Source organism: Lissotriton helveticus, chromosome 4_1 (genome assembly GCF_964261635.1).
Source record: "Lissotriton helveticus chromosome 4_1, aLisHel1.1, whole genome shotgun sequence".
NCBI classification, from domain to species: Eukaryota; Metazoa; Chordata; class Amphibia; order Caudata; family Salamandridae; genus Lissotriton; species Lissotriton helveticus.
This window is the reverse complement of record NC_136063.1, coordinates 562,234,502-562,306,590: the sequence shown is the minus strand read 5'-3', so window position 1 is coordinate 562,306,590 and position 72,089 is coordinate 562,234,502.

Sequence of the window (72,089 nt, the reverse complement as noted above, 5' to 3'; positions counted from 1 at the left end):
TTTCAATGCTGTCCGTAGTGTTGATGCAAAGCTGAATTCAAGTTGTGAACCCTGCTGTCCGCAGTGTAGATCGAAGGCCGTAGTTGACAGACATCGAGGAATGCTTTTCGTCCCTTATTTTAACAAAATCTGAAGACATAGTACAATTGTCTCTGCCTTAAATAAATCGAGACTGAATTCAATATTGTCTGTAGTGCTTCTGCGCTTCTGTTATCAAGTGGTGAACTCTGTTGATCGCAGTATACATTCGGACCGACCGCACGTCTGAAAAGGGCGGCGGTATAGCTAATATTTATAAAAACTAATATTCCTGCCGCAGATCTTCCACTAACTTGTCTAACTGCGAATGCCTCACATTTGCGCTGGACTTCTCCCCCACATGTACCTTTTCAGGGACTCTTGTTTACCGGCCCCCTGGTACCCCTAGCAACTTCATTAACAACTTGGCACCTGCAATAGTCAGCGGAGTCTGCAACCTGCCGAACTATACCTTGTTAGGCGATCTTAATGTCCATTTAGATGACCCTCAGGACTTAGCAGCTACTGAACTATCCCACAGTCTTGAGGCGTTAGGACTCACCCAGCGAGCGTTTGGATCTACTCACCTCAAGGGACACCTCTTGGACCCAATTTTTAGCAACTGTACTCACTTCACAGTCAGTCCTCCTAGTCCCCTCCCATGGTCTGACCACTCCCTGATCCCTTTTTCCTGGTCATCATCAGGGTCACGCCCCATACTATCCCTTGTACCTAGGAGAGATCGCAACTGGGCAAAACTTAGCACTAATCAGTGAGTATCCACTCTGGATCCTCCATCCCCGAAAGCAACCCTGACCCGGTTGCCAGTAATGACAACTTTAATAAGTGGATCACTAACTCCCTAGATCACATAATTCCAATTAAAGACATTAAACATAAACAGAGGCCAAAAAGTGCACCATGGTACTCTCAGGATCTACGTGATCTGAAGAAAAAAATGTAAAAAATTGGAAAGAAAATGGCGCATTGACTATTCTCAAACTAGTAAAGATGAATACTGAATGGCCATAAGACACTACAAAAACAGCATTAAAAACGGGCAAGCCATTTTTTTTAAAAACAAAATAAATGAGGCAGCATCCAAACCGAGGGAGATATACCAAATAGCCAAAAGCCTGCTCAAACTTCAGGACAATCTGCCAGACCCTAGGAATGCACAGACCCGCTGAAACGTGCAGGCTGAATATTTTTATAACAAAATTGCCATGATCTACTCCTCTTTTCCGCAAGCCCCTTATCTCCAAACAGATAATAAGGAAACAAGTCTATCTCCTACTATCACCTTGGACAGCTTCCCTCCACTGGAACCAACCACCCTGGAAACATTAATGCTCCAGGTCAAATCTGGATCTCCTAGTGATCCAGCTCCAGCACACTCACTCAGAACAATTACCCCCGCCATTTTGCCTACTATCCTAAACTTGATTAACAACTCTTTATCCTTAGGCATCGTTCCACCTAAATGGAAGCAGGCGACAGTTAGGGCCCCTCTTAAAAAAGCTAACCTCGATCAAGAAAATCCAGCGAACTATCGTCCGATTTCCCTATTGCCATGGATAAGCAAAATTGTGGAAAAATGCGTAAACCACTCCCTCACAAATTTACTGGAAACAAACAATTTACTGGATGCATCACAGACTGGATTCCGTCCCATGCATGGAACAGAATCTGCGCTTCTCGCTGTGATGGAAAGAGCCAGGATGATTACGGATCAGGGTGGCACTGCGGCCATTATTTTATTGGACCTCAATGCCGCTTTTGACACTGTAAACCACGACATTTTATTGCACAGAATCCTAGAATTAGGAATCACCTCCAAAGCAGCAGCCTGGCTCCAGTCATTTCTCTTAGATTGCTCGTTCCGAGTCTATGAGGGAAATGTCACCTCATCCAGCAAACCACTCAGCTGTGGGGTCCCTCAGGGCTCATATATATGCGCCCCCTTGCTGAGATAGTTCGCCCTTTTGGCATACAAATTGTGTCCTACGCTGATGATACTCAGCTGGTGGTAACCCTGAATCATCCCTCCTCTCAACCAAGTTACTTAAGGGAATGTATGGAGGCAATATGTGTTTGGATGACCCAGTCTTATCTCAAATTAAAAGGAGATAAGACAGAGCTAATGGTACTGGGTAACCCCCTACAGAAATCCATTGACTCCATGTGGCCACCAGCTCTAGGCCCTGCAACTCCAGCTAAAAATACCATCAAGAGCCTAGGAATCTGGCTGGATAGTACACTGACTTTCGGCTACCAGGCAACCAAACTATCTGCCACCTGCATGGGCATCCTGAGACTTATTCGGAAGATCCTTCTGCTCTTACCGTTCAAAGCCAGACAGATCATGGTTCAGGGCCTAATCTTTTCCCGGCTTGATTTCGGGAACGCCCTCTACCTAGGAGCCCCTCAACTAACCCTAAAAAATCTCCAGTTGATTCAAAATTGTGCGGCCCGAACTCTGCTGCGCATCCCCCGCCGCCAATCCGTGAAATCTGAACTCAAACATCTCCACTGGTTCCAGTGAGAGAAAGAATCAACTTCAAAAGCATGTGTATTGCCCACCGTGCCTACTGGAGGAAAGGAGCAAGTCTGAACCACACTCTGATCACCCCCTATCTTCCTAACAGACAGCTTAGATCAGCCCATACTTTCCAAGCCACCATTCCCAGGAGCAGAAGAGAGAGGAGCGGAGGCAGGATGTTTTCAGTAAATGCGGCAAAACTCTGGAACTCCCTCCCAATCTCCCTCCGATCAGAACCCAACCTTCTGCTCTTACGGAAAAAATTAAAAACCCTTCTTTTTAGCTGATAACCCAGACCCCGCCACAGACACCTGTGAAACAGTAATTTTGTTAGCGCTAGGATGCCTGCGGGTAGCTATCGCGCTATACAAATACCAATCCAATCCAATCCATTTGAAGGCAGTAACCAGTACAGACATTGAGGCATGTTTTTTGTCGCATCATTTAACAAAATTGTCGCTGTCTTACATAAGTCAAGGCTAATTTCAATGCTGTCTGTAGTGTTGATGGCAAGCTGAATTCAAGTTGTGAACCCTGCTGTCCGCAGTGTAGATCAAAAGCTATAGTCAGCACAGTTATAGATGAATGCTTTTAGTCACTACCTTTTACAAAATCGGAAGACATAGAGTACAATTGTCTCTACCTTAAATAAAGCAAGGCTGGATTCAATACTGTCCGTAGTGCAGATGCAAAGCTGAATTCAAGTTGTGAACCCTCCTTACTGCAGTAGAGATCGAAGGCAGTAGTCGATACAGACATAAGTCTACGGTGCTGTGGCATTGAGTTCGGAATGGGCCTGTATCGAGGAGGCACGTGGTCATGGCGGCAGCCACATGGCAGTGTGCGGACCTTCGCTGTGGCGGAGTCTCTTCTCTTTGCAGAAGTGAACTACGCCCAAGGCGTAGGCTAATTATTTATAGTCGTACGCTGACATTGCGTACGTTGGAGCAGCCCACTGTGCTTCTGCTTCAAGGGAGGGGGGAGACAACACAGCTAAATGACCTAAATATTCCCCAGTGTCTGAGATAATATGGTTGCGTCCATTGTGCAGTACACTACACATATCAATAGCATATCTACAAGCACTAGTACTTCTTGACCTATCGGCCGCGTTCGACACGGTCGACCACACCATCTTGGTCGACCGTGTCGAGCAGGCGGGCCTTAGAGGCTCGGCCTTGAGATGGCTGAAGTCATTTATCTCGGATCGCACCCAGGCAGTGAGACTAGGAACTTTTACAGCCCCTAAAATTAAAAATGAGTGTGGAGTCCCTCAGGGATCGTCCCTGTCCCCGCTTTTATTTAATTTGTATTTACGCCCTCTGTTGTTTTCATTAAGAAAGTTTAGAGCCTTAATCTTCAACTATGCAGATGATCTGCAATTGATCTTCTGTCTGGATTCCCCTGATGCTGCCACCGAATTTCGGGAGGCCATGGTCCACATCCAGAGATGGATGAGCCTAAATCACCTGAAACTCAACCCAGGCAAAACTGAACTGATTTTGCCTGGGAAGAGTGAACTGCACTGGGGGCCACATTTTTGGCCTCCAGAAATGGGAAATCCTCCAACCAAGTCCCAAACAGTAAAAAGCCTAGGGGTTACTTTTAACGAAGATCTTTCGCTTAAAAGTCAGGTAGGGACTGTGGTATCTGCATGTTTCTTCCAACTCCGTAAGATTAAGAAGATTGCCCACTTACTAACTCACCCTGCGCTGATCCAAGTTATCATTGCTCTCGTGCTGTCCCGTCTGGACTATTCCAGCAGTTTGTATCTGGGCCTTCCAGCTGGGCAGCTCAAGAGACTCCAATTGGTTCAGAACCAAGCGGCCAGGCTGATCTGTAAGTGTCCCAAATGGCAATCCATCAGGCCGGGTCTGGCCAGTCTCCACTGGCTGCCAGTGGCGCAGAGAGCATCTTTTAAAGCCGGATGCATTATCTTTAGGGCCCTACAAGGTAAGGGCGCTGGATTTATTAGCAGCCTGCTTGTGAGTTACACCCCCTCTCGTGCTCTACGCTCAGGTCAAAAGAACTTGCTGGTGGTGCCTCGCATTTGGAAACAACGCCAGGGAGACGGTTCTTTTCACTTCCTGGCCTCCTCCCTATGGAACTCTCTGCCTCTGACACTAAGACTTCATGAAGATTTGTTAGCTTTCAGAAAGGCTTTCAAAACTTGGCTTTTTAGGCAAGCCTACTCATAGTTAATCTGGGCTCTCTCTGCTATATGTTATGTCTTTGCAAACCCTCCAACAGCGCCATGAAGCCTACGGGCGTACGTGCGCTTAATAAATCTAATTTAAAATAACATAACATAACATAACATCTACGCACAGAAGCGTTTTTGGTTTCTATAGTGTGTTGTGTATAGCATATCATCGGTAGTATTAGCAGTGTGTACATTATTGTTGATGTGTGAGATCTTCCCTTACACATAGTTGATTGCCACATCTCTGAACATTGAGCTAGTGTGCTGTTGAGGGGATATATTATTTTGGGAAGGTTCATTGCCCTGTTTTGCGCTGCGTCTGAAGTAGTAGAGAGGGAGCAGTCAGGAGGGGTGGTTCTTTTGGTGGTGGCGCTAAGTGTTGTTATTTTGTTGGGTGTTGGAAGTGTATAATTAGTACCTCTATTACATATTTGTCTTTAGATATGGATGTGAGTTGGATGTAATTTACACAGTACATAGTCGTTGTCCTTACACTAGTTAAATATTGATATTCATTTGTTAGTGGTAAATGGAACTATCGCCTTTCTTTTTTGGAAACCATTGTAGATTTGATTTGTTTTTGAAAGTTTGGGAAGCGGTGTTTTTTTTAGTTTTTTCTACGAGAACGCCTAGTTTGTATATTATTAACGTTAGGTGTGGTTCTAGTTTGTAGCGATTTTCTTGGAGGAAGGAATACATTGAAGAGTGGTAATATTTGCAGTTTTTACTACGTTGAGATTGGGATGATAATTAAAAAAGAAAAAAACAGATATGCTTATTGAACATTAAAAATAGGAATTATAATTTAGAAAACCTTAAAGAAAAACATAGGTTTCAGGCACATTATAGTTAGGAATTAGAATTTAAAAAAACCTTAGAAATTCACTGAAAAAACGATAGGTTTTAGGGGCGTTATAGTTAGCTGGACATTTCTCTCATTCGAAACCATTGAAATTCCCTGTTATAGTTAATTCCGCTAACTATAACTCGCGTGCCCGCAATGCACTGCTGATGACGTCACATATTACATCACTCATGACATGGTCAGTGACATCACTCATGACATCACTGATGACATCTCAAATGACATCACTGAGGACATCATCCTTGTGATAAATTTGCAGACCTCCTCTTAACCCATTATAACCTTTGATACACACATTCAAAAATAGAAACTAACATTTTCAAAAAATATACATACCAATACCAGATACAACAACCTATTCAGTAATTCCCACATCTAAATACATATCCACTCATTCATCAACAGTCCTATATAGTCACTCATACATGTATTCACTCATTACATGTACTCATACACCTATACATTCTGTTACACACCACCACTCTTCCATGGAGTTACTTACACACATAGTCACTCATGCTAATAAAGAAATAAACCTCCATATACTTGCATGTACAGTTATACACACACCACTACACTCACTTCTACAGAAACGTACACATACTTACTCTCTTAAACAATCACTTATATAAACACATACTTATTTATATAGGAACTCTTCCAGTCTCTCACTCTCACATATGCTCACTTATATACAACAATACTCTCATATACTAGTTTAAAACATATGTAGTTATTCATAAAGACACTATTGAGCCAGTCATTCATTCACTAACACACTCATACACACACTCATCCACCCATACAGTCCTGCACACATGCTGTCTTCAGAACATACAAGCAGTGAGTCACTCATTCATTGAACTATGCACTACGTAAGACACCCCCTGAACTATACAGACACTCAGACATTCATACAGATACTCAAAAAAGCAACTAATAACCCATATAGACACTCATGTAGCTACTCACCAACCCATGCAGTAACTTATATACAAAGTGAGAGACTGATACTGAATATTATATTTAAACATTACTCACTAACCCATATAGTCACTAAGATACTCTTAATCAATGCGTTATACAATCAATTTAAAAAAAGAATTATCCATTTAGACACTTGCATACCCATTTATTCTTCCATCGACCTTTACATATACATATATAAAACATATTTAATTTTCAAAAAAACACACATTCACTGGATGATGTCATCAGTGATGTCATCAGTGATGTCATTTGAGATGTCATCAGTGATGTCATCAGTGATGTCACTGACCATTTCATGAGTGATGTAATATGTGACGTCATCAGCAGTGCATTGCGGGCGCGCAAGTTATAGTTAGTTGAACTCACTATAGCGGGGGAATTTCAATGGTTTTGTATGAGAGAAATGTCCAGCTAACTATAACGCCCCTGAAACCTATGGTTTTTTCAGTAAAATTCTAAGGCTTTTTAAATGCTAATTCATAACTATAACGTGCCTGAAACCTATGGTTTTTTCAGTGTATATATATATATATATATATATATATTACCTACTGGCGGTCGCCAGTAGGTATATATAGTTAGGATTTTTTCTCTATGGGTTTTTTGAAAATTCTATGTCTAATAACTTTGGCGTTTGTGGACGGAATTGGCTGAAATTTTCAGGAAAATGGCACATTTTGTTTCTGAGCAGCCCTTGAAAATTTGGGGGGGGTTCGTCAAGGGGGGGCCGAGAAAAAAGGGGGGTCCCAAAACGTGTTTTTAACATTGAGTTTTCCATAGGGCGGTTGGCCTCACTTTTAGCCCGAACGGCTGAATGGATTTGCACGAAACTTGGCAAAATTGTAGGGACTGGTAGCCCGATGTGCCTTTTGTAGGTCTCAATATATGTGCTCCAGTGGATTTTGAGAAATTAACGTTTAAAAAAAGATATATATCTGTAACAGCGGACCAGGCAGCGCTCCGGTTCGCGTACTTTACGCGCAACGGAGCTTTGTGAAGCGAAGCTGATTGGTTCTCCGGCGTCTGTCAACATTCCAAAAAGTCCGTAGCGGCCGCCATCTTGTCTCTCGGTAGGATCGAGAGACAAGAGGAGGTCAAAACAAAGGGGGAAATAACTATAAGGGGGCATAGTAGATCCTCGCTGATCCCCTAGGTTTGATGTGGAGGTTTTAAAAGGGCCCCGCGGGGCAAAAAAAAATAATAATAATAATAATCGAACGGCTGAATGGATTTGCACGAAACTTGGCAAAATATTAGGGACTGGTAGCCCGATGTGCCTTTGCTAGGTCTCAATATATGTGCTCCAGTGGATTTTGAGAAATTAACGTTCAAAAAAAGATATATATCTGTAACAGCGCTCCGCTTCGCGTAACGGAGGTTTGCGAAGCTGATTGGTCATTCTGTCACTGGGCTATAGTTGGGCTACATCTGGCTGATATTTGGGCTACATTTGTTTTTTGTGTGTCTGGCGGCCATCTTTGGGCTACATTGGGCTACATTGGGCTTCATTGGGCTACATTGGGCTACATTTGGGCTCCAACATATATATAGGCCAATGTAGCCCAATATATATTTTTCAAAGTTAATTTTCGTAAAAACCACTGGAGCATATATCTTGAGACATAGCAAAGGCACATCGGGCTACCAGTCCCTACAATTTTGCCAAGTTTCGTGGAAATCCATTCAGCCGTTCGAGCTAAAAGTGAGTCCAACCGCCCTATGGAAATGAAGGAAATGAATGGGTAATTTGTAATTAGCAAATAGCTAATCGCAAACTAGGAATGGTAAAGAATCGCTATTTATTCCTTAAAGTTCGCTATTTAGGAAATGCAAAAAACTTTGATGATACATATGGCGGTTCATCTCTAACAAGATAAGAAGCATAGGGATACATTTATGATGACTGGCGCATCACCAGGGATGTGTTAGTCATTCTGTGCCGCTGTTCCGTCACCTATGGTGTGCTGCATTTACAATGCGGCGCATCATGGGGCAAAAACAGCACAGATGCGTGATGTATCTGTGCCGTAAAGGTGGCGCATTGCTGGAGTTGTATCGCAAGTGTGATGAAGCTCCAGCAAGGGTCGGGGGTGCCCCTGTCGCAGGGTTTCTGTTCTCACACAGAACTGTGGACAGAGGATTGGAACCTCGGCGAATTAGGGTGTCCCAAAACTCACGTTAGTAATCAAAAACTCCTTAGCAAGCTAGGTACAGTGTCACATTGGATATAACAAACTCTCAATGTTTAGACAATCCAGAATATGAACTTATAGTACCTCAGGATACGTGGAACTCATGAACAGTCGGTCGTTATATATTTCTTAGAAACCAGAACATGGAGTTAAGAAGAACACATGTGTATTTGAAATGTTTATTTACTAATGCCGTCTTCTCAGGCGTAGTATCTTAGATAATAGAAGTACACATATTATCAGTAGCAAAATTACCAGCATAGTTACTAGTACATAAAAAGCGAATGGTGACAGTATGTTAACATGCTGTAAATGAATAAGAGTTAGCAACACTTATAAGCAGCCGCGGGCCGTGGAGGGAGTTACGGTGGGGCAGGGAGGCGGGGAGGGGGAGGGGCAAGGTAGAGAGGGCTCCACCCTGCTTCTCCCCCTCCCCGCCTCCCTGCCTCACCGTAACTCCCTCCACGGCCCGCGGCTGCTTATATCTCACCCTCCCTAATACACATATTATATTATTTGCTAAGAAGGTCTCTTTGTGTTGGTTTAGGGCGTGCCCATACTTTAGTGTCTTAGATTTGAAGGAATCACATCAGCATACACCAGCTCTCTCTTCATGTGAACCGCATCAACTGTTGTGTATGTGTGTTCGGCAAAGCAATATAAAACCCGCCTCATGCCCAGAATTGGCAGAAGTTGCACTTATGTTATGAGTATGAAGTCGTGGAGATCAGACCTCATAACAATTCTGTATCGTGTTGTTCTTGAAACTTTAGCACTCGCTGTACAGATATAGTTTAACAAGCAAAGCAGATAGTAGAGCAATAACATATTATTCTCATGTAAACCACGATGAACTACTAGGTGGAAAGCTAAAGCAACAACTAAGTGTCGTGTGCAGAAGTTGCAAAAAAGGAAAAATGGCGTTTAAACCGGTAATGAGCCCATGCTAACTTAACACGGTGTAAAGATATCCAGGACCTAGATGACACCTCCCCATGATCCGGAAACGAACTGAATAAGATAATAGAAGTGCCATCTCATGAGAGCAGATTGCAAGTTTATATGTGGACGGTCCGCAAGGTAAAGCATTAAAAACTAGGAAAATTTAATGCGAAAGAAAAATAAAACAGCCAAGTACTTTATCGAGTCTTAAGCCAATAGGCAAGGTAAATAATAAAAACTTGACAAATAAGTCAATGAATTGTCAATGAAATGCTAGTACTCAGCATATCAAACATGAAAAAGGTCTATGACATAACTGTGTATGCAAAATAAGCTGCAACAGCCTCCAATAGGAAGTCACCGTCTTCATCCGAAAACAGTTCAGCCATCCAATTTAAAAGCGGAAAAGAACATACGTGCTCTCCCAGCACCGGATCCTCTATCACCATCAGAGGACAGCTCGGTGGGTTTTCAAGAAAGCTCTGTTCCAAAAAAAGACTGTGCTGCCGCCAGTAAATTCCAGGGACCAAGTAGTCCATGCATCAATGCCACAGCCATAATCCTTTCGCCAGGACAAACCAACTCGTGAGTAATGATAGGAGTCATCAGCTGATTAAAGTCGACGTCAGGAGAAACCGGTCCGCAGAGACACAAATCAATGGCCCAATCGAAATCACAGGTCAGGCAGTGAAATACAGGCTGGACACAGGTGAAGTAGGAGAATCGAAAAGATAATCCATATGCCGTGCTTAATATCGCCAACGGCATTGTGCCATAATATTCTAGCATGCGATTGCGGAACAGTGTCAGCAGCTGCAGGGTGGGAGGTTGCATAGGAGGGACATCCATATTTAAAAATGTAAAAAAGCACAAGAGCGTCCGCTGGTAATGCAAGTAAAAATGCCAATCCACGAACCGGAGTGGAGAAAATAGAATGAAAGGAAGTAGGGATGACTCCAAAGATTTTCTCAAATGAAGTCACGAGACCACTGGTAACAACTTTAAAAAAGTGCGCCAGGGTCTTTGTGGAGGATGCGTTAAAGATAGTCGGAACCATCTTGCTGAAATTGAAAGGCAAATCTGAATTAAAAGTATTCCTTTTATCGTAACAGTAAGTGAACGGGTTATTTGCTGCAGAAATGTTCTATTTCCTCCCACACATGAACATAGGGAGTTTTCAATCTGGCCACAAATACCAACCTTGGGACAGATTTCAACGGCATGGCAAGAATAAGAGCTCTTTTGTCTCAGAGAGAGGTGGCCTTGAGTTCGGCCCGTAAAACTTTCGTGCTTCACATAGCGAACACCCGTACAGAGGTGCAGACCCTTTTCAATTAACTCAGAACAATCTTCATTATTGAGCATCAAATAACTACCATTTTCCAACAACTTGAACGTGGGGATGATAGCAGGAACTGGCGTGCCTTGCAACACGCAAGCCATATTTGGTCGGTGTTTGTTGCATGAACCGTGTAACTGTATGTGCCTACACATTAGTGAATGATCTGGCGTCTCAGTGCATTCCTCTCCATTCAGATAAACTTCTTGATCATCTTTGAAACATCTGTATGTGTATGGAAGCGACCAGACCTCATGAAGAAAAGCACTACCTAAAGGTTCATAACGACCTATTGGTATATATTTCATACAATTTGAAAACTTATATAAAGCAAAAGGCAGCGTTATTAAACCGTGGATAAGGCACGTTGCCAAAAAACCCGCAATCCTCTGCTGATGATGTCACTGAGCATGTCATGAATGATGTAATATGTGACATCATCAGCAGTGGATTACGGGTAATAGTATCTCTAGTTTACTCCCCTATAGCTGTCTTTCTTTTAACATAAGTGTCTGTTTCCTTCCCTTATACTTACTGTTTTTGGTTCGCTTCTAGTTCGCGTACCGGCGAGCGAACTGGGAAGCGAACTAAGAGAAATAGAGGTTGGCACAGTTCCAAATATTGTACCAATTTTTTAATAACGGGGAGGTAGTTCAGACTCTGTGCAGATCAATCTGTACTTGTATCAATGATTGTATAAGAAGGTAAGTATGTGTTAGTATATGTTTGAAAATGTAAGGTGCTCTATGTTTAACTGTATAGACAAGAAAATGGAAGTGTCATTGATTCTTTACAGGACTGACTAGGTGTGTGAGTAACTCCATGGATGAGTGGCAGACTGTGAGTGTCTGTATAGGTGTATGAGTGCATATGATAGTGTTGTAAAGATGAGTGATTGTATGTATGAATGATTGTATGGGTGAATGAATGAAGGTGTGTGTAGACGTAGCAATCAGTGAGTGCGTATGTAACTAGTATTGGTGTGTCAATGGTTTCAAAAATTATACTCTCTTTTTAACACTGGGTGAAACAGAGGTTATATTAAAACGTGAGGAGATGCATTGTATTGTCACATGAATGATATCATCAGTGATGTGGTCATTGATGTCAAATGAGATGTCATCAGTGATCTCATCAGTGATGTCATTTGAGATGTCATCAGTGATGTCATCAGTGATGTCACTGACCATGTCATGAATGATGTAATATGTGACATGATCAGCAGTGGATTGCGGGTGCGCGATATATAGTTAGTGCAACTAACTATATATGGAATTTCAATGGTTTTGTGTGAGTAAAATAAGGTTTTTTAAATGCTAATTCCTAACTATATATGGTGTATAACCTATGGTTTTTTCAGTGAATTTTCAAGGTTTTGTAAATGCTAATTCCTAACTATATATGGTCTATAACCTATGGTTTTTTCAGTGAGGGAAGCGCCTCTACCGCGAAAAATCGCGGGGGACTTTAATATCCCCCTCATCAATCCTAGTGGGTCAGGAGGGGTTTACCTTGCCCCCTTTCCTTCATTTCCCCCTTCTTTTTTCACCACATCTTGTCTCTCGATCGTACCGAGAGACAAGATGGCGGCCGCTCCGGACTGTTTAGAATGTTGACAGACACCGGAGAGCCAATCAGCTTCGTTTCGCGAAGTTCCGTTACGCGTCAGGTACGCGAACCGGGGCGCTAACCGGAGCGCTGTCACAGATATATATATTTTTTTAAACGTTAATTTCTCAAAATCCACTGGAGCACATATATTGAGACATAGCAAAGGCACGTCGGGCAAACCATATCTACAATTTTGCCAAGTTTCATGTAAATCTATTCAGCCGTTCGAGCTAAAAGTGAGTCCAACCGCCCTATGGAAAAATGTATGGGAAAAACGTGTTTTGGGACCCCCTTTTTTCTCGGCCCCCCCTTGACGAAACCCCCCCCCCAAATTTTCAGGGGCTGCTCAGAAACAAAATGTGCAATTTTCCTGAAAATTTCAGCCAATGCCGTCTACAAACGCCAAAGTTATTAGACATAGAATTTTCAGAAATCCCATAGAGAAAAAATCCTAACTATATATACCCACTGGCTATCGCCAGTAGGTAATATACATATATAAACATATATAATCTGCATATCTATATAAATATAAATGCATGCATACATATACATATATGGATTAAACAGCACTGGCTTCATTTTGGTGTCTCCGTGTTGCTTCCTGAGAGCGTGGTTAATGGACTTTGTTTATTTGCATATACATATATGCATACATATGCATGGTTTTTACATGAAAGTTTTAAAAACACTAATAAAAGCAAAGCTAAAAAGCCACCTCATTACAAACAGAATGGCTTTAACTTAAACGAGGGCGAGATCTATTGCATTTTCAATGCTTGTTTACTTTGGTTCTATCAAGAAGGCATTCAGATGTGTCACACATTTGCCATAAATTCTGAATGTTAGCACTCTAGTTGCTCATTAGATCACTGTAGTAAAGCTAGTGCTCACCAGGGAAGTCTGCTGCTAATCATGGTTTGCAGCCATTTTCCCGCATTTTTTATCCCGCAGACTTTCAGTCCGCATACCATTATCCCGCAAGGTCATTGACCTCGCATACCATTATCCCGCATTTTTTCAAAACGCATGTGCATTTATCGCGCATGCCTTTACAAAGAATTACGTTTTAAAGGCATGTATGGTAAATGCATTTGCGTTGTGAAAACCACGATGACGAGAGAGGTAAGTGGGTTTGTGTTAATTTTTTCGTGGGTTAGTGATTGTGTAGTGTAGTGTAGTGTTGTGTAGTGTAGTGTTGTGTTAGTGTAGTGTAGAGTTGTGGTGGTTGTTTAGTGTAGGGTCATGCTGGGGGTAGTGTTTTAGGGTTTAGGGTTGTGTTGTAGTGTTTGCGTAGTGTAGGGTCATGCTGGGGGTAGTGTTTTAGGGTTTAGGGTAGTGTTGTAGTGTTTGCGTAGTGTAGGGTCATGCTGGGGGTAGTGTTTTAGGGTTTAGGGTTGTGTTGTAGTGTTTGCGCTAGTGTAGGGTCATGCTGGGGGTAGTGTTTTAGGGTTTAGGGTAGTGTTGTAGTGTTTGCGTAGTGTAGGGTCATGCTGGGGGTAGTGTTTTAGGGTTTAGGGTAGTGTTGTAGTGTTTGCGTAGTGTAGGGTCATGCTGGGGTGTAGTGTTTTAGGGTTTTGGGTAGTGTTGTAGTGTTTGCGTAGTGTAGGGTCATGCTGGGGGTAGTGTTTTAGGGTTTAGGGTAGTGTTGTAGTGTTTGCGTAGTGTAGGGTCATGCTGGGGTGTAGTGTTTTAGGGTTTTGGGTAGTGTTGTAGTGTTTGCGTAGTGTAGGGTCATGCTGGGGGTAGTGTTTTAGGGTTTAGGGTAGTGTTGTAGTGTTTGCGTAGTGTAGGGTCATGCTGGGGGTAGTGTTTAGGGTTGTGTTGTAGTGTTTGCGTAGTGTAGGGTCATGCTGGGGACAGTGTTTTAGGGTTTAGGGTTGTGTTGTAGTGTTTGTGTAGTGTAGGGTCATGCTGGGGGTAGTGTTTTAGGGTTTAGGGTAGTGTTGTAGTGTTTGCGTAGTGTAGGGTCATGCTGGGGTGTAGTGTTTTAGGGTTTTGGGTAGTGTTGTAGTGTTTGCGTAGTGTAGGGTCATGCTGGGGGTAGTGTTTTAGGGTTTAGGGTAGTGTTGTAGTGTTTGTGTAGTGTAGGGTCATGCTGGGGGTAGTGTTGTAGGGTTTAGGGTAGTGTTGTACTGTTTGTGTAGTGTAGGGTCATGCTGGGGGTAGTGTTTTAGGGTTTAGGGTAGTTTAGTTGTTTAGTGTATGCTAAAGGCATATTCGTTCTAAAAGTTTTCGTTATTTTAATTTGCGGCCTAATAATACATGCGGGATTTTTTTTGCGGACTGATGGTATGCGGGATTTCGTCATATATTCGCTAATCATACTTTCTATGGCAAAATGAACCCCCTCATTTTGTTCCTTTTTAAATTAAATGTTTTAAGAGTTACCACTTTATTCCAATCAAGATGGCTTCAGGTGTGCCATACCTTTGTAATAAGTAGGACTGTTAGCACTCTAGTTGTTCTTTAGAACACTCTGGGACATTCTGTCATTGGGCTATAGTTGGGCTACATCTGGCTGATATTTGGGCTACATTTGTTTTTTTTTGTCTCTGGTGGCCATCTTTGGGCTACATTGGGCTACATTGGGCTACATTGGGCTACATTTGGGCTCCAACATATATATAGCCCAATGTAGCCCAATATATATTTTTCAAAGTTAATTTTTGTAAAAACCACTGGAGCCTATATCTTGAGACATAGCAAAGGCACATCGGGCTACCAGTCCCTACAATTTTGCCAAGTTTGGTGTAAATCCATTCAGCCGTTCAGGCTAAAAGTGAGGCCAACCGCCCTATGGAAAATTGCATGGGAAAAACACGTTTTGGGACCCCCCTTTTTTCTCGGCCCCCCCTTGACGAAACTCACCCAAATTTTCAGGGGCTGCTCAGAAACAAAATGTTCACTTTTCCTGAAAATTTCAGCCACTTCTGTCCTCAAACGCCAAAGGTATTCGACATAGAATTTTCAAAAATCCCATAGGAAAAAAATCCTAACTATATATACCTACTGGCTATCGCCAGTAGGTAATATATATATATATATATATATATGTAACTCCTCGATGGCAACGTACACTCATATTACAGTTACCTGTTATTACATCTATCCATATACCTTGATCATGTACAATTTTAGTCTCTTTTTGATACTTTATGGAGGTCTTTTTTCATACCTTTTGAAGTTACATTTTAAGCTGCTCACCGGATCTAAAGTTCCTTGCAAAATATGCCTTCTTATTAGATTAATCTCAGAGCATGCAATACACTGTTACAGGATTCAAGCACAAGTAAAGTGTCAGGAAGTAACAACTTCTTAATAAGTACTTTGAGGCAATCTCAAATGTAATTCTAAACTATGCTGAAACACTTGCTACACTGAATATAGATGAATTCATCCATTTCTTTAATAATAAAATTAGATGTCAACACTAATTGGGCAAATTTGTATTCTGATGTAGTTTTGAATTCCGGGAACATTATCAAATACGCATGACGTATAGTCTGAATATAAATGAATTTACCACATAATTCTGACATAAGTCAGAAAAGCAATAAAGTGACATTGGCATTTTGTTTCCTGCCACGCTGTGTGCATTTCTTTAGGTTATGATACCTGTTTTATTGGTGTGCATTGTTTTGTTTATCAACAAACGCATTTCTGACAGGTTTGAGCAGTGATAATCAAAATTAGTGAATTGACTATAATGCCATACAGTTCTAAGTTAAAGTAGGCTTTTTACTCTCCCTCCCTTTCTGTTTTCAGTGTGGCATTTAATGACACATAGATAATACACTCCCTATGGGGAATGTCTGCCTAATTGTCCCTCATTAAAGCTCATTAAAGCTCTGTGAGTTGGGAAATCCATGTAATAGCATGCTAATTGCAAGATTATATTTTCCATCTGTGAGTTTCTGAGCTGGCTCGCGATCTCATAATTAAGGCACCTGCATTGAACTAACTGCTACGGGTCAAGCTCATGTTTATGCATCAATATCGGTGAGGTGTCTTAGTAAGTGTGATACAGGGGGCAAAGTGTGCTGATGACGCAGGTTCAGACTGAGCGAAAATAGGCCGAGGCACCAAAAGAAAAGTGCTCTGGATTCACTGACTGGGTAGTAAAAAAAAGTGCCCCACATTTGTAAATCAAGTAACTCTTGACTTTTTAAGACAAGCTGTCTGGGTGATCTCTGAGGTTTGAGGACTGCAGGAATGTGTGTTTGTTGTGGGTGGTGTGAGTTGGAATATTAAAGTGATGTGTGAGTCACGGTGTTCCTTCCCTAGTAAAAGAATAAAAACATTGACACATCCCTGCTCTTCTCCACAAAGGGTCATTGGTCCATCCACACTGCATCCAATGAGAAAACAGCTCCCAACCTGCACAGTGCTGCTTACTACTGCCACCACGTCTTTATTTAAAGATGTTTACAACACCAGCCCACACACAGCCACAAACCAGCCCACCACACCATAAAACTGGCCTAAATACAGCCAGGTCTGGCTTTAGCGCTAGTGGCACGAAGTTTTTCACGGCACCCGTCGATGACTTCCTTCTCCATGAGTTCCCTCACTACCACCCTTTAAGTGACCCTCAAGTCTCATAATCACTCTCTGACACATGCTTTTCTTTTGTTTTATAGTGCTACTCATACCAGTGTAGGGTGTCAGAACACTTTACATCACACACACGTTACACAGAGACAATGAATCACAGGTGTGTAAATCAGTGTATAGGAAACGTTACATAAGACAGAGGGCTGCAAGTTATAGGAGTTCATCCATACTGTTAGGAAGTATAGATTAAGAGTGCTTGATCTGAAGTAGCACAAACTCAGAATTTAAAACTACCACTATGGTTGGAGCTGTCTTTAAAAATAAGATTTGATTTCTGTCCAAATGAACCTTTTTTAGCAACATTAGGATTAAAGACTGTGGGCAAAAATCATAACGCTCTAACCAATACCTTTCAGTTTCCATGCAGCTCTATGATGACAGTTAATAGGTCACTGTGCTATATTAGGATTTTAACTTATAAATTGTAAGTAGCAAAAGGATCTCTCTGACAAAAGCAGTAACACACTGAACTATTTACATTTTATGCACTTCTGCGATCCGCATGGTACACGTGCTTGGAAGCAGGCATATTAACCCTCCGCACTACCTTATGATGAGACAAAACCTCCAATAGAAAAAACTCAATCCCTCCCCACCAGGTCCAATAATCACCCCAGTTATCTTGACATTTTTAGCATTTCCTCAAAATTTCTGGAGGAAAGGAATGCTGCAGCAGGTCTTTTAAATCCATTATAAATTTTACAACACAGGGCCCACAGAAGTCAGCGCTCAGAGCGCACCGCCCTAGATCCGCCACAAAACCAGCCAATATACTGATCTGTTAGAGTGGCCCATCTGGCCCTGCTAGATCGTCCTGTAAGCCAGTCCATGCCTGAGCAAATTCAACACAAACAGTCAATACTGCATAACAGACTCAAAGCCTGATTGTCTTCATATTTTTGATTTAATGCCATTAACTAAATATCAGTGCAACAGGATATTTTAAAAATGAAGCAGACATACAGCCATTATCCTAAGATAATGTATTGTTTTTTTCCATGTTCACCTTCTGTGTGCATTTTTCAGAAGGTTCTACACCTGCTATTGAAATATTTCCAAATGTGTGCAAGGTGGTAAGCTGATATTGGCATTGAGCCTCAGATTCCTCCAGCCATTTCAGAGTTCCTTTGTCAAATAAAGTAACCTGATGACTCTATGTCATCAGTGACTCCAAGGTTTTCCTATAACCAATCTCTGAGTAAGGTGGGTGGTATCAAATGGTTCATTTGAAACTAACAAAGACTTCTACTCCAGAATGCACAATATCTTTATTTATTTATTTTTTAAATACATTTTTATTGCACAATGCTATCAATATATACATACTTTTATGAATTTATCCTCAAGATAACTGTGAATTTTTAAATTTTCCACCCATCCCCAGGGGCTGGTAAGAGCCATGGATTCAATATGCCTTACACAGCCAGAACCAAAATTCAATTGAATACTTCATATAGATTTCTTCATTGCAACCCAAATAAAGTGCAGTGTTCCGTCACACCTTAAACTACCAATTTTCCTCTACCCATTCTGACAGTGACGCCCAGATTTTTTAACCTTTCATTCGTGCTCATATCCCTCTTCTTGCATAAACAGCTTTTTTCTAAATTGTAGGTAGCCGGAAAACGGGAGTGCCACTGTTGGAATACCCGGGGATTGGGATCCAACCAAGCAGAAGCAATACATAATCGAAATACCGCCATCCCAATAAACACCAACTCTCGACCATCAATGCCCAGTTCTTTTTCTACCACCCCTAGCATGAATAGGCTTAATGAAAGGGAACATTCTATTCCCAAAGCTTCCTTAAAAAATGTAATGATATCTTGTTTGACCCTTGAGAGCATACTACAGGAAGCAAAAATATGAACAAGATCTGCCTGAAATATTGTGCACCGAGGGCAATATGTCCCTTTCCCACTCCCCCATTTGGCTATCTTATGTGGGGCATAATATAATGAGAAGCAGGTCTTATAATATGGTGCCTGTAGCCAAGCTGGGATTAGAATATCTGTGCCATTTTAAATGACTGCTGGAATGTATACTCTGATATGCCTACTCTCCCCTTCCATTTCGATGACCATAATTCCATATCATCCTTCATCAGGGAGTTGAAAAGATTATAGATGTCCTTATTCTTTACCAATTTCTCGACTATGGCATATCAGGAAAAACCAATTGGTCCGCCACCCTTGTTAAATAAAAAGTCCCTTTTTTGAAGATATTTAAAGAAAATAAATCTTTTAATTTCTACAGACAGTCATTTGAAAATTCTGATGGGATTGCCTGAAAAAAATATAGCATTTTAGGAAAGAATAGCATATCAACTATATTGCATCTACCAATGATGGATAGATGTAAATTATTTAACCTAAATAAATCCTGTTTGGTTTTGACTAAGAGAGGTTCTACATTGTCTTTAACAATATCCTGCATTTGCAGAGTTATTAACCCCTAAATAAGTCGCATTCTTAGCCAATCTGACGTCATTTATCAATATATTCCCATTGACCACTACTTGTGTTTTACCCCAATTAAGTGTATACCCGGAGATTTTCCCAAACCTTTCCGCTTCCTCTTCTATTTCCTGTAGAGCAATTGTAGGGTCAGGGGTCACAAGGGCAATGTCGTCAGCATATGCCAACATTTTTGTTTCAGACAGGTGTCATGATAGGTCTGATGGCCCTATTATTTTCTAATTGATGTATGAAGGAGTCAATATCAACTGCAAACAACAAGGGTGAGCTTGGGCAGCCTTGATGGGTCCCCCTAGTTATTACAAATGGGTCTGAAAGCGCACCATTATCAAAAACCCTGGCTGTTGGGTGCTAATAGAGCATTTTAATTGCCTGTAATAGCCAGCCTTTCATTACTACCCTTGACAGGGACTCCCATAAAAAGCGCGACAAGACCCTGTCAAAGGCTTTTTCAGCATCCAATAGGATGATTAAAACCATGGGGTCCTTGGATATTGTTGTGGCATCTAGGAGTGTGATAACCCTCCTTATATGGTCAATCATCCTGCACCCTGGAATTAATCCATGCTGGCGAATTCAAATCACCTTGTGAATGATTGGCGCCAGACGAGCTGGTAAAACTTTCGAATATATCTTACTATCGCTGTTAATCAGTGTTATTGGACAATATAAACTGGGTTCACTTGCTGGTTTATTATTTTTAAGGTAGATTACTATTTTAGCAGAAGACTAGGAATTCGGAGGTCTTCCCCCCCTTGAACACATGGACAAACAGTTGGGTCATACATTTTTTGAGTTGTTTCAGGAATTTTTTGTACAATTCAATGGGAAAACTATCCAATCCTGTCACCTTACCGTTAGGTAGGCTATTGATACATAAAAATATCTCAATCCACTGTGGGAGATCATCCCACAGTTGTTGGTCTTTGACAGAGAATTGTTTTCCGGGAATTGAGTCCAGATATTCATTAACTTCTCTAAGATCCCCTTGTACATCATTTTGATGTAAGTTCTGATAGTACATATAAAATGTGTTTTGAATGCTATCTGGGTCTGTTACAGTACCCAATGTTGGATCCTGGATCTCTTTTATTAAGTTTTGGATCGTTTTTTGTCTTGCTCTTATCGCCAAGTGATGCCCTATCTGCTCACTGCACTTGTATGCGTTCCCTCTCCATATCATAAGTTTATCTGCAGCATCTGCAGCTATTGTCTCCATAATGGATGATTTGGCAACTTCCACCTTTGCCTATGAATCCTCCACGTGCCCCCGTTGTATTGTCTTCACTAAGTCCTCCCCTGCTTGGGCCAGCCAATTTTGAAAATCATGTATTTGCTGTTGCTTTTTTTATTATGATTCAAAGAATATCTAAGAGTTTCCCCTCGTATGCTGGCTTTCAGTGTATCCCACACAACATCTATTCCTGCACTACCTATATTTTCCTTCAGAAACAACTGGATCCAGTTCCTGATATGACCACAGTATCCTTCGTCAATCAGCAATGCAAGCTCAAAGCTCCATGTTTCTCCCTATGTTTCGAGATGTCTCCCTTAATCTCAATCTCTAAAGGATTGTGATCTGACAGTATGCGTGGAGTTTTCTCTATCACACACTCATGAAGCATGGAGTAGGACACGAGGATGAAATCAAGTCAGGCATGAAGTTTATGTTGAATAGAGAAATACGTGAACCCTGGATCTGTTGGATTTTGCCAATTCCAAACGTCGTTCGGCCCGTGATCCTTACATAAGGTCCTCAGTGCCCGAAACGCTTTGGGTTTCCAACCACTATATGACCAATTAGCTTTTGGGCACAGTGCCTTGTTGGTGGATATGTTTATAGTAAAGTCCCCACAGAGAACAATTGGGAGTGGCAAAACAGCAAGTTTGCTATATACCTGCTCAAATACTCCTTGGTCGTCCAGAATGCTACCATAAATTGAGCAGATGGTAATTGATTCCACAGGACCTTTATGGTATTCGTTATTACCCATCTGCCCAGCTGATCGGCTAATGTTCAGGTAAATTGTAACATAGTGTTAGATGACAAAATCGTCACCCATTGTGTCTGGGTATTTTGTGTTGTCACCCCAACCAGCCTATAAACTAGTGTTTTCAACAGGTACAGTTTAGCACCTTGTATGTAGGTCTCCTGTATTCATATTACATCTGCCTTCAATAATTATAACCCTGCTGCAGTATTGCATCTTTCCTTAGGGTCATTTAGGCCACTGATGTTGATAGTGGCTGCACACATTTTGCCCATCAGAGGTATCTACAAGACCATCCATACTCTACACCTCACCCTCCTGCCAGCCCCCTCCCTAAACCCACCCCTTACCCCCACCCCCCACCTCCCTCCACCTGTAACTGAGATGTCTCTGCTCGAAACGAGCCAGGATGATGTCATCTGAGTAATCGCAACCTCGTCACTCCTACGTTGTTTCTCAAGCCACCCAGAAAACATTTTTTAAAAAGTGCCACCTCTCCAGCCACCCACAAGCAATTCATCACATAGTTACTTCATTCCTAAGCAAATTTTACTTAGTAAGCTAAAGTATTGAGATTTCACAAATTGAAGTTGAAATTGAAAAGCTACCATAAACAAAGACCAAAGTGCTTTAGTATTAGACTATGTAGTCTATTATCTATTAGATCTCATTCTCAGGTCTCCCAGAAATCTCCTTTAAATATGATTGAGCCTGAATTTCTGAGGTAAAGCTGCGGGTAGACCCCCTGAAAGCGATTTTTAATCGAGCTGGGATCTGTAGATAGACTTCCGCCCCTAATTGCTGAAAGGGGGCGGGGAGCTGCCTCAGTCTCCACCTTCACTCCACTGTGGCATCAGCAAAATCCGGCCTTGTAAACAACTCACTCCCTCATATTCCTTCTTAGCCATTGTCCGTGCTAAATCATGGAGAGTCTGACGTAACAAAAAGTTCCCAAAATATAACTGCATGACCCATGGTTGTTCAGGAGTATTCACAGGGCATTTTGGGGACATCAAAGGAAACCTATAAGCTCGCTGGATTTCCTTGTCCCAGTCCCACATACTCAGTTTGGGAAAGGCACCACTTAGTAGAGAGACCATGTAGTTCCTGGGGTCATTTCCTTCGATCCCTTCTGGGATTCCTATAAAGGGTAACGAAATTCGTTTTATTTATTTATATGTTTACTTACCTGTTAAAATCCGTAATCCATACATTACTACCCCCCACCCTGCCCCTCCCCCTCCCTACGTCACCGCCCTGCAGGAACTCCTACTGCCGACCGCGGCTGCAAATATACACTTCTGTAATCAGATCAAGAGTGTAAATCTGCCAAGAGTTCACTAAAATTGGCTATTTTAGATGGTTATCAAACTAAAATTAGTAAAGCCATATGCACCTATATGACATTATTAAACAAGGCAAAAAGGAATTGGGATGAAAAACTCTGGCAAGCTCTGTTAGCTGCAAGCACAACAAATGACATTAGGTCTTTTTGGCACTTAGTAGCTCAAACTTAAACTAATAGAGGGAAAACGTATCACTACAACATCTCATCCGACAAATGGGTGGCTCTTTTTACTACTCTCTACGCCATAGAAGATCACAATGACCCAAGGACTAATAGCCGCACATATGTCCTTAAAAAGTCAGACATCCCAATTTCCATAGAAACTGCTACCTCTGTGGCCTTTAGCCTTGAAAATACAAATAGAGCTATTGATTCTTTAAAGTCTGCTAAGGCATCAAAACGTATTATCGAACGGCAGGGGGCCAATTGCTAGATTCTTGGCGAGGTGCTGAAATCATAACAATATTCAAAAAGGGCGATGCAAGCGATTCCTCAAATTACAGGCCAATCACCCTAGTTGATAATGCTCAAAATATCTCTTCAAAACAAATTTGAGAGAAACTCCAAGATTGGGTGGACTCAAATAAAATCATGTCCTCTTTCAGGCAGGTTTTAGGTCAAAGGTTACTACAATTGATCAGATTGTTTGGCTCACAATTTTATAATGGAATTTTGTTTTATTACAAAATCAAAAGCTCTACCTGGCATTTGTTGATTTAAGAGCAGAGTTCGATCTCATCCCACGTTCAAACTGATGGAGAGTTTTGACAAATATTGGGGTCCCAAGTAACCTTATTAGACATATAAGTAAATCACATGAAGAAAATTACGCTCAAGTTTGATTGGGCCACAATGGACAACTGACTGATCGCATCCCCATTGAGCGTGGCTGGAGACAAAGTTGCATTCTTGCACCAATGCTGTTTTTCTTATATGAATTATGTTGTGGATATTTTGGAATACTTTAGAAATGATATCGCTGCCCTGAACAACAGAAAGGTACCAATTCTTTTATTTGCTTACGACTCCCTTCTCCATTTCCAAGACACCAATGGGGCTCCAAATTTTAATTGATAAATATTTATGTTTCTGTAAATCTAGGGGTCTGGAGCTAAATGTGAATAACACCAAATACATGGTTCTTGGTAAGGGCACAAGGAAAAATTCTAATATCCATGTCGATTGTGAGCTTTTAGAAAGAGTACATGACTTCGAGTATTTAGGGGTTAGACTCATGGAGAATTGCAAGTGGACTAGTCAATTGAACAAGAGTTCTCTAGTAATTGACCATAGATTTAATGCTATCATTAGATTTTATAAGCAAACAACATCATGTGCAGTTTCACCAGCCTTGGAAATCTATTGTGCCAAGGCCCAAGGTGCGGCGCTCTATGGCGCTGAGATCTGGGGCTGTGCTGACCTTCATTTGTTAACTATAGCTGAAAACAATTTCATTAGGAAGCTGCTTTCTGTTCCATCCAGCTCACCCATTATCCCATTATAATTTGATGTGGGACTGAAAAGAATTGCTGACTTGGCTGCTTTGAAACATGTTTGGACCACACTCAAGTTAGGAGATTACAAGGATTCGCTCATAGATTTAATAAAATCTCCAGGAGCCAGGACTCTCCCTTGGGTCAAATTTGTTTGCATTTGGTTGGGGAAACTGGGTCTACAAAACCATTGGGACGAACTAAGTGAAATTCGTAAAGCCGACCTCAGCATCCTGAAGGCAAGCAATTGGGCTTACATTAATGATGGCCATATAACAAATAGCTTAAACGGCCATTTGACCAATTTGTTTTTAGATTTGAAACCTCTTTCAGGTTTTCAATTTATTTTAAATTTAACACCTTCGCCTCTAGTGAAAGGTTTGCACATGCACTTTCGCCATTGGACCCTCCCTCTATAATTGTTTACTCAAAAATGGAGCTTGGATGGAGATACTACTTCTTGCTCAGCATGTGGCCTGAGTGACAAGAATGTAATACATATAATGTTTTTCTGCAAGGAGTACCATACTTCATGTTGCAAATGGATTTGTCCTGCGATATGAATCATTATGTATATTTGTTACTTTCATTTTTTACTTACTTTGTTTTATTATGTGTGTTCACTTTGATGGTTATTGCTAACCAAATAAAGTACTATTATATATTTTATTATGTGTGTTCACCTTGGTAGTTATTGATAACCAAAGACAAGTACTAATATATATTATATATACACCTACATTGTTATTTAGGAAATAAATCTGTGGTGGGAGAAGTTTCTCGCTCTTGATACCCACTTCAATGAATTTCCTAGTTTTTCTTATGAGCCTATATTTACTTTGGCTTAATCTCAAAAACATGTGAAGAGTTGACACGTCCTTTCCCGCTTTTCCTCTTCCGTCTCCCGATGAAGAGTTGTTTTATTATGCCACTCCTGTCCTTAGTTGTAGCTGTGTCTCTATGCTCTATAAATAGGTTAGAACAGGACACTTCTCCAAATGTATGGCATTTAATGGCCAGACAAATAACTAGTCTTAATGCGAGAAACTGTGTAAACCCAGGGTGTCCCATATGGACTTTTCTAAGCAGTGTTCCTTTGTGTTGGAGCTGCAGCTCCCAGATGATCTGAAAAGCACCTTCAGCTCATGTGACTCATTTTGTAGAGAAAATTATACATTTTTCAAAACAAGTTATACGTTCTTTGAAAAGCAAGGAACCCTAATAGGTTCCCTAATAAGCTTGTCAAAGGTGGTCCACTCAGAATATAAATTAAAACTTCTATATTAAAACGTTCACCCTGATATTGAACAAAAGGAAGCTGGATTGGGTAAAAACAAACTAGTTCTGATAAAATCTCTACAACTGCATATCGTATGACTTATACTGTTCACATTTTACACATGCAAACTTTGCCCTGACACTTTCCTAGTAAGGAAAACCCAGCAGCCTTGGCATTAGCACAACAGAAACCACTTACCCTCTTCTCCTGTATCATGTGAAATTATGCTGCCCCATCTGTTTTGTTTTTTTGGTTTCATGTTCAAAGGAGTGGGTGCGATGTGGCATAACTATTCAACTGGGAAACCAGATTTGAGCGCCTGTGTAAGCTCAACATTCTGTAATTCTGGGCAAATCACTTATGGGCACATTTATCAAACTTTACAGTGAAACGCAGCAATCCAGATTGCTGTGCTGCATGAAAGGGAAAGGGCAGGAATGTGCCATATTTAACATTTGGCGGAGCTTTCCTGCCCTTTACTTGCACTGGCACACAATGTGCTGGTTAGCGTCAATGCAGACCCCCTTGCACCATGGCGCAAGGATACTTGTGTTGTAAGCAGGATTGTTTTTATGCAAGAAGGGACACGTACCTGCGCAAAAATAATCCTGTAGGGCGTTTTACTCTTTCTATGTGTGCTCCAGATTTCAGCATACATAGAAAGTGGAAAAACTAGGAGAAAAAAGTATTTCTCCTCATTATCCCTCACATGCGGAGGCATAGCATTGTTATGCATTCCCATGTCTATCACTAATTGTAAATCTGGAATGTGCCAACCAAAATCCATGGGTGGTTGCATGAGAATACCCACTCTCCACCCATGGAATGTCTCCCTGGGGCAGAGTAAACTAGAACAGCAATTTGCTCTGCATTGCATTACTCTAGATTTATCAAGCCATGCAGGGCCACACAAGGTGCCCTAGCGTGGCTTCCTAAATCTGGTTTTGCTGTTGTGTCACCCTTGTGCCCTATTGCATGGCGCAAGGGCGGCACAACACAATAAAAAATATGCCGCTTAGGGCCCGATGTAGATAGCCCTTTACCGGTCGGTAACGGGCCGAAATCGGTAAAATCGGCCGTTACCGACCGGTATTGAGAAAAAGAGATAAAGGTGCCAAAAATATACCGATTCGGTAAATATGAATCGGCAAAATACCGAATCTGTATTTTCCGAATACATATTTACCGAATCGGTATTTACCGATACCTTATTTACTGAGTCCTTATTCACAGATTCGGTAAATAAGAAATCGGAAAAAAAGTCCATCGAGATGTAGGAAAGGCCAAAAATACCTAATTCAATGAAATTCGGTATTTAAGAGTCGGTATTTACCATGTACTGAAAGCAGGTGGTAACCATGTGCAGCCTATAAAAATGGGCCCAAAATGCAACAGTGTTGCAAAAATGGCGGCACTCTATGTGATTGCGAGGAGGCGAAGGCTACAGGCTGCAGGTCTGAGGGTATGGCAAAGGGAGGAGCAGGTATACAGGCAGAGGATCACACTGTTCCAATTGACTGAGCCTGAGATACTCCAGAGGTACAGGCTGCACCCCAGGACCATCATGGACCTCATAAGGGACCTCCAGCCATACCTGGATCACCCAACACCCAGGGCCCACGCCATCCCACCCCATGTCCAGGTGCTGTGTAGCTTACACTTGCTGGCCTCTGGGAGCTACCAGAGTGTGATAGCTGCAGTAGGAGATGTATCCCAGAGCTGTCTGTCCCATTTTTTCAGGAAGTTTCTGGATGCCATGACGCAGAGAATGGGACATTACATCCGGTTCCCTGACACACCTGAGGAACTTGCAAAAACAAAAACAGATTTCTATGGACTGGCACACTTCCCGCATGTGATAGGTTGCATAGATGGCACCCACATTCCCCTATGCCCACCTGCTGCCACCGAACACATATACAGAAACCGTAAGTTTATGCACTCCATCAATGTGCAGGTGATATGCAATGCAGGCAACATCATCACCGACACAGTGGCCAAATTTCCTGGGAGCACGCACGACTCCTACATATTCCAGAACAGGGGAATATACACACGGCTAGTTGCTGGAGATTTCGGAGATGGATATCTGCTAGGTAAATACGTGTAACACACCCTGTAATGAATGGCAGCTGAATGTGCAATGTGATTGTAACTCATGTACCTCTCATTCCCTCCCAGGTGATAGTGCATATGCCCTGGGTTCCTTTGTGCTCACACCGTACCTCAACCCAACCAACAGAGCCGAAAGGCGATACAATGTGGCACACAGGTCTACTCGCAACGTAGTGGAGCGGACATTTGGACTCCGCAAGAGTAGGTTCCGCTGCCTCCACAAGAGTGGAGGTGCTCGACAGTACACCCCCATCCTGTGTTGCAAGATAATTGTGACCTGTGCCATATTGCACAATCTTGCTACCAAGGAAGGCACAGAGGTGGAGTTGACACATCACGAGGACATCGATGAGGACCAAGAACATGCAGAGCCCCAGGCAACAGGAACAGCAGCACTAGATGGTAGATTGAGACGGAAAGAAATTACACGTCAATATTTCTAGGCAATGTATGACACATAGACAGGTGTAGTGTTTGACAAGTGTAGTTTAATCTTCACTACATCATCATTGTCACACGGAAAAGGCTTCGTTACTCAAAGTCAATGTCTCTGGCTGCTCCTGCTCAGTTGCCGTCGCTGTGCGCAGTTCAGTAAATCAGCACCATAGGTCAGTGCTTACGTCCACGCACCACATTGCGCGATTGTTGTTCCTGGCTTTCAGATCCCCTGCTGGGGCCTGCCTCTGCATGACTGCGCCTGCCGCTCCTGCGCACCTCCGGGACTGGTGTGCTAGAGCCACTCCTGCTGCTTGACCCCTCTGTCTCCTCCACACCCGTGTCACCAGCATTGCCAGTGTTGGTGTTGAGCATCTGCTCCATCGCAGACGTCACTCTCCCCATGCCCCGTGTCAAGTCTGTGCAGCAGTGCACTACTGCATCCTGCATGGAAATAGAGCGTCTGCAGAGTAGTGAGGTACTTGTTGCAAATCTATTCATTGCCTTAGTTTGTTGGCGCATGTACTGTCGATCCCTGGCACGCTGCAGATGATCCCTGTCCAGCTTATCTGACAGTACTCCCATGTATGTGGAGATGTCTGTAATCCCCTTTGCAATTTGATCCAGACTTGATGCAATGTGGTCTATGCCCTTGTCCATGTTGGACATTTTACTGTTCATGCAGCGGACCTGCCTATGCATGGCTAACAGTGCTTTGGCCTGCTGGCGCTGTACCTTCACCATTGTGCCCTCCAGGCAACAGAAGACGTTCTCCCCTTCCTGCCCCTCCCGACCCTCACGTGCCCTCCTGCCAAGCACACTGGTGCGCGCAGCGCCTGCTGCTCTCGGTGGTCTTGCCCTGTCAGCCATAGGTGCATTCTTGTGGGGGATGTCATCCTCATCCTCCGATTCAGAGGTTTGCAGGATCCTCTGAGGGGGCTCCTCATGCCTACTTGCCCCTCCCGGCATGGACACTCTGGACATTGCAATGGGTGTGTTTGTCAGTTCAGGAGATCCGAACAACAGAGGGGAAAGTGGGACAGGTATTGTTGGTCGGTCTGGTGATGAGGCTGCCTGGGTGTTGTCGTTGCCTCCTTCTACCGCGCTGTGACCAGATTGTCTCTTCTCTTTCTCCCCTCTCTTAGGTGCTGGTGCCCTCTCCTCCCTTGGTGGTGCTGAACTGCATGAGGACTCTCCTGTGGAATGAAATTGACATAGGGTCAATGTTGTGATTCATCTGTGTGTAGTTCCTAAATAAATTGTCTACACATCTTTGCCCAGTGCACATTGTGTGTTTGGTGATGTGTGTGGCATGCCTTGCAGAGTAATGTTGTGGATGCTTTGCATCTATGTATTCATGACTACGTCTCCCATGATGCATTGCTAACACCGAGTATGAGTTGTTATGCAGTATGATGAATCTACACAGTGGGGTACGGGGTCAGGTTGATGGGTGTGGATAAGGGTACATGCCTCTTACCTTGTTTTTTTGTAGCTTTTGCTGTGCTGTCCATGTCTCCTATCCCATGGATGCATTCTGGCTCCATGGTGGTTTCCACCAGCTCCTCAATCGCTGTCAGCTTAGGGGCTTTGCTCCTGCCACCTCCAGTCTCACCAGCATCCTTTTTCTGGGCGGCAATCTTCTTTTTTGTCACGATGTGCAGGTCATACCACCGCTTTTTTATGTCCTCAATCTCCCGGTGGGTCACACCAATGGCATTCACTTTGCCCTGTATGGAAATCCAAATGTTCCTCTTTACACTCTCTGCAACATGCAGAGGCTGCCTCCCGAAAATGTGGCTGTAGTTGCTTATAATTTCCTCTACAGCCACCTGTAGTTCCTCTGGGCTGAACTTGATCTTCCTTTTTCTCTCCCCACCATCCTTTTGGCCTTCAGGTGACTCCAACCTGTAGCACTGCTTGCCTGTGGATGCTCAGCTCCTCTCACCTCTGCTGAAATGTTTGTTCTGTTGGCTCTGCACCTGCATGGGTGTGGCCACTCCCAGGTACTGGGGTGGGGTGCTTCAATCTGATTGGTTGGATTCTCAGGGCCTTGGTTGTGGGGTGTGGAGGGGGTCCCTGATTGGTTGGCAGGCTCATATAGCTGTTTTCAAACTCCCGAATCGGTAAATACCGATTCGGATTTATCCGATTCTGTAAATCCCATTCATTCCTATGGGCCAGGAGGCCCATAGGAATGCTTGGGTTTCACCGACTCGGAATTTACCGACTCGGATTTTTCCGATTCGGTAATTAGCGAATTGGGTTACCGAGTCATTCCGAATCGGTAACTTTTACCGATTTTTTACCTACATTCCATTTACCGATTCTGAAATACCGATTCGGTAGGAGTCGGTATTTATGAATCGGTAAATGGAATTTACCTACATCTGGCCCTACATGTCTACAAAAAAAAGACCTTGGGCAGAATTTGCGTTATGTAAAACGACAACAAAAAGATAGCACAATAAATGTATTGTGACACAACACTGCCACAAGTACGCATTCTTTTTAAAACCTTGCACTTTGCTAAGGCACCTACTGCAACTTTATCTGCAAGGTAACTGTGCTCTCTGATTCTGACGCTGCTGTGCTTTTCGACTAGGGATTTTCTTTTCTGCTTTGTCCTGAATTTTTGACCCAAACTCATACACTCCATCACATCTGGCACAAACATGAACCCCCTAGTTGCTGTTGAACATTAGTAAAAAATATAGTGGCCCATGTTCCTTATGTTTTTGCTGTGACTTACTGTTATATTACTCCTGATGTAGGAGCTGATTTATATATTGTTGGATTGGATACACCGTTGCAACAACTCTGCCTAGACTGGTTCCAAATGCCCATTTTAAATATGGGCAGACCTTTGGTTTATTAATTCCAGATACTACTCCATCTCCACCATAATTAAACCAGCTGGATGGAGGGAAAAGGCATTACCTATGCGGTTGGAGTCACGCGTGCCATTACAGCGCAAGCATTACCATGCTTGCCTTTACCATGCATCTTCCTTTACCACGCATACCTTTACCACGATTTCCATTGTAAAGGAGGAAGAGGCATATGCATGGTAAAGGCAGTCAGTACTTGGAGCGAATGGACGGTGGGGTGGCAGGTGTTGACGTCTAGGAGGGACTTCCTGCCCATGTGAGATTTGAAGGAACAGAAAGGATTGGGACACTGCTTGGTGAGTAGTTTTGTGTTTTTACGGCTGGGGTTGTGGTAGTTTTCAAGGCTGGGGGCTGGGTTTTTGATATTGATATTGATATTGAAATGTATTTGTAGAGCGCTCATTCGCCCGGGGGCTTCATGGCGCTATAGACAGGGACACAACGCAGCAGTCAAAGGAAACAAAGAGGAGCTCATCAAAACGCTTGGGAAAAGAGCCAAGTTTTGAGGGAGTGTCTGAAACTAAGGATGTTTCCACACATTTTAAGGTGAAGAGGAAGGGAGTTCCAGAATGCAGATGCAAGGTGGTCAAAGCAGCAGCCTCCAAGACGCTTCCTTTTGTAAGTAGGGACAGTCAGAAGATGTTTATGCATAGAGCGAAGATTCCTAAGGGGGTCATATTTTTTAAACAGATCTCTGATGAATAGGGGGCCTGATTGGTGTAAGGACTTAAATAAAATACAACCAGTCTTAAAAGCCACCCGTTGCTCAACAGGCAGCCAGTGTAGTTGTTTTAGACCCAGTCTGACAGACTGCCTCTTAGGTAGATTCAGAATGAGTCTGGCTGCCTGATTCTGAATCAGCTGGAGGCGCTTTAGCTCGCCGACCGGGAGCCCAAGATAGAGACTGTTGGAGAAGTCCAGTCTAGACAGCACCAAGGAGATGACAATCTGTGTGAGCGCCTCCAAAGTGAAGAAACGAGCAATTTTCTTAATTTTCTTCAGCTGAAATAGGCTGGAGGACACCACTGCGCTGACCTGCCTTTTTAGAGAAAGATCTTCGCTGAGGAAGATTCCTAGGCTCTTAACTGAGGACGATTTGGATGGAGGGGCTCCCATGCTGGATGGCCAAAAGCCAGGGCTGAGGAAGATTCCTAGGCTCTTAACTGAGGACGATTTGGATGGAGGGGCTCCCATGCTGGATGGCCAAAAGCCAGGGTTCCAGCTGAGTATACTCTGCCCAGGCAAGACCAGCTCAGTCTTGCCTGGGTTGAGCTTCAGGTGATTGCAGCTCATCCAACTCAGGATGTGAGACATGGTGTTTTGAAACACTGCCACTGAGTCCTCGGTGTTTAAAGGAAAGATGAGCTGCAAATCATCTGCGTAATTGAAGATGGTAACTCTGGTATCCCTGAGGGAGTACAGCAGGGGGCGTAGGTAAAGATTAAAAAGTAAAGGTGACAGGGAGGAGCCCTGAGGGACTCCACAGGTGGTAGGAATAGTGGGGGCCGTGAAGGGGCCCAGTCTCACGGATTGGTTACGGCCAGTAATAAATGAGCGAATCCAGCTCAACGCAGGACCCCTGAGGCCGGCCTGTTCGACACGGTTGACCAAGATGGTATAGTCAACCGTGTCGAATGCCGCTGATAGATCTAATAATACCAGAGCCTGATGGATCCCCTCGTCGGCATTCCGCCTCAGAGTGTTCTGAACTGAGACGATGACTGCTTCAGTAGAGTGAAGAGGACGGAAGCCAGCCTGGTTAGGCGCAAGGAACTGTGATTCTTCCAAGAATTGGGACATGCTATCACAAACATGAGCCTCCAATATTTTGGCACAGTACGGCAGCAAGGAGATGGGCCTATAATTGAGAGGATCCGATGGATTAGCCCCAGCCTTTTTCAGCAGAGGGATGAGAAGAGCTTTTTTAAAACTGGCAGGGACCAAACCCTGTGAGAGGGATCCATTCATCATGAAAAGAATGCTCTCAGGGATAGCAGCTCCCACTTCCCGCAAGATGTAGGGAGGGCAGACATCATCAGGAGAACCAGATTTTACTTTAAGGAGGAGTTTAGATAGGCAGGCAACATCAATGGGGGGGGAAAGATTCCAGGGTAGAGGGATTGTAATAGATGTCCGAAGAAGGGGTCCAATGTGAGGGTTTGGTGTAGTTTTTAGTGCTGGGAGCCTGTTTTAGGGCTAAGGCCGGGGGGCTGGGGTGCACCCTTTACCATGCAGATGCCTTTACCAATAATGCCTTTGCAATGAAATTCATTGTACAGACATGCGTGGTAAAGGCATGCATAGTAAAGGCATGCATAGTAAAGAGGCAGTCATGATAAAGACCTTGTTGTTAAGGCATACGTTGTACTCACATGCATGGTTCCGTCATTCAACCCCTGACGGAGTAAGGGCTGTCGGAGGTTGACCTCAAGTTCCACCCACCTAATTTAGATGTGTGGAATTACAGGTCAGCTTTCACTGCCTATCACCGTCAGGGAAACCCTGGCGATAAGGGGTAGTTAACGCTACAAAATTATCCCTTTGCCAAGGGAAGGGATCCCTATCATGAGTGGAGCAAGGTCTTTTTCAAATGTAAAAAAAATCTCGCTTTGGGATTTTCTTTTTGACAGAGAAAAAAGTTTGACATATGGCTACATCATGCTTGGCGGAGCTGTGCGTCAAACTGCAAAAAGCATTGACAGGAACCTGCAAAGGCGATGCCTGCCAATGCTTTCAGAAATTACCTCCAGCTTGGCGGTCACATCATAATTTGGCAGGCGGTGGTGCAGTCAAGATGAAGGAGTAAATTACTCTGACGCCCTGACTGCCAATCTGCCAAATTAGAAATCAGCCCCTTACTCTTAAAATTTGGGTGTAAACCAGGAGTATTACAAGAGTAAGGCACACATACTCATAACGAAATCTTTGTGAATCTGGCCCAGAATATATAACACTGTGCATCAGATTCCGTCCCCCCATGCCACTGCGACTTTAGTTTAGGTAGTGTCCACAAGATCATCTATAGCTTAGTTACTTTAAACTTATAGTGAGGTGAAATTATACGCCAGGCATCATGTTTGGGCCATTGAAGTGAAAAACACACAAGATGATGGACGGAATGTTGCACAATGGCAAAACATTCACCCCCAGTCACAGATCTGGGTTTAATCCATCGTTATTTTGCACACCAAGCCACCCCAGTTCAGTCATGGCCATATGCAAATCAGTCTTGACCCTGTGCCTCATGGGAACAGTCCAGCCCGAACTGCCAAGCCAAGTCTTCCCTGGACCGGAATCAAGCATCCTAGGACCGGTTTCTGGTTATTCCTGAACTGGGGTGGCTTGGTGAGCAAAATAACGATGGATTAAACCCAGATCTGTGACTGGGGGTGAATGTTTTGCCAATGTGCAACATTCCGTCCATCATCTTTTGGGTTTTGCTGGGCCATTGAAGTCACATATTTAAAACTGCTGCTGCTGCATTGATAGTGGGGGGTTAGCGGTGGCCAGCAGCAATGGTGAGCTGGGAGGGGGACATGACTATATCCGTGCAAAGCGATTAGGGACCTTTAAAAAAAAAACCACAATCCACATCCACCAAGGCAGGACATAATCACATATTGGTACCAATAGATCATCTTCAAGTAGCATCGAGGGAACTGCTGCCTATGGAACTTGTTACTAAGTATGCTCTTGCCTCTAAAGATGAAACTTTGGGATGAGCATCCCGGAAACGCACCCATTATGCACAGTGACACAGCCACACATGCTTTACAACGGATTATGCTCAATCAGCAAATGAAATACGTGGAAACACAAGATGAAATTAAAACCGGTAGTTTTGATCCATAAATCAATCTCGCTGTTACATTAGCATTGGAGCAGAGAACGAACAACAGAGTTTCAAAGGAGATTGTGGTTTGTCAAGGTCAGCTATTAATAGGCATGTTAAGGGAATACAGAATGGAAACCTTACCGCAGATATGAAATCTGTCATGAACAGGCGGAACAGGCTGCAGGAGTTGGTACCAAACTGATATTCACAAATACAGACCCTTGCTGCACTGACCGTTATACAATAAAGAGTTTTTAGCTATAGTTTAGTGATTAGTGCTAAGTATACCAAATCGTAAAATGAAACAGTGCTTGGATATTAACATCTACTCTCTTCAGAAAAGACAGAGAAGCTGTGTGAAATTCTTGCTTTTGGTGTGTGGGGCAGTACCATTTTAGTAAAATTGGTGTGCTTTCCATGTTACAGAAATATTACGGACACTGAACAAACAAATTACTGGGATAGTTTAAGTTCCTTTTACACCCTTTACTTTTGTATGATTCTCAGAGTTTATTTCTTTTATTAGCAAATCTGATGACATTCGTCGGATATTTCTTAACTTTTCTGCTAATTGGTTGGAATGTATCAACTTTGTGGGTTTTTAGAGGGGCTTTTAGATGCTCAAAGAAGACTTGTGGTATATTACGAGGCTTGCATTTCTTGTTATATGACACTTACGCTTTCTGTCTCCCTTCTCCAACTTCTAATTCCATGCCCTGTACTCTATATTCTAACCCTACATCCGCCTCCCCGCTTTCCTTTAAAATATTTTCTAATAAAGTATCTTATTTTACATTTATTGACCCAATGTATGACTGCAGGGGTCAGGCATTAGATCTTGCCTTGCCATTGCTCTTTAAGGAGTTGCTGTCCTATTTTTTAGATTTGCCCTTTCAAATACCTTTAGCTGTCTCATGGTGTTCTTGGAAAAACAATCATACATACTATACGTACATCGAGTTTTTTTTTTATTAACCTACTTCATCTATTGGTCTGTTGCTTTGTCATTCGTATTAGGCTTCCACTTACCACAGCAAACAACATGCAGCAATGGGGCAGCACACTTTAGCCAGTGACTCCCTGACTGCACAAAGCTTCTCGCGTTGTTCACATCTGCTTAAAAATTGTTCATTTTCTATTCAGTGACAAGGTTCTTGCACATTTTGTTTTTTACATTTTATTTTGTATCTTGTTTTTAAACAAATAACTATTCATTTTGCCTGCGCTTCAGATGACCAGCTACACAGTGCTCTTATAAAGTGTTTAAGTGACATTGTGGCATTGCAGCCATCTGCAACTTGAGCTCTTGGTTGGGTGTCACTGTCACAAAAAAATAAGCATAAAGTGCATGGTACAACTGAAAGACTTTTAAGTAGTAAAAGAGCCATATCGATCAATTTTCTTTTTCAATTAACATTTATGGTGCAAACAAATGTTGAAATAAAAAAAGGATAACATGAGAAAGAAGGAGTATCTAGGTACCGGACGGAACATGGGGCACAGTCAACAAGACTGTTTATTGTTGCCCTCTGTTATATCCTATGATTCCTAGTCCTGGCTGCTCAGCCTTCATGAGTTTGATGTCATAGAATGTTGTGTGTGTGTGCATGCTTTGAATGAGTGACCAGTTGGATTGAGTGGGGCTGAGCAGCAGGATGCTGCACCCGGTGGGGCACCCTGTACCAACTTACTTGAACCATTAAATCTACTTAACTACATCTCTGGCTCCTGGTCTACCTATGATGACAGTACTTGTTTTGATACAAAAATGACAACGAGGATGGGATACGAACCCACGCGTGCAAAGCAAAATGGATTATGATGACAGTACTTCTTCTGATACAAAAATGGCGACGATGTTAAAAAGCACCACGCGTGAAGAGCCAAGAAATTACAGATGAAACTAAAAGAAGATGGCCAGAGTCTGAAAAGAAGCCTGAAAATTAAGCCAGCCCAACGCCTGGGATGCCCCACCGGTGTCTTTTCCAACAGACAGTCCACAGAGGTATGTGTTGGGCTTTGGACATTATGTGGCGCGAGTGACTTGAAACCTGCCTTTCTACTGACTATCTACTTTGTGCTTGGAAGTCGCTGCTAGTGTCTGGGACCTGTTTATGTAGCAAGCGCACCAAAGGTCAGTGACAGGGTGTGTTGCAGCAAGTGTGCTCTGATTGCACCAGCGGCGGAGTACAGTGCAAGGTGATACACGATGAAAGTGCTGTGATGGCAGTAGTACCGGCTGGAAGCGTGAAGGAGAATTAGTGAATCGTGAAGGAAGAATTAGCGCTAAAGGTAAGCTTCTCTTTAAAAGTAAACAAAGCCTGCTGGTCTTGAAGGTAAATCACCCTGCTGTGCACATGTGTATCCAAGTGCGAGGGAGGATTAGCGCTGATAGGAAGCTCTTCGTTAAAAGTAAACAAAGCCTGCTAGTCTTTGAAAATAAATACAAATAGTTTTATTCGTATGGGAAGCTGCTCTAAGATAAATGTGTTTTGGTGTGCAGTGAACTGTGTCCAGTTCCACTAGTTGGCAGCACAACTTAGATGAGGATGTTACAGAAAGTTAAAGTGTGAATTTTCGTGCTGAACAAAGTTTGACCTTGTGCACCCAATCCTGCGTGTCATTTCTACTGTGAAGGAAGTGGAGTTCTAGTAAGAAGGAGCGGCATTTGAAGGGGTTGATCTACACAAGATCAAATTGCAACTAAAAAATGTCAGGAGCATTTCAGATTGTGACCTGTATGGATCGGGGGCAGGTTTCCAACGAGATGTGATTGTGGAAACAGCGCTGCTTTTAGTGAGTCGGAGTGGTGAAGCAGTGTCTTGTGAAATAAGGAATCTGTGTGGAATAAAGAATTGTTTAATTTCCCACCTGAGAAAGGCAAATATGTGAAGCGTCACTTTTAAATGCAATTGCTGGTCAGAATCCTTTACAACTGGAAGCCACCAGTCTCTTTGTCAAGTTCAAATCTACGCTTTTAAGAGAATGAACTGCATGTTTCGATGCATCTTAAGGTTGGAGCTGCGGATGTATCAACTTACAAGGAAATGAGAGAGTTTAGGAACAACTGCAAAATGTTGGAAGCAGCGTCACCAGAGAGGTTTGATTCAAGACTTGTTATCTGGTGGAGATTTTGTTCTAGCAACTCCATTTAATGACAACAGTGACTACTTTGTGTTGTTTTAGTTTAATAATTTGATTATTTCTGTTAAACAAGCAAGAAGAAATGTTCATGTTTTACCTGCACAGTTAATGAGTGCTGTACTGTGGTAATGTTATGTAAGACCAAAATTTAATATGAATGTACTTCTATATTATTTTAGCAGTTACTGTTATTTACATGCTGAGATTTTCAATAAAATGCCTGTGGGGCATGTACCGTGTTTTGTCCAAGCATGTTTTTTGGGTCATGCACCCTGTGTTGTATTTTTTTTGCTTTTCCCTCGCAGGTCAGGGTTGCGTTGGGAGTGTCCCTCGCATGTCAGGGTTGCGATGGCAATGTCTTTTGCCTTGCACGTCAAGGTTGCGTTGGCAGTGTCCCTCGTACGTTATGGTTGCGTTGGGAGTGTCCGTCGCATGTCATGGTTGCGTTGGGAGCGTCCCTCACATGTCTGGGTTGTGTTGGGAATATATTTTGCCTCGCACGTCAAGGTTGCATTGGCAGTGCCCCTCGCACATCAGGGTTGCGATGGGAATGTCTTTTGCCTCTCACGTCAAGATTGCATTGGCAGTGTCCCTCGCATGTCATGGTTGCGTTGGGAGCGTCCCTCACACGTCTGGGTTGTGTTGGGAATGTGATTTGCCTCGCATGTCAAGGTTGCATTGGCAGTGCCCCTCGCACATCAGGGTTGCGATGGGAATGTCTTTTGCCTCTCACGTCAAGGTTGCGTTGGCAGTGTCCCTCGCACGTCATGGTTGCGTTGGGAGTGTTCCTCACATGTCAGGGTTGTGTTGGAAATGTGCTTTGCCTCGCTCGTCAAGGTTGCGTTGGCAATATCCCTCGCACATAAAGGTTGCATTGGAGAGCTTTTTTTTGCCTCGCACGTCAGGGTTACGTTGGGAATGTGCTTTGCCTCGCACGTCAAAGTTGCATTGGCAGTGTCCCTCGCACGTCATGGTTGCGTTGTGAGTGTTCCTCACATGTCAGGGTTGTGTTGGAAATGTTCTTTGCCTCGCATGTCAAGGTTACGTTGGCAATATCCCTCGCACATCAAGGTTGCGTTGGGAGAGATGTTTTTTTTTGCCTCACACATTAGGGTTGCGTTGGCAGAGTAGTGCTGTATTGTCAGTGTGCATTACATTTTTGTTTCTCCCTTGCACGTCATTTATTGTGCGTTATTACATCCTTGCTGGAACATGTGCAAATTTTTTTTCATGTTCCTTTGCAGAGGGAGATGGGTGTGTTGTGGTGATTGGTGGTGTTCTTCAGAGTGTACTGGGTAAGTGTGATGATTGCATTTTCCATGTGGTGTTCTTCAGAGTGTAATGGGTAAGTGTGGTGATTGCATTTTCCCTGAAACATTTGCAATCTGTTTTGATTGCATCATGCCTGAAAACATGTGCAATCTTTTGAATGTGAATTTACACGTTTCATTACCATTCTATATGAATAATACAATTATTTATGCTATATGTTCTTAAGTGAACTCTAGAGGAATCATTTATCCCTTACCATCTCGTTTGACCTTATGAATTTAATATCCTAGAATGCTATTTGATTTTTGTTGTGAACTAAGAATGCATTTACCTCTCAGATATGATTTTTGTGACCTAATTGGATTTCATTTCCAAGGAACGGAATGTGATTATTTTCTTCACTTTCCTTCTTGATGTTTTATTGTTTCTAAAGGAAGGAGATATGTTATATCCTATGATTCCTAGTCCTGGCTGCTCAGCCTGCATGAGTGTGATGTCAATAAATGTTGAGTGTGTGTGCATTCTTTGAATGAGTGACCAGTTGGATTGAGTGGGGCTGAGCAGCAGGATGCTGCGTGGTGGGGCACCCTGTACCAACTTACTTGAACCATTAAATCTACTTAACTACATCCCTGGCTCCTGGTCTACCTATGATGACAGTACTTCTTCTGATACAGAACCCTCACACATCACAAGGGATGTCATGCTTCATCATCAGGTGGGTGTTCCTTATTGGGTCTGCACTGCAATTCCCTACGGGTCCCCGAAGGGTCACTTTGGTGGAGATCTTTTTATTATTCATGCCGTTTGATGTGTGTGAGGGATGTCCGGGTGAGGTGAAATGTTAGTGCTAGAGTGAGTTAAAACTGGCTAACGGATATCACTTCAACCTTTAATATATGGATTCACTTGTCAGATTAAAAAACCTTCATAGGTTGATGCTACTAGAGGCATTACAATGTGCCCTACAAGCTTGGTTTGTTTCGCTTGTTAGGACCAAACATGGGTCAACCTATTTTCGCTCTCCTATTTGTCCAAATGATCCATGGCACATATTCAGGACCTCAAACATGGGTGAGTTGCCTGCCCCACACTATGTTTGTTAGAAAGTAATCCCCTGAATGGTGGTACCTACTTGTCTTGTTGTTCAATTGGTTGTCCGACCTAAAGAGAGGATCGATTGTACCTCATGGTATGGGCAGAGGTTCCCCACAATGGCGGGAGTTCCAATATGCAAGCTGCTTGTTGCACTTACACATCACCTACGCTCTCTTGGGTCAAAAAACAAATGGTGGCCACATTTACGTACCAGACTCGCATGTTGTTTTTTGTTTTGTGCACTATGCTTGCAATAATGTAAAAAAAAAAAACAGTCGCACTAGCATGAAAAGGCCAGATCAATTGGCATTTCCACTGCTTGTTTTCTTAATGGCAGAAAAAAGTTATTTCAATATTTCTCTTTTTTAGATGTAGTAAGCCGTAAAGAGCTCAAGCTTTTTTTTTGCCATGTCTGAATTGTGTTCTCTATCAACTTGGATGTTAAGTGGGCTTGTCTAAGTTTGGCAGCCAGCTCCTGCCCCCTATACCCAAAGACTTTTGTATCACTGTAAATTATAACATGAGGCATTTTAACATTAGCATTTTTTATTACAGATTTATAAGTAAAAACATAAGGTGCATTTCGACTGGTCTATTAGCATTTTGTTTGGTCAGTTTTGTTCATACTGTACATGCTCTTCAGTTTTTCCGCGAACCAGAACAATTAATCTCTTGACTTTACCCACACAAAGGTGTTCATTCATGTGCGCAGCTATTATCTCTTTTTGCCCTTTATCCACATTGTATCGCTCCATCATAATGAACTTTGCCATGCTCCAATAGCCCATGGCGGCTCACCTGACATGTTTAGAATATAGTCACTTTTTGTAGCATCTCCATTATAAAATGTAATTCTTTCCAAATACACCACAGATATCACAGTTGGAATTGTTGCATTTGTTTCCATCTTGGTCTATTTTATTACTACACATGCTCTTGGTCTTTACTGTTGGGATCGCAATGTTTTCTATCTGAGGGTAAGTCTGTGAGAAGTTATTTTATGTCCAGTGGGCACATCCACAGAAATTAATTGGCTACAACTCTAAGCGCCATCAATTTAGGTGTTTGGCTTTTTTGAATGAGTTGAAAAGGTCACATGAGGATATGTGCCTGAAAACATTTAGGATGTTAGATATTTTCTCCAGTTATCCCATGACAGCTCGAACTACGAGTTGTCCTTATACAGTGTGTTGGACTGCTGTGTACAACAGTCCAAACAGATGTATGCAGAACTTAGATCTATATTTGAATGCTAATAGGCTATCATCTCTCCTGTTTTTTGTCTTAAGTATATCATGACACTAAGGGCCAGATTTAGATTTGGAGGACAGCCCGCCAATCCACCAGATTGGCTAAGGTCATTACCTCAGCCAACCTGCTGGACTACAACCTATCATATTTGGATCATCACCGGGCCAATGGTAATATCTGTGCTTTCAGAAATAAATGTCATCACATCGCTTCCTCTGCAGACACAGCAAATTTGATGAGTGCCCGCTGTCTTTTAGTTTGGCACTAATGACTCTATGCCCTGATAGTTTTCTCCTTGTGTGTAGGGGTAAGTTTTCTTTGTTTGCTGTCCAGTACCACCACATTTGTTCCTGGTGGTGATGGAAAGAACAAAATACATTAGGCCATCGACTCTAAATAGGGTGAGCAGTCTGATACCCTTACCTGACAGGTCTTATTCCATTGGCCTGATGAAGTAAACTTTCCGATGGTGGAGCTAGTGGGTGCACAGCCCTCTCAAAGATGATGATCTGCCCGGGTGAAAACAGGGCGAGTGGGCCAAGGGTTTACCAGACAGGGTGAATTACCCTGGCCTTAAACTCTAAATCTGGGGTTAGGACTTACTCAAATGGAGGCCATCACAGGGTCCAGTCAGGTCCATTTGGTACTGGCCAGACAGGCAGTTCCTGTGTAAGGGCCTCTGGAAGCTTGTTGAGTCCCTGTAGCTCAAACAAGAGGTTAGAAACAGACCCTTGGAGTCGCTTCTGGGGTCTTGGTTTTAAAGCAAGTAGGTCCAGTCTTCCATCAGGCTCTCAGGCAGCATTGAAGTCCTTCTGATTACTCACATGCCTGAGGAGAGGTCTGTGGGGCAACTTTTCTGCTGAGTGCCTGCCTGTGGTGGAGGGCAAACCTTTTCCCCCTCAAAACCAGTTCCAGTCTGTTCCTTCCCTTTCTTTGGTGCCTTCTTGACTAGTGAGAAAAAAACCTAGGTGTGTGTTTCTTCTGCTTGTGACAAGGTAGGCATCCTTTGAAGGTCAGGAAGGGGCTGGGTACAAGAGTCCCCCTCTTCACACCCAGATCCCTCACTGTCTGGAAGCAATACAAATCTCACCACAGGGTAGCCATCAGGGGAGCCATCAGGGGTCAAGTCATAGTTGGACACTGGCAGAAAAGCTGTTCTGATTTAGACAGGAAAATGGCATACTTTCTAAAAGAGTAATTTCAAAAATAGTAATGTAAATTTTGACTTGACCTTTCGCTTGTATTATAAACTACTACTAAAATGAGTCCTCAGACCATTTTTCTAGCTATTCTCAAACTGAATTTAGCAGTTATCTATACTACTATTATAAAGGAAGAACTTTGAACCTTTGAGGCGGGTAAACTCGGGAACCACAGTGCCAATCCACACACCCGATACATCGTTGAAAATGTTAGGGTGTGCAGATGGACATAGGCTATATAAAATAAAAATGAAACGTAAATTAAAAAATTTTACTTAAAAAAAGTAGTCCCCTGGAAGTAGCGCCGGCCGCGACGTAGCGCTGGCTGCGACGTAGCGCTGGCCGCGACGTGCGTGATGACGAGCAGGCAGGGAGGAGCGGTGACAAGCGGCGAGGAGCGGCAGTGAAGTCAGGAGCGCCGGCTCAGGTAAGGCAAAGGGACACGTAAAGTGTCCGGCCGGGAGGGGGCTGGGGGCGAGAGGTGGCTCTGGGACACGGACAATGTCGGGGTGGGTGGTGGCCGGGGCGGGCGGTGGCCCTGAAGCCTCATTGCCCCCGGACAACATCAGGGCGGGCGGGGAGGAGCGGTGACGAGCGGCGAGGAGCGGCAGTGAAGTCAGGAGCGCCGGCTCAGGTATGTCGGGGGCCTGGGTGGGAGGTTGGCCCTGAAGCCTCATTGGCCCCGGACAACATCGGGGCGGGCTGCTAGTTAATGATAATGGTGTAAACCAGTGTTACCCTAGGGAAGTGCCCACCTTCCCACAGTGAAAAATGAATTTGGAGGTTGGTAGGACATTAAATATACATACCATGCACCCTGACCTATGAGCAGTTTGTAAGGAGTACATTAGTACATTAGAGTTGACTTATAAGTATTATCACTTCAGATCAATAATCTTTATTCGGATACAAATATCCATAAGGGCACAGTTCAGCAACAATACAGTTTCTTATTTAAAAAAAAAAACGCCCTATAAAGCAATAGTTAAAAAAGAGCTTTCTGGATCAAAAGACTACAATTGTGTACAAATGTTAAAAAGGGGCATAATATACAAATAGCAATATCATGATTAGAAATGTTCAATCGCACGTGCGGAGAGCAGCATTAAAATATTGGAACATTAAGAGGTTGGACGAACATATAGCAGCATATTGTGATAAAGTCCAATCAGTTGTAAACAATTTTAGCACCGTAATGTAAGTGCGATTAGATGTTAAATGTTATTCCAGACCTCAAGTAGTATTTAAATTAGTATTCCTACTATAAGGTGAAGAAAAGTGCATAAAAGTGCATACAGTAGAGCAGTATTATGTGTTCAAATGCATTTAATACATTAAGGATTGCTCATCGAAATACGTGAGCGGACTGCCACTCTCAAAAAAGAGCTGACACGAAGAATTAGGTAATCGCTCTCAAGTCTGAGGATCTCCCGGCATGCTGCTCTATAATCAATGTTGGCAAATGCCTTAAAATACGGCATCAGGTGTTGTTTTGTGTATTTTTCATAAAATGTGCACAAAAAAAAAATGCACCAGCGTTTGGTTGCTGCCAGTGCCACATAGGCAGGGCATTTGGCCAAGATTGATATAAAATCCCAAGGGGAAGCAGAGTGAGTATTTTATTGTGCCATCCCTAAGACGATCAAAAAACGAAAAAGAAGGCTTCTCCCCCAATGTCCAGTAATCTTCAGGAGATATTAGGATGGCATATGCGTTTGGAGGCTATTTGACTCCAATAGAGACATGTACCTAACGACTGATGACTTGGAGCGCTCTGTAACGTGTCTTGCATTGTTATAAGACTCGTACAATGTAGCCATGAGGACTTTTTTTTGTCATCATGGCTACATTGTACCAATAATTAAGATCTATAAATCGCAGTACATTCCCACCTCCACATATGGCGCAGACGTTTGGGGTTTTATAAACTGTGGTGGGATCCAAAGAGAGGAAAACAGATTCTGTAGGAAACTTTTAGGGGCTCAAATCCCTTCCCCAAATTTTGTGTGTCACAAGGAACTAAACTTGCACTACATAGAAGATTTTATTAGGTCACGTCCAGCTATATTTTGGTTAAAAATCTGGCAAAACCCCCCAGCAACCCTGACAAGGGAGATTATCGCTGACTGCCTTAACTGCGACAAGGGAGGGTGTATACCCTGGCTTTCCGCTGTCAAAAAATATATATCTATAAGTATTATATGTGAAGGTTTACGCCTGGCAAAATGTTTATATTGCCAGGCTGAAATGGTAGTTTAAAACTCAACACCTAGTCTGAATTGGGAGGCCTGGAGACATGCTTTACAGTGCTTCTTTTGTGGGTGGCATAATGAGCGATTCCGCTCACTAGAAGCATTTACTTTACTGGCCATGTGTACAAGTGATGGTAAAAACTATGGATTTACCAATAAATTAAATGTGCCAATTAGGTATTTACCACTTCTAACATGTTTAGAGAGGATAGCACAAGACGTTTAAATGATTAGGAAGTGTAAAGTTTACAGAGTCCTACGGCCAGCAAAATATGGGATCAGCAATGGAAGGTACAAATCTGAGGAAATACCAGGCAAAATATGGTAATTTCCAACAATGTCACTATCTTAATCAGATCCAGGATATGTAGTGTTGCAATTCTGCTGAAGAAGTTCTTGCCCTACAGGGTACAAAAAGCTTGGCATGATCTAGAAGGGAATGTATATTTTAAAATGTTATTTCATTTATGGGTTCACCTGCCCTATAAAAAGACCCACTTTGCAATCCTGAAGCATTGGGCTGTTGTAATGTTTGGTCTGTGACTATGTTGTTTTATCCACCACTTCTTCTTGAAGGTGTTGATTTGATCCAACATAATTATTCTGTTAAATAGCTCTGCAGAAAATATTTCATTCAGCCTATGCATACAATGCATGATTTTTCTATTCAATTGTATTATGCTTACGGTTTGATCTTCCTCTCTTCACTCTCGTTCGCAAAAATCTTCCTTTTTTAGCATCACCCAGAATTGTTTGACCGTCCTCTTACTATATTTGTAACTGTAGTTGTGTTTTAGTTGATGTATTTCTTAAACTAGCTTTGAGAGTACTTTCCTAACTTCTTCAACATGTAAAATAATAAGGTCAAGTGAAATTTAACGTAAGTTCCTGCTGTAATAGAACTACTTGTGAGAGAATATGGCTCCTGCCGGCTGAGCAGACGAGCGCGCACCGGTAACTCCTCTCCTACCACGAACGCACAACCCACCTTGTGAGCTCCCGGTTCCCGTGCCCCCGGCTTTCACGTACGGGAGAAGGATCGCTGATTTCGTGGTCTTTCTGCGGGCGGATGACTTGGAGCTACGGTGCCCCCCGCTTGTCTCGCCTTTCGTGCTGGTGTGTTGCCGCCTTGGAGTTGAGGCGTGGCCGCAGAGCGGCGGCCCGTGGCCTCCTCCGGGTCAACAGTGGCAGCGCCAGTTTTGGGCGATTTTTTGAAACTGTGAAGGTGAGCACAGAGAGCAGGGACCTTGCCGAGAGCCCTTCAACAGCTTTGGATTCCCCCACAGCCCCCACACAGATGTCATTATCGCTTTTCAGAGGCTGTTGTTATCTTCACTAACTGACGCCCAGAAAGACCAACATACTCTATCTTCCCCACACTGTCAGGACGACGAAGACAGCCAAGACGGTGGGAGGCTTCCAGTGAAACGAGGTAACGCCAATACTAAAATAAAAGAGAGGCAAAGTAAGAAAATCGGCAGAAGGGTGTCTGGTGGGGAGGGGCAAGAACATCACAATTATCCCTGCCACATCTAAGTCAACTATCCAACCTTGTGATAACTCAGCCTTTCAGAATTACCAAGTAAAAGGCAGGAGTATTAAAAAAGGGAAGAGCAAGGCAGCACCTAATACAGTGAAGGTCACCCCCTCATTAAGGTCCTTTTTTAGGGTCCAGCCTGAGGTCCTACTGATTACAAAGCATGGGGCAGAGCAAGGGGTAGAGCGGGCCAATATGCAGGCTAGCATGCCTACAGGGATATCAGGGGCAGATTCTGAGCTACCCAAATTGGTTTTTACTTCTGCCACAGTTCTGGTTACAACTGCAAGAATTGTTATTCCTCCACCACCGACACCAATGCTGCCACCACTGCCACTGCCACTGCTAGACAAAATGTGGATGGAGCTGGGTTGGAAATAGATTTAGGACCTGAAAGTTTAGAACAGAGCGGGTCTCCTTCCTCTCTACCTCCATCTTCCCTGGAAGCTTTATTAGCATCCTTAAAGGAAGATATCAAGTAAGGGTTCACTGTATCAGCCGCTAATCAAGGGGAGATTAGGAGCTCCTGTGAGATCTTAGAAATGAAAGTCGATCTCCTAAACACCAGAACAGAATCAACACTCAGTCGCGGAGATAAAAACTAATTTAGGGACAGAAGAGGCAAAAATCCAAGAGCTACAAAAGGGCGAAGCAGCGCTGCGCGAGAGAGTGGAAACGCTGGAAATTAATTCCCGCAGGAACAACCTCCGTATTTTGAATATCCCAGAAGGGAAAGAGGGCTCCGACTTAAGAATATACATGGTAAATCTGCTAAAGGAAGCCTTCCCACTCAACGATTTAGTAGAGTCCTTGACATAGAATATCAGAGAATCCATAGGGACCCATTCCGGTTAAATCCAAATCGGACCAAACCAAGGAAGATTCTCATTAACTTTCTGACTGATGCCGTGAAAGAAAAAATCTTGAACTTGGCATTAAAAATGAAAACAGTAAACAGCAAGGATTTCACTTTTGAAGTTCATTCAGACCTCTCAAGAGAAACACTGGAAAGACAGTGGGAGCTCGGGAGAAGAATGGACAGCTATATATAAATATACAGTTTTAAGAAGATCGGTGCCACGGTGCAACTTAAATTCCCTGCCTTCTTGAAGGTAAAGCACAATAACAGAATGCATAACATCAGGTCCATTCAGGTACATCCAAAGGAGGAAAAAGAGGAGAGAAAGAGAGGGGGAAAGGGGGAAAAGGCAAAAAATAAATAATTAAAGAAACAAAAATAAAATAAGAATAAAATCAAAATAAAGTATAAAAATGCTTTTTAACAAAAAGGGAAATAGGGATATGATTTGATGCAAGGCACAACTTCTTTTTCTTTCACTCTTAGGTGGGTAACACAAGGGTTAAATAGGTAGAGGAAAAGGAGGTTCGGGCGCCCCATCTGGACAACAGCTAGTCCAGGTAAATAGGGGTTGGGTTTTCCAAGGGGTGCGGGGGGTGGTGGGTATGGGAGCACAGGGGCATAAAATATTTAAAAAAATCATTTGCCTTACTCTTCATAGGTTATGTTGACCAGAGCGTTTTAGTTAGGCTGAGATTGACTGATGGGCTAAAACCAAGGTATTGCTGTGGCGTTTTCTTAAGGAGGGCCTGGAGGGCGGAGTGTTTCCCCCAATTAATTCCTTGCAGTTATTGTCCTGGAATGTTAATGGTTTGAGGGTGGGGTCGCGTAGAAGGAAAATTCTACAATATCTAAGAGATACTCCGGCCCAAGTTTTGGTTATCCAGGAGACACACCTGCTCGAGGCAGAGACAAAAGACATATTAAGATCACTGAAATGAGTGGATTATTACGCATGCACCGATCAGACTGCAAACATCAGGGGGGGTGTGGATCCTTTTTAAAAAGTAAGCCAAAGCACAGATTTTACAACATAAAAGGGATCCAGGTGGCAGATGTTTAATAATGAAAGTTTGTGTTAGAGAGGTTCTTTTCACATTAGTCGGATATTATGGCCCGAACTGTGACAACCCCACTAACCGCTAAACCATCTTCTCACACTTATTGGAATTTCCCAAGCCGGTGATATGGGCAGGGGACTTCAATATCTTCCTAGATCCTAAATTGGATAAATCCCCCAATAGTAGAGCAACCACTCCTTTGAGATCAAGGACAGCCCTCTTGACAATAATGACGCAATTGGGTCTCAGCGATATCTGGAGAGAAAGGTCAGGGCAACAGAAGGGTGTTTCATTTAGGAATTTCAAATACAAACATAAATCACGAATCGACTACATACTGGTTAGCCAGACTCTCAGAGATAAAGTAAAGGACATAACCTATCTGCCATCGCATATGTCAGACCTCTCCAGTATTATATTGACGTTACAGAGCCTAGGTTCCCAACAGGCCAGAGAGTGGTCCTTTGACTGCACACTCCTACTAGACGGAAATGAGATGAGTTTCCTTTCTCGGGAAACAAAACAGTTTTTAGAGATTAATTTGGGACCCGCCGACATTCCTATTGTTTGGGACACTTTTAAGGCTTTTTTGAGGGGAACAATAACCAACAGGGCAAGTTATAGACGTAAGAAATATAGAGAAGAGATCATGGGCCTCGAGGAAGATATGACCAAAGGAAGATCAGGAAATTAGTAAGAAATTGAAGGAACAAATGTAGTTGGTTCTCCAGGGGAGGCTTATGCGTAGGTGGGAATTGAGCAAGATGGCCCATTTTGAGTACGGGGAAGGAGCTGGCAAGCTATTAAGTATGGGCAAAATTTGTGAATTCGCGGTCCGCGAATTCACGCGAAATGGCAAAAAAATCCGCGAGTTCCCGAATTTTCCCGAGAACTCGCGGATTTTTTTGCCACTTGCACAAATATGTGACCAAGTGTGCCTGTAACTTTGCCAGCGTGCCAAAAGGTGCCGAGGTCCCCTGAGTGAGCTGGTCATTATAGTGGGGACGGGCGGGAAGACGTTTCATACCGCTAGTGTGTGGTGGACGGGGCCAAATGGGCGGGTCTTCTATGCGAGTTCACATGCATCTTGTTTATAAAGTGTCAGGGACCGAGCAGAGCAGCAGATAAGAAGAAAGCAGCCTCCTGGTCACAGGAGCTACACGGGGATGACACTCGGGAAACTCATAGATGCAAAAATACTTTGGCACAGGACCCCAGAATCCTTCAGATGCGCGTTTTGGTACAAAGCCATTCTGATTCTGCTCAGTGGGTTCAGGCGCATGCAGCTACTGCTGCAGGACAATGTCCCATCTCATACTAAACTGCCCCGTACAGGAATATGCTGGCGCTGGGCAGTAGGGTGCAGTGGCATGTGGGTGCTGCACGCCTGGTACATGCGCATACCAGTGCCAGGGGGGACACGTGTTTATTGGTGCTGTGTTGCAAGTTATGACTATATCTAACAACAAAGGAGTGACTAATCATTAATCAATAATAAAAGTGAAAAAAGAGAGGAAAGTGAAGTGCGACGTGGAAATACAAAAAGTTATTTTGTAAAACCCTCACTCACCCGTCTATTGGGTGACATGCTTCATCATTGGGTTTTTTCACCGGGCGGACCGAGTGCCTACCCGGTGTGCTACTACACCTGCAGTTGCAGTGGAGCTGGTTTGTAGGATAAAAACAGTGTAAAACGTGATAGTGAAGAAAATTAAAATTAAAAGGGTGCAAACTCTAACCAAAACCAAACTTTAATAAAGGTTAGTGCAAGCACGCATCTAAAAATGTTTAATGGACAGGCTTGACTATAAACTTGAGTCAAATTGTCCCATTAGGTGTATCGAATGGTCGACATGTTTCTGCTCATTCTGGCCACTTTGGCCGAGCTTTCATCAGGACCAACAGAGAAAGTACATACACTGGGCGGTGTACGCACGCTAAGGCGCACCCTAACCTCAGTGTGGTGACAAAAAATTCCAAACTCACGGTTGTTAATATCGGATCACCCTGGTATTTCCAGGTATGTAAATGTGAAGACAAGGTTTTCTTCACTTCATGGGACGGTGGCAGGGGTTTCTTCACATCGGTACGGGTATATATGTACTGGGGGCAGGGGGGCACTTAGCACAATGTGTGCTCACACCCAGAGGGCTCCCAGGCAATTGAGCACGAATAATTTTCACACTGAGAGGGCTCCGGGGCAGTTCAGCAGCGCGGGGGCTCACACCCACTGGGCCCCGGGGCAGTTCAGTAGCACGGGGGCTCACAACCCCTGGGCAGCTCAGCAGCGCGGGGGCTCACACCCACAGGGCTCCTGAGCAGTTTAGCAGCGCCACCCTCTGGTTCATCACTGCCACCCTCTGGTTCACCACTGCCCCCTCTGGTTCATCACTGCCACCCTCTGGTTCATCACTGCAACCCTCTAGTTCACCACTGCACCTTCTGGTTCATCACAGCACCCTCTGGTTCATCACTGCCACCCTGTGGTTCATCACAGCACCCTCTGGATCACCACTGCCACCTTTTGGTTCATCACTGCCACCCTCTGGTTCACCACTGCCCCCCTCTGGTTCACCACTGCCACCTTCTGGTTCATCACTGTCACCCTCTGGTTCATCACAGCACCCTCTGGTTCACCACTGCCACCCTCTGGTTCACTACTGTCACCCTCTGGTTCATCACAGCACCCTCTGGTTCACCACTGCCACCCTCTGGTTCACCACTGCCACCCTCTGATTTATCACTGCCACCCTCTGGTTCATAACAGCACCCTCTGGTTCATCACAGCACCCTCTGGTTCACCACTGCCACCCTCTGGTTCACGACTGTCACCCACTGGTTCACCACTGCCACCCTCTGGTTCACCACTGTCACCCTCTGGTTCACCACTGCCACCCTCTGGTTCATCACTGCCACCCTCTGGTTCATCACAGCACCCTCTGGTTCACCACTGCCACCCTCTGGATCACCACTGTCACCCACTGGTTCACCACTGACACCCTCTGGTTCATCACTGCCACCCTCTGGTTCACCACTGCCACCCTCTGGTTCATCACTGCCACCCTCTGGTTCACCACTGCACCTTCTGGTTCATCACAGCACTCTCTGGTTCATCACTGCCACGCTGTGGTTCATCACAGCACCCTCTGGTTCACCGCTGCCACCCTCTGGTTCAACACTGCCACCCTCTGGTTCATCACTGCCACCCTCTGGTTCACCACTGCCACCCTCTGGTTCATCACTGCCACCCTCTGGTTCACCACTGCACCTTCTGGTTCATCACAGCACTCTCTGGTTCATCACTGCCACGCTGTGATTCATCACAGCACCCTCTGGTTCACCACTGCCACCCTCTGGTTCATCACTGCCACCCTCTGGTTCATCACAGCAACCTCTGGTTCAGCACAGCACCCTCTGGTTCACCACTGCCGCCCTCTAGTTCACCACTGCCACCCTCTGGCTTACCACTGTCAGCCTCTGGTTCACCACTGTCACCTTCTGGTTCATCACTGCCACCCTCTGGTTCATCAGATCACCCTCTGGTTCATCACAGCACCCTCTGGTTCACCACTGCCACCCTCTGATTCACCACTGCCACCTTCTGGTTCATCACTGCCACCCTCTGGTTCATCACTGCCACCCTCTGGTTCACCACTGCACCTTCTGGTTCATCACAGCACCCTCTGGTTCATCACTGCCACCCTCTGGTTCATCACAGCACCCCCTGGTTCACCACTGCCACCCTCTGGTTCACCACTGCCACCCTCTGGTTCATCACTGCTGCCCTCTGGTTCAACACTGCCACCCTCTGGTTCACCACTGTCACCCTCTGGTTCACCACTGCCACCCTCTGGTTCATCACTGCCACCCTCTGGTTAATCACAGCACCCTCTGGTTCATCACAGCACCCTCTGGTTCACCACTGCCACCCTCTGGTTCACCACTGTCACCCTTTGGTTCACCACTGCCACCCTCTGGTTCATCACTGCCACCCTCTGGTTCATCCCAGCACCCTCTGGTTCATCACAGCACCCTCTAGTTCACCACTGCCACCCTCTGGTTCACCACTGTCACCCACTGGTTCACCACTGCCACCCTCTGGTTCATCACTGCCACCCTCTGGTTCATCACTGCCACCCTCGGGTTCATCACATCACCCTCTGGTTCATCACAGCACCCTCTCGTTCACCACTGTCACCCTCTGGTTCACCACTGTCACCCACTGGTTCACCACTGCCACCCTCTGGTTCATCACTGCCACCCTCTGGTTCACCACTACCACCCTCCGGTTCATTACTGCCACCCTCTGGTTCACCACTGCCACCCTCTGGTTCACCACTGCCACCCTCTGGTTCATCACTGCCACCCTCTGGTTCATCACAGCACCCTCTGGTTCACCACTGCCACCCTCTGGTTCACCACTGTCACCCTCTGGTTCATCACAACACCCTCTGGTTCACCACTGTAGATTATGGGGAGAAAGCACACCTGCCCAGCCTCAACCGAGACAAATTCATTTGGGGCTGGTTAATGTGTTACTGAATTTGAGCTTCAAGTCCAGCACCTGATTCCTTATCTGCAAGTGCTTCCTGTTGTGGTTTAATTTTTGTGACAGGAGCATTGTGCCATACTTGTAACTATTCTCTGACCCTGCTTCGAGGGTCAGAGCAGGGTCAGAGAATAGTTTTGTAAATGGTTACAAAGAAATTAGCTTCAACTTGGGCACCTGCTGTAACCCTGTAAGTGCTTCATGTACTTCAATTTTGCAAAATCCGTTCCGCTCGCGATTTCGTGGAGTTTTCTGCAATTTCGCGAGATTCGCGGATCGCGAAATTGCAGAAAATCCGCAAATTCCGCGAGCGGAGCGAATTTTCCGCCCATACTTACAAACTATTAGCTTGGAAAATCAAGGCAGACCAGCTCCAGAACCATATCAAGGAGCTCTCAGTGGGAAATGGAGAACCCCCATTCTTTCAGATGAGGGCATAGGAGATGCTTTTCTAGATTACTTTCATGAAATATACAAAGAGACATCTACAGACGATAAATCTGAGGCTAAGTCTTGGCTGGATAATATCGCTCTAACACCTATAAGTTCCAAACAACAACATAGATTTAGTGCAGCCCATTACGCAAGAAGACAAGAAGAAGTGAGGAAAGCAGTGGCAAGTGGAAAAGGGGCAAGGCGGCCAACCCAGATGGGCTACCAATAGAATTATATCGTGCACTTGGAGAGAGTTTAATGCTAACAATAACTCTTCTATTTAATAAAATCTTTATAAATGGAATTAGTCCTCCGGCAACGTGGAATGATTCCACTGTTGTCCTCATTCTGAAACCAGGAAAGGACCCCTCCAGCTGTGGGTCTTACCAGCCCATATCGCTCCTGAACATCGATTATAACATGTATACAACTATTCTGGCTAATAGATTGGGGGAGGTGGTCGGAGATATTCTTCATCCCGATCAAAAGGGCTTTGTGAAAGAGCGACAGTTAGCAGACCTCACTTATGATCTGGTCGGAGGAATAGACATCGCCTCCACATATTCATTACCTCTTGCTGCCTTGACCCTAGACGCCACCAAAGCTTTTGATAGGGTAAATTGGATCTACCTATCGGAAGTCATGGAGAAATTCAATCTGGGCGTAATAGTTTGCCGGGCTATACAATCAATCTATAAATCTCCATTGGCTAAGCTCCTGGTGAATGGTTGTCTCACACAGTCATTTGGTATAACTAGAGGAACCCGACAGGGCTGCCCTCTCTCCCCCCTGTTGTTCGATATGTATATTGAACCATTTGCACAGAAATTAAGGGACAACCCTGATATCGAACCTTTTAGATATGGGGATTGGGAGAGAAGAGTAGCCCTATATGCGGACGATATTTTGATACTGTCAGCAGATCTAGACAGAACGATAAACACTGGCAAGACAGAAGCTGTGACTTGGAATATCCCAAGCCCTGTACATCAGAACAGTCGCAGTATGCGTTATCTTGGGATCACAATTACCCAGGACATGAACAAATTGACAGACATCAACTTATCACAAACTCTCCGGGACTGTCAAGAACAAATGAAGTCATGGACACACCTCCCCTTATCCATTCTGGGGAGAATTAACCTAGTCAAAATGTCCATACTGCCCACGGTCACTTTCCTCTTTAATACAATACCTCTCCATTTCGATAAAGACATTATAGGAAAATTCCAGCGAGAAATCAATTCTTTTATCTGGGCATATAGATCTACCTGAATCGCATGGAAGAAATTAAGACGTTGGAGAGAAAAAGGGGTTTGACGTTACCTGATTTACAACTCTACGCTTGGGCTTTTCAACTCATTCACTCCCGCATGTTACTGAAAACACCAAGTGACAAATGGAGTGGAGCTATGTTTTTGGCTATGCTGAAAGGGGCGGGGCTGCAAGTAGATGGGTTCATGTATAAATTTGGCGACCAAAAGTTTTTTTTAAAAGTCAAGCTTAAGGTCCTGCAGGGGTTTGCCAGGATATGGGCATCATTGAGAAAGGCGACAGGTCTCAGTTATTTTTTTAAATTGGCACCACTCTGGGACTCTCCAGGTTCACCGGAATGTCTTCGTGACAGTCTGGCTATCCCACTAAGAGATGCTGGAATCAAAGTATGGGGAGACTTAGTCAGTAACAAAACACTCATCCTATGGGAAGATCTAGAAAGGATAGTGTGTAGTGACCTTGCAAGATTCAAATACATTCAGCTACATAGTTGGACACAATCTCAGTTTAGAAAAGGGGAAAATATAGTGGAAGGAAACAGTTTGGAGAAACAGCATGTGGGAAGGCCAGTAGGTAAAAAGGAAGTTTCCCATTGGTATTGAGCCATAGAACAGGAGATCGATGGTGAATTTAAGTTGGCCGATGAGCTATGGGGTGGAACTTTTCCTATTGAACAGTGGGATCATCTATGGCAGGAATCTTTTAAAATCCTTTCAAACATCGTTAAACCTGCATGGATGAGGAGGAACCAACTATTTACGACCCATCGTGCATACCTATCCCCCCTCAGATTGTCAAGAATCAGCAATGGCCCACAAGTTAGCTGTAAAAAATGCGGAATGGTCGAGGCCTCAGACCTTCACATGTTTAGAGACTGCCCCACATCCACACATTCTGGGAAGATGTACAAAGAACATTGGAGAGCATAATGGGAGTGAAAATCGCAATCGACCTAAAATTAGTAATCTTTGGCTTACACACCCAGATACTAGGTCCATCCAGACTCTTTCTATTTTATTCAATCTTGTTGGCAAGAAGTCAAATATGCAAATATTGGGTTGATTCTGCCTCCCCACTCACTCGGGCTGGTTGACTTCCCTGTATGAAACATCAAAAACAGATATGACCAGAGTATGCAGCAGGAAAAAGATCGTATACTGGGACTTATTGATGCAGTGGAGTTGAGTTTTTTTTTTTGGTCCTACGATTATATCAACTGGACACTCCCTGGACCAAATCAGAAATGGCCATGGCTTATGGGGCTTTGAGAAGGGCCATTGTATCTTTTTGATCAATCTGGAGTGATACCTAACCTCCCAAAATCCATCAATGGGTAGTGCCCTTCTGTCTGACAACATATCCCATCGGGCTTTGGGCGGATGGCATCGTGAGAATCCGAGGGTAGAGCCCACGTCATTCTAGCCCATTGAGAAAGGGTAATGTACAGACGGTCAGCACGCAACAGGTATTGGTGAATGAGGACAAAAGAAAATTAGTTTAAGTTCTTGTATCCTTTATATTAAGACTTCTCAAGGTATTTTTCTCATATCGCCTTTTGTGCCAGTAGTCAAATAGAGGGCATCTTTTTATATTGTCTCCGTTACCAAGGCTATCACTTTTTTATTGTCTAGCAGATTGCTCAAGTGTTCCATATGCCACCATCTCACCCACAACAAGAATGTATTCACTGTGTCTCAGAATTCGGCTCTAAATGAACACTGTTCAGAGGGTAGCTGTAAAAGTTTACTGCATAGATAACATTTATTACCCAACTACTGCTACTCAGAAAATGAAATAGTGAAAGCTCCAAGGAGAAAAGTACCTTTGTTATAACCAATCTGCCATACCACAAACCCATGGATGATTACAGTTTCCCTTGAGAATTCAAAACATTTTGCAAAGCACAACTAGTAGACTTCTTCTTCCAGTCAAAAAAAGAGGCTAAGACTACAGAATCTTTGTCATCCAAGTCTAACAAAATGTTCTCAGTGCTCAGGAAAGCCCAGAATGACCCTCTTTACCATACCAGTTACCCCCTGATGTCCCTTATCAATGCTGATAAGCAAATAATGGCAACGATTCTGGCTATCTGCCACAAAAGGTGATCATTGAACTCATACATCAATTACAAGTAGGTTTTGTCCCGGGTGAACCATCTTCAAATGTTATCTGACCTGCACTGGTGCCCCTAGGACTCTCATGAAGACACCATCACTCTCTCCTTGCATGCCAAACAGTCATTCAATGGAGTGGAATTGGGTACCTCTTCTAAACCTTAGAAAGGTTGGGATTAGGTACAGACGACATCTCTAATGTGCACTGGCTATATGATTATCCAACAGCCCCTGTGAACTTCGGGGGGGTTCCGCACCCAAGCCAACCGACCACGCACGCAACCTGGGCTTCATCCTGGACCCCTCCCTCTCGATGACCAGACAAGTCAACGCCGTCTCCTCATCGTGCTTCAACACCCTGCGTATGCTTCGCAAGATCTTTCGCTGGATCCCGACCGAGACCAGGAAGACTGTCACCCAGGCACTCGTCACCAGCCGACTGGACTACGGAAACGCCCTCTACGCCGGAACCACAGCCAAGCTACAGAAAAGACTCCAGCGCATCCAGAACGCCTCCGACCGACTCATCCTGGATGTCCCCCGACGCAGCCACATCTCCAGCCACCTGAGGAACCTGCACTGGCTCCCCGTCGACAAGAGGATCACGTTCCGGCTCCTCACCCACACACACAAGTCTCTCCACGACCTGGGCCCCAAGTACCTCAACGACCGCCTGACCTTCTACACGCCCACCCGCCAGCTACGGTCCACCAGCCTCGCTTTCGCAGCCGTACCACGCATCCGAAGAGCCACCGCCGGAGGAAGATCCTTCTCTTACCTTGCTGCCAAGACTTGGAACTCCCTCCCCATCCACCTTCGGCTGACCCAGGACCATCTCGCCTTCAGGAAACAACTCAAGACCTGGCTGTTCGAGCAGTAGCATACCCCTCCCCCCAAGCGCCTTGAGACCCTCCCGGGTGAGTAGTGCGCTATACAAATGGCATGATTGATTGATTATACATTGTGGTTTGCAGGTTCATGAGAAGCTCCCAGCTGTTTTTCTTGTTGCCATTAGAGACTCCAAAGTGGCAATAAGGCAATCAGAAACAATCAGGGAGATACACATTCCAGTTGAGGAGGTAAAAGCATTAGTGTTTGGGAGGATATGCTACTCAGGCTCACTAATGTAGACTGGCCCTTCAATCCTTGACTTCTTTAATCACTGTGTTCTGGATAAAGAGTGAAACTCTGCCCATATCCATAATTATTATACTCCGACAAATCCCCCTCTACTGTGACTTTGAACCTCATTGTCCAATCGATCTGTCTTTCGTGTATTTCTACCTAAAGACTGATGGTTGACCTTTTTATCAACAAGAGGTTTCCATATGGTGGAACATCACAGTCCAGGTAGGTGAGAACGACAATGGAAGAGACACATGGGCAATGTTAGGCATTGGTGTGTTGGGCCAATAACTTATTTCCAGATCTTTTAAGTCAGTTGAAAATTTGCACAGCGTATAGTTTGAGTGACGGCTAGCTATAGAAATACAATCAGATTACTTATTGTTTGAAACTATCCATTTAGAGTTATCTTATTCCCAATAGTGGATTATCACAATTGTAGCCACACGGGAGTGGTGCCAGGTGTTTATGGCATCATCATATTCAACACCTTCTGCAGGTCCTTGGTGGTGCTGCTGAGTCAAAAGTAAAGAATGATGGATGCTTGTTTCTGGTCGAGGGAGGACCTGGCTTGGCAGTTCGGGCTGGACTGTTCCCATGAGGTACAGTGTCAAGATTGATTTGCATATGGCCAGGTCTAAACTGGGGTGGCATGGTGAGCTAAAGAATGATGGAATTAAGCCAGATCTATTGACTGGGGGTGAATGTTTTGATTTGTTCTGTATTCCGTCCATCAATTGTGTGTCTTTTGCTTTCTTGCCCTAAATGTGCCAGGTATGCCCAGACGTGGGTTCTGGGCTCACTGTGCCACTGGAATCAAGCTATTCTGGTTGAAGAGGGGTGAAACTCCGAAACCGGTCCTAGGATGCTTGTTTCTGGTCCAGGGAGGACCTGGCTTGGCAGTTTGGACCGGACTGTTCCCATGAGGAACAGGGTCAAGACTGATTTGCATATGGCCAGGTCTAAACTGGGGTGGCATGGTGAGCAAAAGAATGATGGATTTAACCGAGATCTCTTGACTGGGGGTGAATGTTTTGATTTGTTCTGCATTCCGTCCATCAATTTTGTGTCTTTTGCTTATTCAAAAGTGGCAGACCATGTTGCTATACAGTTATGCAGATGTAGGCTGGGCAGTATTCCTTAGGTACATCAAAGCAGGTCTATGAGAGATGAAAATGAAATTTAGGTATTTCAAAGTAGTAGTTTTGAACATCAGCCTGGTTCAGGATGGCGAGCCTTACCAATAATTCATCTGTCAGATAAGCACAGATATTTCAGGTGCCACCAAAAGAAATTCCTGACAGCGCTGACCAAAGGGCACATATGCATTTGAGACATCCCACCAATTCCTGCACTTGATGAATGGTTAACAGAGATGTTTTGGATGACCTCATATGAAAAGTGGATCTGTAAGCTGCAAGACAAACTAGAACTGCTCCTCTCTCTAGTTTTTAACACCAAGCCCAACCATCCCATTAGTCCTTATCCTGGTCCTAAAGGAACTTTACTGACACCTACCAATGATACCTTTTCTACTTTGCCCCATATGTAAACAACACATCTTGAAACCCCTCTCTCCACCACAGAATGGTAAATGGGCTATTAAGAAACTAGGCAGTGGTGTCAAGGTGTGTTGAGTTCTTATCAGGAACTTGCAGAGGAACAGAAATTGCTTACTTCCCAACTCCCTCTCAGAGATACTCCGGAGACCGATGATACATCTTGTCTCCAACAGACCTCCAAGGGGGAAGTTGGAATTGGATAAAATAACAAACAAAGAAGAGACTGTCCAGTAATGTTTTCCCTCAGTTTTCTGGTCTGCTCTCCGTAGAGTTGTGTTAGAGGAAAACCTATGGGGGTATATTACCAATGGCCGGCAATACATTTATCATATTAGCATTCATTTTTCGGGCGCAAAGCGGTGATAATTATATCACATTATTTACAAGGACACACTAGTGCGTGTTTCCTTGACTTAGCTCCCGTTTTTCACACGCCTCGCTTTGAAAATGACATGCAAAGTAGGGGTGGCTGTGAAAACAACATGGGAAAATATCACGAAGGCAGATATTAACAACGAGGCGTAGTGATAATTTACTCAGGAATTTAATGTCTGTTATATTCCTGACTAAGGCATACCTAAAATGGGAGGTGGATTGTGGGGCTAATGCCACAGGGCCTATTATCAAGCTTATCACCGTTTTCCATGGAACATCGCTGGAAAACCAGCGATATTCCATGGAAAACCCCGCTATCGCTGGAATATTTATCACCATAGCGCTAAGTGTTGATAATACAGCACTAGCTTGGTGATATATTCCAGCGATAAGTAAAAGTGCGCTAAGCGCGCTCAGCGTTAATTAACGTGCACCACTGGGCGTGGTTCCCTTTTATAGGAGAGACCCGCCCAGACTTGTGTGACGCTGAAAGAAGTCCGTGAAGCAACGCGAGGGTGTGGTTCAGCATGGAGTGGATTAGTCTTCGTTATGAGGGAAGAAAAGGTATTTAGCAAGATAAATAATGCAGTTACATTACAAGAAGGTTCATAATGGAATATATAATATCTCAAGGGCAATAAAAGTGCAATACAATGTTCCTTTTACCAAAGCACAGGTTTATACATCCTTTGGTTGTTACACATAGCAGTTGTCATAAGTGTCATAGCCTGTAAGAATAAGCTGTAATGCAAAAATGTGTTCTAATACCTATTAAAGGGGACAGAGCAGCGACGTAGCAAAAGAGAATGAACTCTGCCACAGAGTCTGCGCGGACACATATATCTACAGCAGGATGGAGTGATAGAGGTTACGCGGCAGTACATGGTGGTGCCCCTAGAGCCGCAGCCCGTAACAATGACAGTACTCCCCCCTCCCAAGCGGACTCTAGGGGCTGGCTTCTGAGGGTAGGAGTCATGGACGTTCCGCGCCAAACGAGGTGCATGGACGTGCACGGCAGGTTCCCAAGAGTCATGTTCAGGACCATAGCCCTTCCAAGAAATTAGATACCATAACTGAGAACCTCGCTGCCTGGAATCCAAGATTCGGCGAACCTCAAATTCATCATGTCCTTTGACAGAGATAGGAACCATGGGTGAACAAGTTTGCAGAGCCGGTTTCAGCAATGAACTGTGAAATACTGGGTGAATCTTCATGTTCGAAGGCAAACTTAATCTGTAGGTGATGGGGTTTATCTGTCAGATGAGCTCATATGGACCAATACATTTAGGGTGAAAGGTCTTTTTATCCTTGAACGTAATATTTTTAGTAGAAAGCCATACTTTATCGCCTTTGACATACTGAGGGCCTGCAATACGATGTCTGTCCATGGAACCAGACTTTCATTCTTAGGAAGGGCTGTTGGCAAATAGGTGGGATGGAAACCGTACGTAGAATGGAAAGAAGACTGTTGAGCTGAATTGTAGGCAATCTAAGCTGACCAGATCAAATCCACCCAGGACTCTTTTGTGGATGTGATATAACAACAAAGGTATTGCTTTAATGTCTAATTAAGTCTCTCAGTTTGACCATTGGTTTGAGGATGGTAACTCGTAGAAAGGGCTGGTGAACTTTGTAAGGCTCGACACCATTGAGACCAAAATGTAGCAGTAAATTGAGAACCACGGTCAGAAACAATTTGCCTTGGAATGCCATGTAAACGGACAACATGAATGAGTAACAGATTGGCCAGCTCAGAAGAAGTAGGTATCTTTTTACATGCCACAGAAAGTCGTAACTTGGTGAAACTGTCTATGATTACTAAGATGCATGTATAACCTTGCTCCATTGGCAAATCAGTAATAAAATCAACTGAGAAGTATTTCCATGGTCGTTGCGGTGTTTCCAAAGGAAGTAACAGTCCTTTACTTTTTCCATGTTCACTTTTGTTGCGGGCACATACCTCACAATCAGCTACCCATTTCGACACGTCCTGAAGTAACTTAGGCCACCAAAAATTTCATTGAATTGCACTTCTAGTCTTAGATCTAACTGGATGACCTGAACAAGGATGATTGTGATGCCCCCCAAATACTGTTTTGCGTAATTGCTCTGTAGGGAGAAATAAAGTGTTCTTGTGAAAAGGTAAGTCCTGGATAATTTGTCTATTGGCCTCCTGAGCTAACCAGGTTTTCCAGGAGAGGATTGGAAAATGTTCTCGAACTTCATCCAAAAATCATTCTGTAGTTATTACGCAAATCATTTTGTCTGGATCAATAATAGCTTGTGGTCTTTCAATCAGGGGCATTTGAGTCGAGTCCTGACGGGTTAATGCATCTGCTTTCCTGTTGTCTACACCTGGACGAAATGTGACTATAAAATCATTCTCAGAAAAGAAAAGCATCCATCTCAACTGACTGGGTGTTAGTACACGCGTCGTCTTCATGAACTGTAAGTTGCGGTGGTCAGTGAACACCGTGATGGTATGTAGTGCACGAAACAAATGATGTCTCCATTCTTTAAACGCTTCTCTAATTGCCAATAATTCTTTTTCTGCAATCGTGTAATGTGTTTCTGTCTAGGATCATTTTTGGGGCATAAAGCGATAAGATGGAGCTGGCCAGTGTTTACATTTCGTTGTCAAAGGATTACTCCAATTGCAATGTCTGAAGCGTCAGCTTCTACAATGCATGGTTGTTCAGGATTTGCATGAACCAAAATGGGAGCAGAAGTAAAAGCTCTTTTTAATTGTTCGAAAGCCTTTTGAGCTTCCGAATTCCACTGGAAAGGAACATTTTTCCGTAAAAGGTGAGTAATTGGGGCAATTATCTGAGAAAAGTGATCAATAAACGTTCGATAAAAATTTGCAAAGCCCAAAAAACTTTGCACATTTCTGACATTTTTTGGAGTGGGCCAATTTAACACCGCTTGAATCTTTCTTTGTGCCATCAGAAGCCCGCCTGGAGTAAGAATTACTCCCAGAAATTCGACCTCGGACACATGGAAGTTGCATATTGACAGCTCACAGTAAAGGCTATGCTTTTGCAACTGACTCAGGATTGTTGACACATGATGTTTATGTATAGGATATCATCAATGTAAACAATGATGAATTTGTCAAGGAACTCACGCAAAATGTCATTAATAAAAAATTGAAACGCAGCAGGGGCGCTGCAAAGTCCAAACGGCATTACAGTAAATCAATTAGTGCCTAACAATACATCCCTTCAATAAAATACGATAGGCCAGATTCAAAAAGGTAAACTGAGACGTTTTGTGTAAACTTAGACTAAACGTTTAAGTTTACAAATTTGGGAAATCACAAAGGGGATTTACAGGTACAATCTTTATGTCTTCACTGAGGCCAGATCTCTGTCAAAGGGCAAATTCTGATGTGAGACTGACCGGAATCTGTCCAATATCGGTTTGGAACTGAACCGAATGACCTCCTGTCATCAGTTCCAGCCCAGGATGCGACTGGTCCTTGTTTGATCGCAATTCTATACTTTACAATGGGAGCATGCATCCCTGCACCTCGTGGCAGGCACCTCAAGGTGCCTGCCACGGGGTACAGGGATCAATAGAGGGACACCATATGTGCCCCTAGGCTGCCATTCGACAGCTTTGCACCCATGGGGGCCCCCAAAGATAGATTCCCAATATCTTTCTGTGTTGGAAAGGCTGGCACATTAATGCTGTGGGAATCTGCTATTGCAATTCCCCGGGCAGAAAGAGCCGGCCGAGGGATTACTGCAGGGTTTCCGAATGGCTGACGGGCTCTCTGAACCCGTCGTAAGCCATTCGCAAAACTGATTAGGATTCCCTTCCGACCGACCCCACCTAAATGGGTAGGTGGGAAAGGGATCTGACCAGCTAATTTCGATGCAGGATGGAGGGCTCCGACCGATAGTCAGAGCCGTTCCAGCCCGCATCATAATCAAGCCCTAAATCCTAAACTTAGATGTTTGGTCTACCTTTGTGAATCTGGCCCTATGTATATATCTCTATATATAACCCCGCCCAGATTCAAAGTTTGGCAAACAAGATACTCTGTCACAAACATGACTGACATCCCATCTGATGTATTACAAGTGTATTGTATTCAATGGCACTTGTAATATGGTAAATGGGATATCTTTTCCGTTTTGTTGCTTGGATCATTTGTAAACTCCATTATAGCATTACATCCATAGGTTGACATCTCTTTCTTGTGGTGCCCTTTGGCACACATTCTGCTAACAAGTGAATGTGCTGTGTGTGCGTCTCTGGCTGGCACCGACACCCTTTAGTCTGTACAGTTAGTTCCAGGGTTGTGCATGTAGAACACAATGTCCTTGTTTTTCTTTCTTTGTGTGCTCGTTAGGAGTCACTTCATTTTAGCTAGACAAAACCAAATGAGTTGCTCTGCACCTATCCCACAGTTTGATAAGAGCACTACTTTGTTATATACACAGCTTCTGTGCTAAAGCTCTTAGAGAGGAACATTTCTGTTCTGGGAAATATCAGAGAACCATTGCAGACTGTCACTGAAATGCAACCCCTGCTGACTCCGACCTCCAACCTGCTAAGGAAGATAACCTGTGCACTGAAACTGACTTCCTGACATCTAAGACCAAGGTATGGGAGTTAGGCCATCCCAATTATTGGCATAATGATGCTACTTCTATGCGCTCTTTAGTATAGTATAGATACAAATAGGAGAAGGAAAACATTAGCAACAATTAACATGGTTGAATTGTTCATCCTGTTTACCATTCTAACAATGCTGTTAACAGTAACATGTCTCATCTTTCTAATATTCGCAACTCATGCTTTTTATGCAAGAATACAATCATTTCAATAAATGTTTGAAAATGCATCGTCATAACTTTCTTGTGTTTACCTTGGGTGTCAAAGAGTGACCAAACGAAATGGTTAAGTGTATTTCCATGGATTCCTTGTGAGTCAGTGTGTCATGCTCAAGGTTGCCAATAGCATCAATCAATCAATCAATCAGTAATTTGTAAATCGCACTACATACCCGGGAGGGTCTCAAGGCGCTGGGGGGGAAAGAGGAGGCGCTACTGATTGAACAGCCAGGTCTTGAGCATCCTCCTGAAGGTCAGGATGTCTTGGGTCTGTCGTAGGCTCAGTGGAAGGGTGTTCCATATCTTGGTGGCGAGGTGGGAGAAGGATCTCCTCCCGGTGGTTGTTATTCAGATGCACGTGACGGTGGCTAGTGAGAGGTCTGCAGAGCGTAGCTGGCAGTTGGGGATGTAGGCTGGGCCGGTCTTGTGGAGTGCCTTGTGTGCGTGGATGAGGAGCTTGAAGGATATCCTCTTGCTGACAGGGAGCCAGTGCAGGTCCCACAGGTGGGGGGTGATATGGCCGTGGCACGGTACATCGAGGATCAGTCGTGCCGAGGTGTTTTGGATGCGTTGTAGTCATTTGATGAGCTTGGTCGAGGCTCCCACGTATAGAGCATTTCCGTAGTCAAGTCTGCTGCTGACGAGGGCCTGGGTGACTGTCTTTCTTGTGTCTGTCGGGATCCATCTGTAGATATTGCAAAGCATGCGGAGGGTGTTGAAGCAGGAGGAGGAGACGGCATTGACCTGCTTGGTCATTGAGAGTGTTTAGTCGAGGATGATTCCCAGGTTGCGTGCGTGGTCGGTGGGTGTCGGGGCTTCTCCCAGTACCGTTGGCCACCAGGAGTCATCCCAGGCTGAAGGGTTGGTATCGAGGATGAGTACCTCCGTCTTGTTCGAGTTCAGCTTCAGACGGCTGGTCATTATCCAGTCAGCGATGGCCTTCATTCCTCCATGGAGGTTGGTTTTGGCGGTGATGGGGTCCTTGGTGAGGGAGAGGATCAGTTGAGTGTCGTCGGCGTAGGAGATTATGTTGAGGTCGTGCTGTCGGGCGACGTGCGTGAGAGGGGCCATGTAAATGTTGAACAGTGTCGGGCTGAGGGAGGATCCTTGGGGTATGCCGTAGATGATCTCGGAGGCTTCAGAAGGAAAAGGGGGGAGGCGGACGCTGTGGGTTCTGCCAGAGAGGAAGGAGGTGGTCCATTCCAGAGCCTTGTCTCGGATCCCGGCGGCGTGGAGGCGTGTGTGTAGTGTGTGGTGGCAGACGGTGTCGAAGGCGGCAGAGAGGTCTAGAAGGATGAGTGCCGGGGTCTCGCATTTGTCAAGCAGGGTCCTGATGTCGTCGGTGGCGGCGATGAGGACAGTCTCGGAGCTGTGATTGCTGCGGAACCCTGACTGTGAAGGGTCCAGGATTCTGTTTTCTTCGAGGTAACGGGTTAGCTGTCTGTTGACGATTTTCTCGATGACCTTGGCCGGGAAGGGGAGTAGAGAGATGGCCTGGAAGTTCTTGATGTCTCCTGGGTCTGCCTTGGGATTTTTCAATAGAACGTTGATCTCTGCGTGTTTCTAGCTCTCTGGGAAGGTCACGGTCTCGAGGGAGAGATTGATGACGCTGTGCAGGTGGGGTGCGATGAAGCTGCTTGCTTTGTTGAATACGTGGTGCGGGAAGGGATCTGACGGGGAGTCGGAGTGGATTGTGCTCAAGGTCAAGGTCTTGATGGTGTCATCGATGCTCACGCTGGCCCAGGCTAGCAGGGGGTCGTGGTCGATGGTGTGCGGAGGGTCTGTTGTGTTGCTGTCTGTTGGGGCTGTCTGGGTGTTGAAGCTGTTGTGGATGTCTGCTATCTTGCGGTGGAAGAAGGTGGCGAAGGAGTCGCACAGGGCTTGCGATGGCGGGATGTCGTTGGTGTTGGAGAGTTCCTTCACGATGTTGAAGAGCTCCTTGCTATTGTGTGCGTTGTTGTCGAGGCGGTCTTTGAATGAGGTTCTCTTGGCAGCCCTGATGAGGTGGTGGTGGTTGCGGATGGCGCCCTTGTCTGCTGCGCGGTTTCCGGAGTTTGTTTGCTGTGCCATTTCTTCTCTAGTTTCCGGCAGGCTTGCTTGGAGGCTAGAAGTTCTGGGGTGAACCAGCTGGCCTTCTTGCTGGTGTCTCTGTGGGAGGGTTTCTTCAGCATGCCAGGGTGTTGGCCCAGTCCTCGATCCAGCGTTTGAGGCTGTGGGCAGTGTCGTCAGTGTTGGAGGGATCGGTGGGTGGGCTGAGGGTGAGGTTTGCATGTAGTTGGTCTTCGGTGATTTTGCTCCAGCAGCGCCGGGGGATCAGTTGGATGTGGTGTGTGGTGGGTTTCTGGAAGGTGAAATGGATGCAGCGGTGGTCGGTCCAGAGGAGTTCGGTGGTGTGGCTGACGGAGACATGCAGGCTTGAGGAGAAGACAGGGTCGAGCGTGTGGCTGGCAGAGTGGGTGGGCGTTGTGACGAGTTGCTTCAGTCCGAGGTTGGCGAGGTTATCGATTAGGGTTGTAGTGTTGTTGTCGTTGTTGTTCTGGGGCGGGGTCGGGGGGTCGGTAGACGAGGGTGCCTCTGAGGGTGGAGTTGGGGTCTGTGTGGATCTGGAAGTGCATGTGTTCGGCGGTGTTCTGCTACCCTGATTGTTTTAGGGGTTACATGTGGTACTATGAGCATGCCGAAACCCACCAACACTCACTGATGGTATATTGTGGACTTAGACCCTATACTATGAAGTTTGTGTTGGTATAATGCACAGTCCTGCTAAATTTGTGGGAACCGTAAAACACTTTGTGATGGAGTATCCTATCCACCAAACTCTAAATTAGTACCTGTGTCTCTATCAATCTGAATTTTAGTGCACTCTTTGTAAAAAACATTGAACACAGAAGACCATATAGAAAATGCTTTTTAAGATAAGTATGTGCTTTATCAGTCATTGGTAGCTCTTTCCATTATAATAGCAGAACCCTCAGCACAAGTGAATGCCCAGCAACCTGATGAGAATATCCCACCCACCAATACAACAGATGCTGAAACTTTCAGTATATAGACGTCTTCTGCTGGTGTGGATTGTGTGGAGGAACAAGCCGGTCCATCTGGTTTGACTGGTCTGGCTGCAAAGGTGAGTGTCACGCAGCCCATATCCATTGCAACTACAAGTTCCAAGTCCAGGCGCCTCTACCCCAATCTCATGTTGTATCAGCTACTTGTGGCCTAAAACCACTACCATGTCAGTTGAGGCACATCTGTCCTTACTCCTGCATGTACCTCAGCTACTACATCTGCTGTTGAGCCTGGACCCTCTGTACCGGGGCACACACTCTCAAGGTCACAGGGTAGTGATGTTAGTGATAGGCCTTGACTGCCTAAGGTGAGTGAGGTCACAGATGCCCATACCTTTCGAGCAACTGTGGGCCAGAACATCATAGGTGCAGACTCCAGACAGGAGGGGCAGATGGAGCAGTTACTAGTTCTCCTCAAAAACAGCAATGGCCTCCAGGGGAGCAAAATGAGTTACAGAGGGAGCACAATGATCTCCAGAAGGCCTCTAATGACCTTCTGGAACATCACATCTCAAGTTGTTTATTTTCTGGGGTGGTGCAGGATGGTATCCATGACATTTGTATGATAATTAGGGAAACATCTACCTCTTTCTGTGGACACTCCTCAACATCCATCACCCAACCAGGTACCTCCGCAGAAAAGGAGGCCTAGGAAACCAACAAGACAACTGGTAACCCCTCTCAGCCTGCAAGTCAGGAGACATAATTTCCCATCATGAGGGGTCGTTCATCTGGACCGGTAGAAGATGATTCCAAAAAGACTACCACCAAGTGCAAGTATTAATTTTCTCCTGAGAGCCACCATAATTCACTTTTAGAGAACTGTTTCTGGACATGGACTACAAATTACTGTGGACTCTAATAGTAATTTCATTCTAAAAAATTATGTGATTCTGTGTAATTTTTTTAAATTATTTTTTAATGTTCCCATGTAAAATATTCTAAATCTTTATAGCTGCTTTTTTCTTCTAATGTTATGTTTGGTGAATAAAATCATGTGTCTATATGGTGCCTATGTTTGTGTATTTTTGCATGTACATACCCCTTAACATATTAACAGGTGTAGTTAAATTAGATAGCATGATATCCACATATTTCAACAGTTTTTTTCTGTTACTAATTTTCACATGGTTTTGTAATTCTGATCACTGCCTATTTTAATTCATAAGGGAGCAAGTCTGCTACAGTGGCTAAGATATTGCCCTTGGATGCTGGATGCAATGGTTCTTATCCTCCCAGTTATAAAACATCTCTTCTGAAAACTCACCTACATTACCGTTACTAGCTATTGTAAGCATGTGTAGAAAGAAATTAAATCTAATCACAGATACTGTCTACCTATGATATAAAGCACTGTAATACTACAGTTAACATTGTTCCTAAATGAAATACTGTAGTCACTGGTAAATACATTTGCCCAAAAATAAATTCACCAAGTTTTAAGGATGGAACATATTTACTCTGGGATCCGATAAACTGGAAACAAAAAGCAAGTGGAGTCATAAGAAACAGAGCCAATGACAGCCAGTCTATGCATTCTTTTTTGCAAACCCTGACCTCAAATAAACTGATAACAAGGAAAATATGGTAGTAAAGCTGTGCTGGTTATCTTAATGGATCACAAACAGAGTATTTTAAGTTTGCTGAGGGAATAAGCAGTGCTTTAACAAGGCTTAAAAGGGTGGGGGTCTCTAAAGAGAATGTATCCCAAAGAAGAGTAACTAATAACCTTTTATAGGATTGTGACTTCTGTAAGTAAGGGCATGTCTTTCACATCACCTAATATATTGGCTTTCTCCTTCTGGCACTCCTCTTCCTTCTGTCCCATCTTCCTCCTGGTCCTTCTGTTCCTCTTCATCTTTCTCCCTCTCCTGGTGATGCTCCTCCTCCTCATCTTCCTACTCCTCCTGCTGCTTCAGTCCTCCTCCTCTTCCTCTTCCTCTTATTCCTGGCCCTTCTCCTCATGGTCCTCCTCCTTTTGTTCTTGGCTTTCTGCCTGGCCCTCCTCCCACACTGCTGGTCCTTCTCTGATCCCTGATCTTGTTCCTCCTTGGATCACAATCTCCTTCTGGTACTATGCCAATCCTCCTTCTTATACACAGCATATTGCACAGCAACATGTCCCTCCTCCTTCTAGTCCTGAACTGGTTGTTATAATTCTCTTTCTCCTGATCCTCCAAGTACTGATCCTCCTGTTCTTTCTTGTTTCTGATCTTTTTGGTCTTCTTGGCCATGATCCTCCTAGCCTTTGTCCTCTTCCAGTTCATGCTCTGATTCCTTCAAGTCCAGCTCCTGTATCCTTTTGACCTGATCTTCCTGGTTCTCTTTTCCTTGTTGCTCCTTGCCCACATGGTCCTACTAATTTTGGTTCACCTAGTCGCTCTTGTCTTCTTGGTCCTAGATCCCCCATTCTGCCTGTTTCTGGATCTCGTGATCAAATTTGTCTTCCTGGTATTCATTTTCTTTCAGGTCCTTGTCATTTTCTTCTTGTTCCTGCCCTTCCTGAGCCTGGTTTTATTAATTATTCTCTTGCTCCTTCCAGTCATCTTAATTCGATTCCTCTTGAAGTCAGCCTTCCTGGTGCTGGGTCTGATGGTCCTTATCCTCTTGGTCCTATTGCTGATGACAGTGGTCAAATTGGCCCTAGTCCATCGGTTCTTCGCTGTCCTTGTCCCCTGGTGCTGCTACTCCTGGCCATGGTTCTTCTGGTCTTGGTTCAATGGACTTTGTCCTCCTGGCCCTGATTCATTTAGTCTTCCTGGTGCTCTTGCCCCTGATTCTACTGGCCCTAGTGTTCTTCATCTTCACAGTGCAGGTCATGCTTGTCCTTTTGATCCTAATTCCCCAGGTGTTTCTAATCCTACTGGTGATCATGGTCCTCCTACTGGTGATCTACTTATTGATCCCATCCCTTTGGTGGGACAAGAAAAATCTCCAAGACTGTCAATCATGTTTGTATTTTTTTGTTTTCAGAGGGTATGAGATTTTTAAGCCAGGGTGGATAACTTTGTGTGACAAAAAGAGCTCAAAAGTGGCTCTTCCCAACACCTCTTTTTCCTTTTGTTGATGTTGAGCAGTAGCAGGACCTGGTCACTGAAGGCACTGGAGAGAAGACCCTTGCTGCAGACATCTTTGTTTATCTATCATTTTTGGGGTATATCAGTGACACACTCTCTCAATCTGTCTTAATTCTATGATTGCTAAAATGACAACATTTTAGTAGTTATAAACAGTTAATACTAAGTGCCAAATAAACCTTTATTAGTGAAATTATGCAGAAAAGATTTAAATTCTTACATGGCATTAAAAGACTTACTATTCTTACACACAGAACATGAGAATAACAAAATGTATTTTACATGGCATTAAAAGACTTACTATTCTTACACACAGCATGTGAGAATAACAAAAAAATATTTCTAAATCTTGGTTTGTAGCTTTACAACTTGTGAAGAGGAATGCTGCATGTCTGTATTTGATCTGTCTCTGATGTGCATCAGTCTGAGTTTTGCATCAAGGTGGTGGGTTCCCGCTGTAATCCTTTCACATACCACTGTTCCCAGCCTTGTTGGACAAAAAAAGCTTCTGATTGCCCTCACATGTGAAGGCCGAGCTGTAAATGATAGCATGTATCCTTCTGCTAATGCATTGCACTGGTACATCGATTCGGGACATGTTAAGAATCACTAACATAGCGTCCCCTCTAGTCCAGGTAAATGCAAATGATCATGCCACACATGGAGCTCGGTATTACATGTCTTTATTCTTCAGCATGTAACCGTTAACTGAACATTCTCCATCATGAATTCTATCATCTACATCCACGCACTTATGTCGCTGTTCTACAGAGTCCATCCGAAACCAAAGGGTCCCAACAGCTCTAACT